This window comes from Mustelus asterias, chromosome 25 (genome assembly GCF_964213995.1).
Source record: "Mustelus asterias chromosome 25, sMusAst1.hap1.1, whole genome shotgun sequence".
In the NCBI taxonomy this organism is placed as follows: Eukaryota; Metazoa; Chordata; class Chondrichthyes; order Carcharhiniformes; family Triakidae; genus Mustelus; species Mustelus asterias.
In genome coordinates this window covers 44,113,235-44,185,323 of record NC_135825.1, presented here as the reverse complement: position 1 = coordinate 44,185,323, position 72,089 = coordinate 44,113,235, and the positions used below count along the sequence as shown (strand labels likewise).

The 72,089-nt window shown below is 46.2% G+C and overlaps 1 protein-coding gene and 1 non-coding gene across 9 annotated transcripts; both read left to right on the top strand.

Annotated features, from left to right (window-relative positions):
- The first annotated feature begins 44,208 nt into the window (after positions 1-44,208).
- On the top strand, positions 44,209-55,756 carry srsf3b (serine and arginine rich splicing factor 3b). Of its 8 annotated transcripts, none has more exons than XR_013500929.1 (7): positions 44,214-44,295; positions 46,366-46,573; positions 48,258-48,392; positions 50,470-50,935; positions 53,170-53,211; positions 53,759-53,845; positions 54,522-55,756. XR_013500929.1 is itself a non-coding variant. In XM_078242382.1 (6 exons), the coding sequence occupies exons 2-6, from the start codon at positions 46,368-46,370 to the stop codon at positions 54,547-54,549; spliced, it is 498 nt and encodes a 165-aa protein (XP_078098508.1). In that variant the 5' UTR covers positions 44,209-44,295; positions 46,366-46,367; the 3' UTR covers positions 54,550-55,756. The 8 variants fall into 8 exon arrangements, 5 of the variants coding, with proteins under 5 accessions (XP_078098508.1, XP_078098510.1, XP_078098511.1 ...); XR_013500930.1 differs by having other exon boundaries at positions 44,244-44,330; XR_013500928.1 differs by lacking the exon at positions 44,214-44,295 and adding an exon at positions 45,922-46,165.
- LOC144479303 (small nucleolar RNA SNORA41) lies at positions 45,654-45,787 on the top strand. Its single transcript, XR_013495497.1, has one exon. It is a non-coding gene; the product is annotated as a small nucleolar RNA SNORA41 (small nucleolar RNA).
- Positions 55,757-72,089: the final 16,333 nt, after the last annotated feature.

The following is a 72,089-nucleotide window of genomic DNA, read 5'->3' as shown; positions in this document are numbered from 1 at the left end:
CATTGTTTACGATTGTGTTTCTGCCACATGGGATTTCCATGTCCTGACAAAGCAAAATGTGTAAAATAAAATCCCCCAATCGCTTTTCATTCTGTTGATTTTTATAATTTCACACTCAGTCTTTCCATATTTCCTTCAACTCAAATCCGCAGCCTTTCTCCTGTGAATCCTGGTCACCAATTGAAGTGTAATGGAGGCTGGAGGGAGCTGCAGTTCCCTTCTCTCTCCTCCCAGTTCCCGCTCCTTCCATTTTCTCCCGTTCTTGTCGCTCCCACCAGCTTTCACTGTGCTGCCCACTTTCTCCTGTCTATTCCCTGCTGTTTACTCAATTGCCCCCATCTAACTCTTGCCCCCTCCCCCTCCTCTTTCTCTCCTGTCCACGGCCTGCTTTGAAATCTCTGCTCTCTTGGCTATGCCTGTAGTTTTTTTTTTAGTGTCACAATAGCTTACGTTAACACTGCAGTGAAGTTACTGTGAAAATCCCAGGAAATGAGAAAAACTACAAAAGCGCTGAAGCAAAAGACTGTATTTTAATTGTGATATTTTACAGGCAGAGGAAGCAGCCACCAGACCAGATGTGAACCAGTTACCAGACTGAGGACTAACACTGAGTGAACAAGCAGCACGCACAGCTGTTCATGTGCGATTGCTTCAGTCTGGGGAAGTGAAAGGTATTTCGCTCAGACACCCTGCCTCTTGGAATATTCCAGAAACCGCTGATTGGTTAAGACTTCTCTCTCATGCTGGCAAGGGTGAAGGCCTGTGTTTGACCTCTGTGGGGTCGTTGCTTCCTCGTGCATGGTCTGCTTGGTGGGCAGTAGGCTGTCTGGCCAGTTCCTCCTGCTGGCAGTGTGGACGCCACTCATGGCATTGTTCAGCCACATCAGGCGCTTGAGCTGCTCCATCGCCTTCCCCTTGTCGTGTAGGAGCTGGTGCTCTGTCACCGTCCGTTTACTAAAAGACAAACAAGACCACCCAGGGCCTGGGTTACCAACTCTGGCTGTGCATGTTCCTGGAGGTTTGTCACATGACCTCCCTCCTCTAAGTGCCACTTCCCCCACTCCCCCCCCCCGCCCCCCCACCCGCACCCCACTGAACTCTCCAAACATTGGTCATCCAACATGTCCATTCTCAGGGTGCCTCTTCCACTAATCGCTACCTGATTGGATAATTCTTGGACAATCAGTCCAATGACCTTTTCTTCTTCAAGAATTTTATAAGTAAGCAGTTAAAATATTCAAAGTAATGGAAAAAGAAACACATCATCTTAATGCCCCAATGATTTTTGATCTGAATTGCTCACTGCAATGTCCTGTTTAAGAAGGGAGGGAGGCAGCAGACGGGAAATTATAGGCCGGTTAGCCGGACTTCAGTCATTGGCAAGATTTTGGAGTCCATTATTAAAGATGAGATCGTGGAGTACTTGGGAGTGCATGATAAAACAGGACTGAGTCAGCACAGCTTTGTCAAGGGGAGGTCATGTCTGACAAATCTGTTAGAGTTCTTTGAGGAGGTAACAAGGAAGTTAGATAAAGGAGAACCAGTGGACGTGGTTTATTTAGATTTCCAAAAGGCCTTTGACAAGATGCCGCACAGGAGACAGTTAAATAAGTTAAGAGCCCGTGGTGTTAAGGGTAAGATCCTGGCGTGGATAGAGGATTGGCTGACTGGCAGAAGGCAGAGAGTGGGGATAAAGGGGTCTTTTTCAGGATGGCAGCAGGTGACTAGTGGTGTGTCTCAGGGGTCAGTGCTGGGACCACAAGTTTTCACAATATACATGAACGATTTGAAAGAAGGAACTGAAGGCACTGTTGTTAAGTTTGCAGATGATACAAAGATATATCGAGGGACAGGTAGTATTGAGGAAGCAGGGGGGCTGTAGAAGGACTTGGACAGGTTAGGAGAGTGGGCAAAGAAATGGCAGATGGAATACAATGTGGAAAAGTGTGAGGTTATGCACTTTGGAAGGAGGAATGGAGGCATAGACTATTTTCTAAATGGGGAAATGCTTAGGAAATCAGAAACACAAAGGGACTTGGGAGTCCTTGTTCAAGATTCTCTTAGGGTTAACGTGCAGGTTCAGTCGGCAGTTAGGAAAGCAAATGCAATGTTAGCATTCATGTTGAGAGGGCAAGAATACAAGAGCAGGGATGTACTTCTGAGGCTGTATAAGGCTCTGGTCAGACCCCATTTGGAGTATTGAGAGCAGTTTTGGGCCCTGTATCTAAGGAAGGATGTGCTGGCCTTGGAAAGGCTCCAGAGGAGGTTCACAAGAATGATCCCTGGAATGAAGAGCTTGTCGTATGAGGAATGGTTGAGGACTCTGGGTCTGTACTCGTTGGAGTTTAGAAGGATGAGGGGGAATCTTATTGAAACTTTTAGATGCGGCGAGGCTTGGATAGAGTGGACGTGGAGAGGATGTTTCCAGTAGTAGGAAAAAACTAGAACCAGAGGGCACAACCTCAGGCTAAAGGGGATCCTTTAAAACAGAAATGAGGAGGAATTTCTTCAGCCAGAGAGTGGTGAATCTGTGGAACTCTTTGCCGCAGAAGGCTGTGGAGGCCAGGTCATTGAGTGTCATTAAGACAGAGATAGATAGGTTCTTGATTAATAAGGGGATCAGGGGTTATGGGGAAAAGGCAGGAGAATGGGGATGAAAAAAATATCAGCCATGATTGAATGGCGGAGCAGACTCGATGGGCCGAGTGGCCTAATTCTACTCCTATGCCTTATGGTCTTATGAATCTACAATTCCTGGAGAAATTGGATTTAATTGTGCAACAAGTAGGTAGCTGGACATCAGGAGGAATTCCCCTGCTTTTCTGTGAACCTTTGGCGCTTGCCCCATAAGGCAAAGGGCAAACAGAGCCTCAGTTAAATTCCCAAATGTCGCAGGACAAACAAAGGGGTTAGCAACCTTATCCCAGGAGCTAGTCTTCATTCAGAACTAGCAATCCTAACATTCACTCCTAACACCCAGACAGGTTTCTGCTAAGGCAGCTGTTATTCCTATTGCACACACTGACTTTGCCTAGTTTCAGATATAAAACCAAGATTAAACCCAATAAAACCATGCCACCTTCATTGATTTCACTCACCCTGGTTCTCAATCATGCCTCAGAATGTAGCACTCATGCCTCTGCCTCAGAAGATGATGAGTTCAAGTCCTAATTCAGACATTTGAGTGCACAATCCAGGTGTGCATTGCTGAGCAAGTGCTGCACTGTCAGTGGTGCCATCTTTGAATGTTAAACTCGGGCCCCAGTTTTACCCTTTTGGGTGGATGTAAAAGATCCCGCTGCTCTATTTTGAAGAAGAGTTATCCCTGGTGTCCTGGCCAATAATTATCCCCCAACATCTGGATAGAAATTGTCCCATTGGGCAGACGCAGCATGAGTTCATGAAAGACAGGTCTTGTTTAACTACAGTGGACAATGGGGAACTGGTGGATGTGGTGTATCTGGGTTTCCAGAAGGCACTCGACAAGGTGCTGCACAAAAGGCTGCTGCATAAGATAAAGGTGCACAGTGTTACGAGTAACGTATTAGCATGGATAGAGGATTGGTTAACTAACAGAAAGCAAAGAGTGCGGGTAAATGGGTGTTTTTCTGGTTGGCGATCAGTGACTAGTGGTGTGCCTCAGGGATCAGTGTTGGGACCGCAATTGTTTACAATTTACATAGATGATTTGGAGTTGGGGACCAAGTGTAGTGTGTCAAAATTCACAGATGACACTAAGATGAGTGGAAGAGCAAAGTGTGCAGTAGACACAAAGTCTGCAAAAGGATATAGATAATTTAAATGAGTGGGCAAGGGTCTGGCAGATAGAGTACAATTTTGGTAAATGTACAGTCATCCATTTTGGTAGGAGTAACAGCAAAATGGACTATTATTTAAATGTTAAAAATTTGCAGCATGGTGCTGTGCAGAGGGATCTGGGTATCCTTGTGCATGAATCGCAAAAACTTGATTTGCAGGTGCAGCAGGTAATTAAGAAGGCAAATGAAATTTTGTACTTCATTGCTAGAGTTTAAAAACAGGGAGGTTATGTTGCAGCTGTATAAGGTACTGGTGAGACCACACCTGGAGTACTATGTACAGTTTTGGTCTCATTACTTGAGAAAGGATATACTGGCACTGGAGGGGGTGCAGAGGAGATTCACCAGGTTGATTCCGGAGTTGAGAGGGTTGGCTTATGAGGAGAGACTGAGTAGATTGGGACTATACTCATTGGAATTTAGAAGAATGAGGGGGGATGTTATAGAAACATAAAATTATGAAGGGAATAGATAAGATAGAAGCAGGGAGGTTACTTCCATTGGCAGCTGAAACTAGAACTAGGAGGCATGGCCTCAAAATAAGGGGGAGCAGATTTAGTACTGAGTTGAGGAGGAACTTCTTCAGCCAAAGGGTTGTGAATCTGTGGAATTCCCTGCCCATCTGAATGTTTTTAAGACAAAGATAGATAGATTTTTGAACAGTAAAGGAATTAAGGGTTATGGTGAGTGGGCGGGTAATTGGTTCTGAGTCCATGAAAAGATCAGCCATGATCTTATTGAATGGCTCGAGGGGCCAAATGATCTACTCGTGCTCCTAGTTGTTATGTTCTTCTGTTCAACCCATGTCACTTGGATAGATGATCTGATCTTTATGTCACTGCCATTTGTGGGATCTTGCTCTGCACAACTTGGCTGCTGCGTTTCCTACATTCCAACAGTGACCACACTCTGTACTCAGTGGCCATAACGTCATGAGATTGTCAGACTGTCTCAGGGCCCTGTTTACTTTGACTGCTTCAATGTCCTAACTATTCGCCCTTTGGGTGAAAAAGATGTCTCCCTCCAAATTCTTACCTTTCTTACCCCTGTCTTCTTAACCCTACAACTCTTCTCTGCAATGAACAATTGGATGAGGATTTCTGATTCCCAGTTTCTCCCCTTTTCCAAAGAGAATGGATGTGGGTAGGAGGATGTCTTTTTTCCTTTGTTTATTGCACAGATACACATGGGCACAGCACCTGGAGAGAATTCAGACGGGCAGAGCAATGGACATCAGGGATACTCCATTCTGTGCAGTGTCCTCTCAGTCCCATGTGATCCAATGTGGCAGGAGAGAAATCTGTCCCCAACAAGTTAAATATCCTCACCATTTCCCAGAAACATCAACTCCGGAAATCATTAACACCTCAAAGATTCCCAAGGCCAGGAATATCCTTGTTCTGATTGGATTGCACCCTGAATATCGGTAATAGAATTTTTATATTTGCTTTCTAGTTTCGACCATTGAAATGAAGTCCCAGTCTTTTATCAACTGTCCAGAGACATTCTTTTATGAACTCAGGATGTAACTTCAAGCCGATGGCCAGAATTCTCCAGGTGTGGCGGGTCCCATCACAGCAGATGTGGCAAACCAACCAAACCATTCATTGACTTTGACAGCACTGGAAGATCCCACTGGTAGGCGGGGCTGGAAGATCCCACCCAATGAAACAGCAATCTGAGGCATTGTTCTAATGTAGGTAACATGGCAGCCAATTTGAGCACAGCAAGATCCCACAGCTAGCAGATTCAGATTTGAGCTGAAGGATAAATAGTGGCCAGAACTCCCTTGGTCTTCTTTGAGAAAGTGCATTGGTTTAATGTCTCACCCAAAAGGTGTCACCTCTGACAGTGTAGCATTCCCCCGGGGAGACCCATGGAAGCTCAGGCGGCACGGGTAAAGTTTAAACATGCATCCCTTTATTTTCAAGTTTTTTTGGTGCAGAATATTAACAGGTCAAGGTTTACCCATCAATGAAATAATGGCCCCAACAGCAGCCCATCCTAAAATACTCAGCCCACAGACCTAAACAGGAAGAAACTGGAATATTTATGAAACATTCATTTTGAAATCCTGTTTCTCTACAGATTGAACCAACACACTGGGCAGTTAATGAAAATTAACTACTTACTTTTCTACTGGATTCTGTGATCTGACCGAGCAGCAGAGCAGAAAAATGACAGTAAAGGTCAGAGCCTGGCTGGGGAACAGCATCGTACACACCAGTCCTGTGTTTAAACCAGACACAGATGGACATGAACAACCAGAGTGGACCAAAAGTCTCCTAGCCCCTTCCTCACACAACTAACTTGGCTTACCAATACTTTCACACCCCGGCACATTCTGGAACAAGTGTTAATGTTTATTTATTAGTGTCACAGATTAACACCGCAATGAAGTTACTGTGAAAATCCCCTAGTCGCCACACTCCGGCGCCTGTTCAGGTACACTGAGGGAGAATTTAGCTTGGCCGATGCACTTCATCAGCACGTCTTTCAGACTGTGGGAGCAAACCGGAGCACCTGGAAGAAACCTGTGCAGACTCTGCACAGACAGTGACCCAAGCTGTGAGGCAGCAGTGCTAAGCACTGTGTCACTGTGCTCTCTGAATTGAGAGGAAACTCCCGTACAAATGTGGACCTCAGCCAAGGGAAATCACAAGAAAGACATATTTGTACCAAACAACCATGAGGATGGTCAAAAACAATGGGTAGCGCTTTCTCTTGGCATGAGCATGACTGAGAAAGGAATCTGAGGTCATACAGAGCAGGACATACTTCTCAAAGAGGGAGGAACTGGAGAAGGGCTCTCAGCAGAAGATCGTATCTGCAGGCGGCCATATCTGCAGGAGGCCATATCTGCAGTGGGTTTTTAGGGAGAGGATCTGTTGGAGAACAGGTTGTAGGAGCACTGTCATGCCCTGGAAGCCCATTTTCCTTTTTACCCAGGGTCAGACTCAACTTCCACAGGAGTAAGCTGAGATTGCAATGCCCTTTTTCTGAGCTTCCTTTGTAGCACTCAGAGATTGGGTGGACACTGACTGTGCTGCAGTAGAAACTGAGACATTGGCCATATCAGATGCTACAACATGGTTGGCCCCACAGTTATGCTGATGGGGATGGTGGAAGGATGGGATCCAAGCTTTGTGCAAATTCCAGTGCTAAGTGTGTGATGCACTCTGCCATTCTCCTCAGTATGGAATGCAGCTTTTCTGATTCGTTTAGTTGCACACCAAACATGTGAATGGGTAAATTATTCAGCCTTCTGGTTCCCATCAAAGTCATCAGCTGAGTCTTCTGTAGCAGACTCGATGGGCCTTTTCTGCACTGTATGTCTCTATGAATTCATGCACAACCTCGCCCTCCATCAGACTAACACCTGAGTTACCTTTGTCCTCTCCCTTGCTGCAGTATATTGGTGCCCAGTATCTCACGATGCACAAATCCTGTCTCCACGCTACCATAGAGTTAATTTGATTTGATTTTGATTTGATTTGATTTATTATTGTTACATGTATTAGCATACAATGAAAAGTATTGTTTCTTGCGTGCTATATAGACAAATCCCAACAGAATCCCGAAAGTGCAGAAAGAGGCCATTCAGCCCATCAAGTCTGCACTGACTGTCCCAGGCCCTCCTCTCCGCCCTATCCCCATACATTTACTAATCCACCTAATACACATCTCCAGATACCAAGGCGCAATTTACCCTTTATAGTACGGGGAAATGCCAGTATCAGGGCTGCTGTTGTGACTATGGGATGAAGTGACAGTGTGTCTATGGGCGGGGTTGCAATTCCTGAATGTGTGAAAGGGACAAGGGTAAGATTGTGATACGGGAAATGAGTGCATGCATGAACTATCTGCAGCTCCTCAGTCAGAGAGACCCTGCGACTGGCGGAAGGGGGCGAGAAGAAGGGTGATTAGATATACAGGTTGGGCCCATCCCATAATCCTCCAGTGGGGTTCAAACAGTCAGACAGACCTGTCCCTCTGCTTCGCTCTACCGCCTCCAGTGGTACAAGAGAGAGGGAAGCACTTCAGTGAATGTCATTAATGTCATAATGTTTGGCTGATCTGGTTGTTAGGGTTGAAATGCTGCCAATGTGCACAGACTGTGAGCTGTGCATTGAAGGCTTGTAACAGTGTGTGAGGCTGAAGTGAAGCTATCAATCCTAAATGTTAGAGATTATTCGTAGAGAAGTGAAAGGGTTGTGATGAAGTGAGTAGTGTGAAGGCCAGTGGTGCGGTAGCAGGAACTAGCACTTGAAGCTGTGTTCAATGACCTTTACAACTCACAGGAGTTCATTAAGCTTTGACCTGAATTGCGTTCTGATCTTTGGGATACACTGTTGGCACTGACCATGATGGCTATCCGTTTCCACGATGTTTCTGAAGGGTTTCCTTCTTCCCTGCCGGCGTGAACCATCTCCCTTCCTTTCCACACACTCCACCGAAACCTCTAGTGCAGCATGCAAAAACATTGGTGTCTGCTCTCGTTCCCATGGTCAACCGTGGATTTCTCTTTCCCAGATTCAGTTACAAATGACTCCCAGAACCTGCTCCAGCCACAATGTAACTCCACTCCCCTTTAAGAGAAACACTAGCTTGAAATAGTGCAAATTACTATTTGACTCCGTACAGCCAATCAACAACAGAAAAAATACAGGCTAACTGCTGAAAATATTATAATTAGCAGGCAGTACAAAGTTGATGTGCTGTCTGTATTACACTAAAGAGATATAGGAGCCCTAATGTCACCACCAGACAGTTAAGGAAAAGCAGTGACAACCCCAAGAGTATTAAAGAACATGTTCCAGAGAGGTGCAGTTGCCAGATGACAGATTATTGCACTGTCAAAGGACACAACCAAATATCAGGAATGAAGATGCTGGCCAGGAGTTACATCTGGGTAGCCCGGTCTTTACTCTGACATCACAGACTTGGTGAAGCGATGTGACCTGCACTAGGAAAATCAAACCCTCAGCCTCCTACACCCATGGGAGTGGCCTGGCGGGCCATGGGTGCGTGTACACATGGACTTTGCAGGGACCTTTATAGGCTCCATGTTTTTATCATGGTGGTCACACACTCCAACTGGTTGGAGGTGCATCACATGGGCTCCACGACTTCTCAGGCTATGATCGAGAAATTACTACATAACTTCAGTACACATGGAATACCGGAAGTCTTGGATCTGATAACGGCATAGCCTTTACTAGCGGTGATTTCCAGAACTTTGTGCTCTCCAGTGGCAGCTGACACGTCCAGACTGCACCTTATCACCTGTCATCAAATGGACTGGCTGAACGGGCTGTTCAAACCTTCACAAACAGTATGAGGAAGCAACAAGCAGCATCCATGGAGAACAAACTGGCATGGTTTTTGTTGAATTATAGGACCACACCACGCACAACAACAGGTGTTGCCCAGCAGAGCTGTTAATGGGACGCTAGTTTGTACCGGATTGGGCCTGTGATTCCAAACTTTGGCGGCGAGGGTGAAGTCCCAACAGGAAAATTAACAAAGAAATTACAATTCGCAAGGGCAGAAAGAACTTTCTCAACACGAGAGAGACATCGGGAATGGTCTCAGTTGGGTTCCTAGGATCATTATGGAGAAAACAGAACCAATATCTTACAAGGTCAAAGTCCAGCTCTTGGACCATCTAATCCAGAGAGTCCATGCCTAAGCAGGTCTCACTACCAGCCATGGAGATGGCTACGTCCAGTGTCAGCCCTCAGCTCACACTGACTCTGCATTAACCCCTCTGGATGGTGAAGGTACGTACTTGGAGATGGAGACTGAAGAAGTGGGCCTCTGGGCTGAAGTGGAACCTGAGGAGGAACTCACATTGGTAACCCTGCAACTCTCCCTCTGGAAATGAATGTCTCCTGTCCGGTTTATGCCGCCAGATCCAGCCCCGTCCTCAACGGACCAGCTACCAATCACTAAACAATGTAAAGGACTTTCTTGCAGTGGGGATGCTGGGGGAGACTTGGACCTAAGCGGGGAGGGATGTTATGAGGGCCACGTAGACCATGGGGATTGTTGCTAGATCTCCCTATAGGCTTTGTGGAGTACGAGCTCCTTTACTGAGCAGGCAGAGGCTTGCCCAATAGGAAGCATTCAGTGGGAGCTTTAAACCCATTACTTCACCCGGACCGGGGTTGTAGGTCCCGAGGTGTTGAACTACCTAGCTGTGAGCAGTGGGAGCTTGGATGCTTGGTGACGGGAATCTGGTGTTTGGCTGAATTACAGGAGTGACCAAACACTTGGAATGGCCTGGGTTACGTTGTGTTAGGATCATTGCACTTTTACTCTGCCTTTAAAACTATCATCAGATAGATGACGGTGACGCCTTATGATCTCAACCTCCACGCCATTTCGGATAGGTGAGACCAAGATCTCAGCTGTTGTAAGGTTTGTCTGGTGTCTAATAGAGAGGTCAAGAGGATTGAATGCTTGAATATTAAGTTTATAAACAACTCATAACTAAGACATATCCAAGTAACAGTGTGTGTGGTTACTGTCCCCATGCTGACTCCTTCCAGACTCGACCACACACAGTCGACCATCCTGTGACTCTCTCCATCGCCATGTGGGCAGTACTATTGCCTAGTCCCACATTAACCTTTGCACTGCCCAAACACCCTTGTTACATCAGTCACTTGGTGTCGTGTTCTGTTCCAGGTGTTTTGTGATAGGTATCACACAAAGCTAAGAAGCAAACATTTCCTTTGACAAATGTCCTGGCAGGACATTTATTATTTAAATTGTTGGATTCCGTTAAATATGTCAAACTGCTCCAATAGCTTTGGGAAATTGGAAGAATGTTGCTCGTCCCAGCTCAGGTGTCTGTGTTTGTGGGCTCAAACTGTCCGCTGGCTAAACACAAAACACAGTGCACACTGCCACAACTTATATTCATACACTGTATTTAACGCAGTAAAAGGTGCCGAGCTGTGGAAAGGATTAAGAAAGGAATTAAAAACCACCAAATACAAACAAGCTGACGAGTAAACGAGAGAAAGAAAGAGATGAGGAATCAGAGAAAGATACAGAGATGACCAATGCAGGAGAAGAACAAAGATTCAGATGAGAACGAGGGGGGCATGTGGGGAATTAAGGATAGCAATGAAGAATCACCGCAGTTAGACAGATTGAAGCTGCAGACAGAATACTGAGAAACTGGAGGACAAAAGACAAAAACTGGAGGAGAGAGGGAGGTGAGGAATCAGGAAAGAACATAGAACATAGAACAGTACAGCACAGAACAGGCCCTTCGGCCCACGATGTTGTGCCGAGCTTTATCTGAAACCAAGATCAAGCTATCCCACTCCCTATCATCCTGGTGTGCTCCATGTGCCTATCCAATAACCGCTTAAATGTTCCTAAAGTGTCTGACTCCACTATCACTGCAGGCAGTCCATTCCACACCCCAACCACTCTCTGCGTAAAGAACCTACCTCTGATATCCTTCCTATATCTCCCACCATGAACCCTATAGTTATGCCCCCTTGTAATAGCTCCATCCACCCGAGGAAATAGTCTTTGAACGTTCACTCTATCTATCCCCTTCATCATTTTATAAACCTCTATTATGTCTCCCCTCAGCCTCCTCCGTTCCAGAGAGAACAGCCCCAACTCCCTCAACCTTTCCTCATAAGACCTACCCTCCAAACCAGGCAGCATCCTGGTAAATCTCCTCTGCACTCTTTCCAGCGCTTCCACATCCTTCTTATAGTGAGGTTACCAGAACTGCACACAATATTCCAAATGTGGTCTCACCAAGGTCCTGTACAGTTGCAGCATAACCCCACGGCTCTTAAACTCCAACCCCCTGTTAATAAAAGCAAACACGCTATAGGCCTTCTTCACAGCTCTATCCACTTGAGTGGCAACCTTTAGAGATCTGTGGATGTGGACCCCAAGATCTCTCTGTTCCTCCACAGTCTTCAGAACCCTACCTTTGACCCTGTAATCCACATTTAAATTAGTCCTACCAAAATGAATCACCTCACATTTATCAGGGTTAAACTCCATTTGCCATTTTTCAGCCCAGCTTTGCATCCTATCTATGTCTCTTTGCAGCCTACAACAGCCCTCCACCTCATCCACTACTCCACCAATCTTGGTGTCATCAGCAAAGGGAGAGAAAGAAATGGGGAAGAGAGAGGAATAGCAGGAAGAGAGAAAGGAATAGTGGAAGGACAGAGATCAGAGCAGAAAGGAATCGGGGGAGAGGGGGGAAATCAGGGGGAGGAGGGGAATCAGGGGGAAGAGGGGGAGAGGGGGAATCGGGGGGAGAGGGGGAAATCGGGGGGAGAGAGGGGAATCGGGGGGAGAGAGGGGAATCGGGGGGAGAGAGGGGAATCGGGGGGAGAGAGGAGAATCGGGGGGAGAGAGGGGCATCGGGGGGAGAGAGGGGCATCGGGGGGAGAGAGGGGAATCGGGGGGAGAGAGGGGAATCGGGGGGAGAGAAGGGAATCGGGGGGAGAGGGGGGAATCGGGAGGAGAGGGGGAAATCGGGAGGAGAGGGGGGAATCGGGAGGAGAGGGGGGAATCGGGAGGAGAGGGGGGAATCGGGAGGAGAGGGGGGAATCGGGAGGAGAGGGGGGAATCGGGGAGAGAGAGGGGAATCGGGGAGAGAGAGGGGAATCGGGGGGGAGAGAGGGGAATCGGGGGAAAAGGGGGAAATCGGGGAAGGAGAATCGGGGGAGGGGGAATCGGGGGGAGGGGGGAATCAGAGGGAAAGGGGGGAATCGGAGGGAATCAGGGAGAATCAGGGGAAAGGGGAGAATCGGGGGAGAGGGGAGAATCGGGGGAGAGGGGAGAATCGGGGGAGAGGGGAGAATCGGGGGAGAGGGAGAATCGGGGGAGAATCGGGGGGAGGGGGAATAGGGGAGAGGGGGAATTGGAGAGAGGGGGAATCGGTGAGAGGGGGAATCGGGGAGGGGGGGAATCGGGGAGGGTGGGAATGGGGGAGAGGGGGAATCGGGGAGGGTGGGAATGGGGGAGAGGGGGAATCGAGGGAGAGGGGAATCGGGGGAGAGGGGGAATCAGGGAAGAGGGGGAATCGGGGGAAAGGGGGGAATCGGGGATGAGAGGGGGGAATCGAGGGAGAGGGGGAGTTGGGGGAGAGGGGGAATCGGGGAGAGGGGGAATCGGGGAGAGGGGGAATCGGGGGAGAGGGGGAATCGGGGGAGAGGGGGAATCGGGGGAGAGGGGGAATTGAGGGAGAGGGGGAATTGAGGGGGAATTGGGGGAGAGGAGAAATCGGGGAGAGGGGGAATCGGGGGAGAAGGGGAATCGGGGGAGAAGGGGAAATCGGGGGACAAGGGGAATCGGGGGAGAGGGGGAATCGGGGGAGAGGGGGGAATCGGGGGAGAGGGGGGAATCGGGGGAGAGGGGGGAATCGGGGGAGAGGGGGGAATCGGGGAGAGAGAGGGGAATCGGGGGGAGAGAGGGGAATCGGGGGAAAGGGGGGAAATCGGGGAAGGAGAATCGGGGGGAATCGGGGGAGGGGGAATTGAGGGGAGAGGGGGAATTGAGGGGAGAGGGGGAATCGGGGGGAGGGGGGAATCGGAGGGAAAGGGGGGAATCGGAGGGAAAGGGGGGAATCGGAGGGAAAGGGGGGAATTGGAGGGAAAGGGGGGAATCGGAGGGAAAGGGGGGAATCAGGGGAAAGGGGAGAATCGGGGGAGAGGGGAGAATCGGGGGAATTGGGGGAGAGGGGGAATCGGGGGAGAGGGGGAATCGGGGGAGAGGGGGGAATCGGGGGAGAGGGGGGAATCGGGGGAGAGGGGGGAATCGGGGGAGAAGGGGGAATCGGGGAGAGGGGGAATCGGGGGAGAGGGGGAATCGAGGGGGAATCGAGGGGGAATTGGGGGGAAGGGGGAATCGTGGAGAGGGGGAATCAGGGGGAGAGGAGGAATCGGACGGAGAGGGGGAATCGGGCGGAATCGGGGGAAATAGGGGAATCGTCGGAGAGGGGGGAATCGGGGGAGGGGGGAATCGGTGGGAGAGGGGGGAATTGGGGGGAGAGGGGGGAATCGGGTGAGAGGGAGGAATCAGGGGGAGAGGGGGGAATCGGGGGAGAGGGAGGAATCGGGGGGAGAAGGGTGAATCGGGGGGAGAAGGGGGAATCGGGGGGAGAAGGGGGAACCGGGGGGAGGGAGGAATCGGGGGAGGGGAATTGGGGGGATTGAGGTGTTATCAGGAAACAAGCACGAATTCGAGCAGAGATTAAAAATCAGCGCAATTGGGTGAGATTAGTCGGGGAAGGAGAGAGAGAGCGAGTTGAAGCACTAGAGATTTGAGAGTGAAATCAGAGAGTGGTTGAGGAATGAAGTCAGAAAGAAAGGTGAGAAATCAGCAAGAATTTGAGAACAGTGCTGAAGGAATAACTGCAAAAGAGATTGGTGAAGAGATGGTGAGTGTCTGACATACTAGAGGTTAATGCTGAGCATTGATCACTGTACATGTCCATCCCTCTCAGAGCAGTAAACAGTGAGTGTGATTGTGTCCAGCGCTGTGGACTGTCTGAATTATCACTTCAACAGGTCCATCAGTTGCTGGAAAGAGAAGAATGAGTTGGTGTTTGAAGAGAACCCCTTTGGTCAGAATGCAGTGTATGGGCCAGAATATATATTCATAATCATCGCCTGGATCCGTCCTCTGCCTGTTCAGTTCCTTCTAAGATGCTGAGAACGTGCAGATATTTTACTTTCAAGTGTTACAGCGCACAGAAATACAGACACATACAATATATACACGCATACAATATACACAAATCTGCACACACACGTTCAATACACACACATACACACATACAATATTCAGACACCTACAATATACACAAATACATACCCGCACATTCAATGCACACACATGCAAATACAATATGCACAAAGAAAATGTACGCAAACAATATATACATACAATACGTACACAAACACACACACGCAATATACCCACCCACATGCATACAATATATACACACCCACGTACAACATACACACACACAAAAATACAGATATACACATGCAATACATGCACTCAAGCATGCACAGACAGAATTACAGATATACTTAGACAATGCAAGCACTCACACAGACCCACACGCACAGAAATACAGATATAAACACACACAATACATTCATGCACACACACAAATACAGATATTAACACACATAATACACACACACAGAAACAGATATACACACATACACAAGACGCACACCCACACAACTGTATACACTTGAATCATAGATACACAGTCAGACACACACACATATAGAAGATATGCACACAGATAAATGCACCCACAGATACACATGTTCAGATACAAACACATACACACACGTACATGCATGCACATGAACTTGCAGGCACTGGTTCATTGTGATGCTAAGTGTTCTGTTGTACTCACAGAACTAAAATGAGGGAGTGTCGTAGGAAGAGATGAGACAGGTGGAAAAGATGAAACAGTAATGGGAGAAACGTGAAGAGCAAAATAAAGGAGAGAAGTGAGTGGCGAGAGGGGTTTGGTAGTTGGAACAGAATAAATGAGCCAAGAGGGATGAGTGGTGATGCTGTAAATCTGATGTATACTTACTGAGGAGTGAGCAGTGTGTATCTCAGTGAAGCTCCCTCCTGATCTGGCAGGATGACTGTATCACCTCAGTGAGAAGGCTGCTTTGGGAGACTTGTTGAAGTTTCTAACAAGACTTGCAGAGCTGTGGAAGCATATCAGCCGTGTCGGAGCACACTTAGTGACCTCCCCAAGCCTGAACCTTTAAATAGGTCCTTCAGCATCAATGTAATACGTCAGAGAGGCAGGGAGGGAACTCCAGAACAAAGAAGGTGTCTGGCTGCTGCCACACTGGGAGCAGTTCCCACTCGATAATTGGCATTACTATTTTTTAATCACACCAGAGTCATTCTTTGGCCCAGGAGTCAGTGGTTCCAGATATCTTCGATACCTCATTCTCATTCCACAGTTAATCAATAGGAGGGGTTTTGTAACTCAGGCAGCAGGGATCCCAAAGCTGAAGATTTGTAAAGGGCCAACGTCAGGAACATTAAACCAGCTGGAGATTTGGGACCTCCCTCGTCACTGGCTTCGCCTGGTGAATTTTATAGATAAGAGGGGTCGGACTCTGAGCGCCTTGCATGCAGTAAAACAAAGTGAGCCTTCAATAACTGGCATTCATTTCACAAAATGCTTGTGACTCACGCTGGAGCAGATGGTGTGTGAACAGTAACAGGTTTCCTATCCCTGGTTTCACAGCAGTAAGAAGTTTAACAACACCAGGTTAAAGTCCAACAGGTTTATTTGGTAGCAAAAGCCACACAAGCTTTCGAGGCTCTGAGCCCCTTCTTCAGGTGAGTGGGAATTCTGTTCACAAACAGAACTTATAAGACACAGACTCAATTTACATGAATAATGGTTGGAATGCGAATACTTACAACTAATCCAGTCTTTAAGAAACAAAACAATGGGAGTGGGGAGAGCATCAAGACAGGCTAAAAAGATGTGTATTGTCTCCAGACAAGACAGCCAGTGAAACTCTGCAGGTCCACGCAACTGTGGGAGTTACAAATAGTGTGACATAAATTCTGATTCTAGGATCGCATGATAAAGACTCAGGAGGAAAAAAGCAGAAATATTTATGTGAAATAGTGTGACATAAACCCAATATCCCGGTTGAGGCCGTCCTTGTGTGTGCGGAACCTGGCTATCAGTTTCTGCTTAAACTTCTTACTGTGTTTACCCCAGTCCAACGCCGGCATCTCCACTTCACAGCAGTCCCAGAGGAACAGCGCTGAATCTTTGGGTGGGATCTTGTGAAGCTCCCAGGAGCGGGAAAAGAAGTGGGTGGGGACACCTAACTCAGCAGGAGGTAAAATGCCAGCTTCCCGACAGCGGGTGAAAGTTGGGGATTAAGTTGGTGGTGGATTGAGGGCAGAACCGGCTTCCCAAAGACAAGCATTTAATACATTAGTAGGTCAGACATGCTCATTAAGCACAACTTCACCAGATTCAACTGGACCTTTGGAGTTATGCAACTAATGAGAAACACATGGCTTCAGACTGACACCTGGTTAAAAGTGGTGTGCAGCAGGCAAGAGTGTCTTCCTGATGGATTTGTAGTGGCTGCTTTTTCTCTGTTAGCCCACGGTGAGAGGAGTCACCGATGTATTGAGATTGGGTGGTGGATGTGAGAGGGGAACGGAGCATGGCTGATGGAGGGAGGGAGGTGGCATTCTGACAGTGGCTCATGGGGGACAGAGGGAGGAACTGAGCGACACAGGGAAGGTCAAGCAGTAAGTCAAATATATGACTGTGAAGAGATCAAGGAGAATCAACAATGAGCTCCTGACAGTCAAGGGTAACAGGGGGAAGGTCAAGAATCATAGCGGGAGGGGTCAAGGATGATGGATGGCAGATTAAGGGTAAAGGGGGACAGTTCCAATGGGCTGATGGGGGGGGGGGGGGGGGGGTGGTTACAAAATGATGGTGACCTGGGAGTGGGTGAATGTTAGTCGCGGTCAAGGGTGATGGGCAGTGGGTTGAGGGTCACTGAAGGCAGGGCAATGGCGATGGAGTGAGGGTTAATTAAGGGAGATGGAAGGAAGGTCAAAGATGACTGAAGAAGGAAGTAGGGGTGCTGGCTTCCAGTTCCATGCAGACGGATCCCAAAGGAGGGGTGGGGGAGTGGGGGGCTGTGGTGTAGTTGGTTACAGCAGTTCCAGAGATTGCAAATTCCACACAGACAGTTAGGCTGAGAATACTGCATGGCAAGGAATGGGTGCCAGTCTGGGCGCAATTCAAACATGCGGTCAGAACCTTTGATCATATGAGGTATGGGATCAGTGACAGCCTGTTCATTCCAGCTGCATGACTGGCTGCAGTCCTCGCCTTTGCAAATCTAATTGGTTAGCTGGTGTGTGATTACGCAAGGCCAGCTGTTCTGCCTCCAAGCAGAAATGCCATACACTTCCTGTGACGCTATCAGAACCCTTTAATGTGAAAGAATTCCTTCCTAACCTTGTCCACGGCCAATGTTTTTCCTTCAACCCATATCACTTAAAATAATGTCTTGTCTTTTACTACATTGCTGTCTGTGGGAGCTTGCTGTGTGTAGAGGCTGACTTCCTGACAAGTCCCCGGCCTCATCCCACAGCCTGTCTACCATCTACAAGGCACAAGTCAGGAGTGAGATGGAATATTCTCCGCTTGCCTGGATAAGTGCAGCTCCAAAAACACTCAAGAAGCTTGACACAATCCAGGACAAAGCAGCCTGCTTGATTGGCACCCCATCTATTACTTTAAGTATTCGCTCTCTCCACCTCTGATGATGAACAGTGGCAGCAGTGTGTACCAATTATAAAACACACTGTAGCAACTCACCAAGGCTCCTTCAACATCACCTTCCAAACCCTTACCACCATTATCCAGAAGGACAAGGACAGCAAATACCTGGGAACACCACCATCTGGAAGTTCCCATCCACGTCACCCACCATCCTGACTTGGGAATATATCGTCATTTCTTCACTGTCGCTGGGTCCTGGAACTCCCATCCTACCTGCAATGTGGGTGAATCTACACCTCAGCGACTGCAGCGGTTCAAAAAGGCAGCTCACTACCACTTTCCGAAGGGCAACTGGGGATGGGCACTGAATGCTGGCCTAGCCAGCGACACCCACATCCTCTAAAAGAATTCAAGAAAGAACTTCCTGCGACAAGTCCATGCTAGTAATCCTTGATTAATTCACACCTTTCTAAATGACAATTTATCCTTTTTTCATAGGATGTGAATATTGCTGGCAAGTCCAGCATTTATTGCCCAGCCCTAACTGTCCTTGAACTGAGTAGCTTGCAAGGCCAATTTTTTCCCAAAGAGTTGCTGAATGGGATATCTTTTTGCCTTCCATTATTAGCTGCCTATAAAACTTTCTGAGCATTCTTATTTGGCAATTAATGATTCCTTCCATGCAACTGAAAATATAACTAGAAAGCTGTCTTATCATCTAGATAAAATGTCAAAATAAATGTGTTACACACTGGGATATTGTGAGTACTGAAGATAAGTGGCTGGAGGTCTGGAATCGCTTATTAAAACATCATCTTATACATGTATACTTCTCTTAATGTGTCAATAAGTCAGTAAATGAAAATGCAAACTACTGCTAGAACAAATCTGTTGCTAAGCACTGAGAGTTGCCATAACTTTCAATAGCACTGTGCCTCGACCATTAATGCTTTACAAGTCAAGAGAGGTTTTTATCCATGTCTTAGTGCTTCTTTTTGATGCTAACTTGTGGGTCTAAACTTTCAGCTATAACTGTAATGTAGACCCAGGTGGATCATAGTGAGTCTCACAGATTCACACAGGCACTTCTGGTATAAGTCATTGACCTGAAACTGAAATATTAACTTTTCTTTTCTCACATTGTTTCTTGACCTGCCGAATGTTTCCAGCATTTTGTTTTTAATTCAAATATTCACCCAGTTTCCTGATATTAGATCTTTTTTATACTTATTTTGATAGGGAGCACAGTGGTGGAGCAGGAGTAGGGTGCGCGTACGGGGGTAGGCCTTGACTTCCTTGGAATAATGAAACAGCTGAGAACAATTCAGGAGAATAGCAAAATAGGGTGGCTGACTCAACATCACTTTGTGATGTTACCTTAGGTCACCGAGTGGCCTTACCTGGTCTGGGCTACATTTAACTCCAGACTCACAGCAATGTGGCTGACTCTGAACTGCTCCCTGAAATGGCCTAAGCAAACCACTCAGTTGCACCAAAATGCCATAGAAATGTTCAAAAAGGCAGTTCACCATCACCTTAAAATCCCTACAGTGCAGAAGAGGCCGCTTGACCCATCGAGTTTGCACTCACTCTCTGACGGAGTATCTTTACCAGGCCCTCTCCCTATCCCTGAATCCCCACACATTTACCACGGCTAATCCAACTCACCTACACACGTTGGGACACTAAGGGGAAATTTACCATGGCCAATCCACCTAACCTGCACATCTTTGGACACTAAGGGGCAAGTTAGCATGGCCAATCCAACTAATCTGCACACCTTTGGAGTGTGGGAGGAAACCGGAGCACCCGGAGGAAACCATGCAGACACGGGGAGAATGTGCAAATTCCACTCAGACAGTTACCCAAGGCCGGAACTGAACCGGGTCCCTGGCATTGTGAGACAGCAGTGCTAACTATTGTGCCTCCCACCTTCTCAGGGGCAATTAGAGGTGGGGAACAAATGCTGGCCTTGCAACACTCACATCCCATTAAAGAATGATCTGATTTTACAATGTCAGATAAGATTAAGATCAACCCCAAATGGTGGGAGCTAAAATTTATTGCCTGCATGGACCAGAGAGAAGCAGAGTGCAATCGAGAGAGGGAATTGGAAACACAAGTGAACTGATTACAAACAGGTCAGTCCAGTATTACAATAACTCCATTTCTGACTCCCGCAGACAGTTACCAGTCCTTTCACAGAATTTTAAAAAATTAATTCATAGGATGTTGGACATTGCTGGTGTGACAGTACTGTGCCTTTAAGAAATTTATTTTTTAAAATCATGTTCTCTGCAGTTTGTAAGCAAGCCTCTTGTTTTTATTGTGGCACCAGCTGCCTAATTAGATGTTCTTCTATTGGTGCTTAAAGGGTTTAAATGGGGCTTTGTTTATTTTAAATCTGGGCCTCATGTACTTGCTGGGAGTTTATGACTTTTTGAAGTGTTGTGGGAAGGTTGATTGACAGGTCAGGTGGAACAGTTCTTTTTCCCTCTCCCAAGAATTCTTTACTTTCAGTTTTGATTGCTGGCTGTTTTTTAGTTAGAAGGTGTCTGGAATCCAGACTGACGAGTGTTTCTGTGCATCTTCCTGATATTAGAAATTCTGCTGGCTAATTTGGAAACAGTCTTCCTTGCCTTCTTAGAGTTAAAATTCTGATGTTGGTGTTTGCGAGCTAGAGGCCCAGCAATGGCATTATCTCCACTCGAGGTGCTGGGATTTCCAGAATGGAGAAGCCACAGTTTCAAATTTCTGTCCAAAGGTATGTTTATTTATTATTCTATCTAAAGATATTGCTGAGCTGCAAAACCACGCGAGTATTCTTATTTTTCTGTGCTAAGCCTGTGACAGGTATATGTTTATAAGGAGGTTTGTTGTATTGGAACAGTGCATTTAGTTGTTAAGGTTGATACAATATCATGGTTGTTCTTTTTCTTGTTTGTACTTGGTAAAAGCTATTGCTAATTTTCTTTCTATGTGTTAGCTATTCTTAAATATACTTTGTTTGATAAAAGACTATTTCCTCGGGTGGATGGAGCTATTACGAGGGGGCATAACTATAGGGTTCATGGTGGGAGATATAGGAAGGATATCAGAGGTAGGTTCTTCACGCAGAGAGTGGTTGGGGTGTGGAATGGACTGCTTGCAGTGATAGTGGAGTCAGACACTTTAGGAACATTTAAGCGGTTATTGGATAGGCACATGGAGCACACCAGGATGGTGGGGAGTGGGATAGCTTGATCTTGGTTTCAGATGAAGGTCGGCACAACATCGTGGGCCGAAGGGCCTGTTCTGTGCTGTACTGTTCTATGTTCTAAAAGGTCCCTAGTGGGTCATCTGCAGTGAAACATCTCATGATTACCCTAGCCAAATTCAAAGTGCAAAACTTATGGTCTAGGTTGACTTCATAAAATACCTTGGAGTTTCTGACCTGGATTATATCAATAGTCAGACCAGCATTTATTGCCATTTCCTAAATGCCCAACTCACCACCACCTTCTCAAGAGCAATTAGGGATGGGCAAGAAATGCTGGCCTGCCAGTGATGCCCGCATCCAGTGAATGAACTAAAAAAAGAATCCTGTGGGTGGTTCTGAATTACTGCATTAACATTTTGCTCATTCTGTGCACTGGCAGTCAGAGAGGAGGTTTACCTCTTAGGGGAGTTCTTACTCTGACTCCCAATCTGTCCTTGAATAATGCTGGGTGGGACTTGCTGAGCTCTGCAGTGATTCCCCCACCTCTATCGAAACTCACCCCTCAGTCCCAACTCTCGCATCCTGAGCAAGGAGTTTGACAGTGGGAACGATTCCAACAACTTTTTGTCCCCCCCAAAAAATATACTTTATTCATAAAATTTGCAAAAGTGCATCACAAAACATTTCAACTTGAAAATCATAGAAGAAAGGGGCCCAAACACCACAAGACCAATAGCACCATGTGCCCCAGCAGAACTTACACTGCTAATACATGTAGCTACCAGCATCAATCTTTACAAGGGTTGGAGTCAAAGTAAGCCATTTTTTAAAACAATCCTTATTATATTACTGGTGCATTTACAAAGGGAAATAAATGTACAAGAACAAAATGTTACACCACACAGGAAGCTGATTATTTTAGTCTTATTACATTCAAATTATGCAACAGGCCACTGCCCTTTTGATACCCCACGTCAAGCGTAATGGTAGATCTTGCTAATCTAGCTCAAAGGTAACGTGGCTGAAAACATGAAAGATTACCTCAGAGTATTGGGATGGGAATGCCAAGGTTGAAGAAAGTACCCCAGAAATGGATGCCAGAGCCTCCTAAATTACACACATAACCTGGACTGAGTTTTAGTGAGAGCAATCGAAGTTTGAAAATGGGGAGCAGAAGGAGTCAGAAGGCCACACAGACCAAAACAGAGATGACACCAAGCCACAGAAGGAGATAGTAGATCAAATGACCAAAGGTTTGGATAAAGAAGTAGGTTTTGAGTAGCTTAAAGGAGAAAGTGAGGTAAAGGATTGACCTGGAGTCTTCAGGAATTGAAGATCTATCTCCAGCACTCTGCTGTGTGCGACCCTGGAAAAAAATCACTTATTTAGTTCATTTTTCTTTGAACTTTTGTCTCTTAACATTAAACATAGAAATATTGAAAATGGGGATAAAAGGCTGACAGTCAAGCATCATCCAATTGGGTAAAGTGCCTTTTAGCTTTTCAATTGACGTAGGAAGGCAGTGCGTCACAAGGGTGGATGTGTCGGCCGACTAATGGCTGGAGCGTGGGAGCAAGTCGTGTAATGAAACCTATAGGAATATATTTCATCACAGTTGGCAACTGTGGTGGAGAAGTGGAGAGATTTCTGCAGGGGAGAGACGAAGGGGGGATGAGAATTTAAAAATCAATGTATTGCTTGGCTGGGAGGTAACATGGATGAGTGAGCAGAGGGATCATAGGGAATGGGACTTCATGTGAGTTAAGACAGAGTTGTAGATCACCTCCAGATGAAGGAGGGTAGAATGTGAGAAGCCAGCCTGGAGGCTGAGTGTATAGACCTTTTCCTGAGAGAATGAGGACAATGTGTTCATGCAGCGTGGCAATCATAGAATAAAATCATAGAATCCCTACAGTGCAGAAGGAGGTCATTTGGCAAAACCTGCATGGAGGTTGGTGGGGGAATGGGATTCTGACAGATAATCAAGTACCAAAAACAACCTTAATGTGAATGGAATTTCAACTTCATAAAACATCCCAAGGTGCTTCATAGGAACAAAGGAGCAGGAGTAACCCATTCAGCTTTTCTAGCATGCTCCACCATTCAATTAGATCATAGCTGATCAGATTGTGGTCTCAACTCCATTTTCCTGTCTGCCTCCCATAATTCTTGACTCCCTTGTCTATCTAAAATTTGTCTAACTCTGCCTTGAATAAATTTCACGACCCAGCCTCCACTGCGTTCTGCGGAAGAGAATTCCAGACACCAGTGACTCCTTGGGAGTTTCACCCCATTTCTGTCTTATTTTTTTGAACTGTGCCCCCCTAGTTTTAGATTCCTCCACAAGGGGAAACCTCCTTTCAGCATCCACCCTGTCATGTCCCCTCAGGATCTTTTGTGTTTCAACAAGATCACCTTCACATGACCAAAGTCAGACAAATATTGACACCAACTCAAAGGAGGAGATTTTAAACTGGTGAGTAAAAGCTTTGTAAAAGAATCCTCTTCAAGAAGTTTATAAAGGATATTCCAGAACTTTAAGGTCTAGATGGTTGAAGGTACGGTTTCCAATGGCGAAAGGGAGAAAGGTTGGTTTGGACAAAGGGCCACATTGGAGAAACACTTGGTTCTTGGAGGGTTGTCAGGCACACATTGCCTCCTATGACTATCAGAGTTGAACAATACACCTGATAAGTAACTAGTCTGGCTGAAATAAAATCATTCTCAAATTGCACAGTAGGAATCTATGGCTAGCAGGCAATGGGTTAATTCCAATAAACCAAACACCGTAAACATTTGACAAATATTAGCTATCTCTCAACAATGACATTTATGTGCCATCTGACCCTTAGGTCTGTCCATGTTTATGGTCCGAGTGAAGGGAAGGCCATCCCTTGGGTTGTATTAAGTGACGTCAGTAGTTTTACAAGTGTGGAAGATCCAGAATTGCACAGGCCACAGATATCAATAAGATCTAACAGACTTTTACATGACCCAGCAGACATCTGGAATTTATCATTAAACTGGAGCTGAGGAATGGGGGTGGGGGAAACTGAGGTTAACTGGATCCTTGGTAATCTTGGAGCTTATCCAAAATTCAGCCACCATGTGCTAAATCACATCAAGTCCCATTCAATGATGTGAAGCAATTTACTTGGATTTTTCAAAAGCCTTTAATTCAGTGTCACATATGTAGAGAACAAGTTAGCTGTACTGGGGATTAACGGCAAACTTTACTAGTGGTTAAAATCATTTTTGTTCGACCATGTGAAAGTGGTCACTGTTAATAGGCAATTATCAAATCCAATACCTATAGACCCTTTTATTTGTAACTTATACTAGCCACATTGATGGCCAGATTCAGCATAGTACAACTTTGAAATATGTGGATGACATTAAAATCTATTTGGAAGTTAAGAAAAATAATCCGGGGCTCTCGAATGCACTTCTCCAGAGTGAACTCTCCACAATGGTGCAGGGGTCCAAGGAGGGGCAACTTTCCTTTAACATGGCAAAGTGTTCAGTTCTCCATTTTGGCCACAATAATCCTAATTCACAGTAACGTATCGATGGCCAGCCTTTAGCACTTTCAACTATTGAAAAGGGTTTGGATGTGACTGTTACAAGTAATCTGAAGTTTACAAATCATGTGGCTCAGGCAGTACAATGGGCAGAAAATGTTTTACGAGCGCTGAATGCATCCTTTTTGAGTCAGGATATCAGTGTTTACCTTAAACTTTATAGGCAGCTGGATAGCCACATCTGGAGTATACTCCACAGTTTGGAATCCACACTTCCAGAGAGATAAACAGCTTATAGAGAGAATGCAAAGACCTGTTACCAGGAAAATGGAAGGAATGAGGGGAATACCCTATGAGGAGTGTTTAAGAATTCTTGGATTAAATCTTTAGAGAAGAGAAGACTGATTCTTGATTTAGTTGAAGTTTTTAAATTGATACAGGGCCTTACTCCCGTGGGGAGGCGATGGCCTAGTGGTATTATCGCTAGACTATTAATCCAGTAACTCAGACCCGGCTTTGAATCCTGCCATGGCAGATGGCGGAATTTGAATTCAATAAAAATCTGGCATTAAGAATCTACTGATGACCATGAAACTATTGGCAGCAAAACCCATCTGGTTCATTAATGTCCTTGAGGGAAGGAAATTTGCCATCCTTACCTGGCCTGGCCTACATGTGACTCCTGATCCACAGCAATGTGATTGACTCTCAACTGTTCTCCAAGGGCAAACAGGGATGGATAATAAATGCTGGCCAGCCAGCGATGCCCATGTCCCATGAATGAATTAAAAAAACTACCTCGAAGCCTGAAAAGTTCTTTACTTGCAATTGCGGATCATCACTTTAAACTACAGAAACTTGCTTCATGTCTTGATATTCACAATTTTTTTTTCACATCCAGTTGTTGATACTTGGAATCCTTTGGTTAATGCTGTTGTGAATGCTTAAACTATAGTGACTTTTAGAAGACTTGTCAGAAACATAATGTGATTTTTATATGTGTATTGTCTGATGTTGTTTTTAATACTGGGCCTATGTGCTTTGCACTGTAAGGCAATAAGGATAAATAAAAATAAATAAATCATCAGCTCTGTGCTCGCTGACCCAAGAGAACTCCCAGTCCAGCAATATCTCCATTTCACATTCCCATCCTGGTTTCCAAATACCTTTCTGGCTCCCTCCCCTCCTGATCTCTGTAACCTCTTCCAACCCTATGATCCTCCCGATCTCTGTAACCTCCTCCAGCTCCATGACCCTCCCTATCTCTGTAACCTCCTCCAGCCCCATGACCCTCCCTATCTCTGTAACCTCCTCCCGCCCTATGGCCCTCCCTGTCTCTGTAACCTCCTCCAGCCCTATGACCCTCCCTTTCTCTGTAATTCCTCCAGCCCCATGACTCTCCTGATCTCTGTAACCTCCTCCAGCCCTATGGCCCTGCCTATCTCTGTAATCTCCTCCAGCCCTATACCCCTCCCTATCTCTGTATCAAAGATAGTCTGACAACTCCCTCAGATGAACATAAAAGATCCTGTACAATTGTTTTAAAGAAGTGTTTGGCATTCTCCCAATGTCCTGAGCAATATTCCTTCCTCAGTCAAACGCACTGGAAAATAAATTCACCACATTGCCCACTGTGTCTCTGCAACCCCGTGCTGCCCAGCTTCATCCCCTCCCTGCACCCGTTAGCCTTCCAGACCTGGACTGGCCCCTCCATTGGTCAAAGAATCATCAGCCACCTCTACTCCATCTCAAGATCTTCTCACCTTATTTCGCTCCAACGCTTGTCTCTCTTGTTTCTCTCCAATGCTTTCTTCACCTTTAAAGACACCTTTAAAGACATTCTGAAAACTCCAAGCATCCAGCCCCCTGCCTATCTTTCCCCATGCCTCAATATCCCTTTGATTGTGACCCCATGTAGGTTTGCTTCCTCTCTGCTCTGTAAAGTGCCTCGGTTCATTCTGTACATTACTGAAACTTTCTAACTGCCCCTGCTCAGCACCAGGATCACTATAACTTGTCACACTGCTACTTATCAAACTGCAAATCTACAAAATGCTGGCTGAGTTTTTCTCTTCAGTGGCAGGTACTCTCACCTTTAATACAGGAGCTCATGGTTTCAAATCCTATTTCCAAGAATAAGAGTGTGGATTTTAATGAGGGGGTGCTACACTGTTGGAGGTGCCGTCTATGAGATTTGAATTTACACTATTAAACACTATTAATCTCCGCATTAGGAGATATTTGTACACAGGTGTGTCTATGTGTACAAATGCGTGTTATGCATATGTGCACATGACGTGAATTATCCTGTATTTCTTTCGACACCAATCAAGTAAACGAACTCAAATTAACTTAGGGACAAAGTAAAAGGGGCGGCTCCCCAAAAGGAAGGGAGGAACAGCCCGAACCAAAATCAAAGTCGAAAGGAAACTTAAAACGTCAAACCAAAAGGTGATTATCGGGGTCGATAATACACCCCAGCCCCTGCGGTGCCCAGCGGTCGCGGAAGGCGTCAACCGCGCCCGTGGACACCGCATGCTCCCTCTCCAGAGACACCTGGCCGCGAATGTAGCCGCGGTAGAGGGGCAGACAGTCGGGATGGATGGCCCCGTCAATCGCCCGCTGCCTGGACCTATTGATGGCGTGTCTCGCCAGGATGAATGATCCTGTATGTATCTATACATTTGTATATTTCTGTGTCTCATATGTATGTATGTACATATACATATATGTATGTGTGTCTGTGATGACCTTGATACCATATCCCCATAATGGGCTAATAAATACACTAAAAAAAACTAAACTCAATGTCAGGACTCAGATGTTAATAATGGCACCTTTGTCCAGTGGCTGGCATGGTGGTACAGTGGTTAGCACTGCTGTTTCACAGCACCAGGGACCTGGTTCAATTCTGGCCTTGGTGACTGTGGAGTTTGCACATTCTCGCCATTTCTGCATGGGTTTATCCAGTTTCCTCCCACAGTCCAAAGATGTACAGATTAGGTGGATTGGCCATGCTAAATTGTCCCTTAGTGTCCAAAGATGTGCAGGTTAGGTGATTTACCCTGTCAAGCATCTTTCAAAGAGGACGAGAGGAAAGGGATGTGGGAAATAAATAAATCAATATGAATATTTTTAAAATAAGTTGTTTCCACAGGGACTTAATAAATTTATTAATATGACGGTTCCCATTAGAAAATGATCAGAAAATGTCTGCTGTTGAGGTATAAAAACCCAACTGGTTCACAATGTCCTTTCACGAAGATAACCTACCACCACCCTCTGGTATAACCCATCTGTAACTCCTGTTCCACTATTCATGCCCTCAGGGCTACTTAGGATGATCAACAACAACAACTTATATTTATATAACACTCTTCAATGATGAAACATCCCAAGGTGCCTCACTGGAGCACTCTCAAACAAAGTATGATCCCAAGCCACATTAGGAGATATTAGGTCAGATGATCAAAAGCTTGGTCATTGAGACAGGGTTTAAGATTTGTCTTAAAAAAAGAAAGTGAGGGAGAGAGGCAGAAAGGTGTAGGGAGGGAATTCCGGAGCTGATGACCTAGGCAACTGAAGGTCTGACCATCATCGATCATAGAATCCTACAGTGCAGAAAGAGGCCATTCAGCCCATCGAGTCTGCACCAACCACAATCCCACCCAGGCCCTATTCACACATCCCTACATATTTATCCACTAACCCCTCTAACCCATGCATCCCGGGACACTAACGGGCAATTTAGAATGGCCAATTAACCTAGCCCGCACATCTTTGGACTGTGGGAGGAAACCGGAGCACCCGGAGGAAACCCATGCAGACACGGGGAGAATGTGCAAACTCCACACAGACAGTGACCCGAGCCAGGATTCGAACCCAGGTCCCTGGAGCTGTGAAGCGGCAGTGCTAACCACTGTGCTACCGTGCCGCCCCTACCATCAATTGATCCGACATCAATGTCGGATCAATTAAAAGTGAATGCTCAAGAGGTCAGGATTAGAGGAGCGCATATATTTCAGAAAGGTTGTGGGGATGGAGGGGATTACAGAGATAGAGAGGGGGCGAGGCCTTGGAGGGAGTTGAAAACAAGGGTGAGAATTTTAAAATCAAAATGTTGCTTCACCAGGAGCCAGTGTAGGTCAATGAACACAGGGGTGCTAGGGGAAAGAGACTTGCTGCGAGATTTAGCAGAGGAAGCAGAGTTTTTATGTTCAAGTTTACAGAGGGCAGATTGTGAGAGTCTAGAGCTGATGAAAGCATGAATGAGGGTCAATAGATACTGTATCATATCTTAGAAACAAATAAAAAAATAGCTTCTCCTTTAGTGTGCTGCACTGTTTCAGTGTCTCAACGTCACGCTTCTCCAGTCAGTGCATGAAGATTCGGAGCTGAGATACTTGTGTAATGTTTTTCTGTTACCAGGGGTTTGGGTGGGGAGTCGGGTGGCGGAGGGGAGGGGGGGGTGCTAGTTGTTGCCTGGGAGATCTGTTAATTGTAAGATGTGTGACATTTGAATCTTTTTCGGTTACAATTTAAAAGGCTAATGACGACAGAGAATGAGTGAGTTTGCTCAGAAGCATTCCGATTAAATTGGATTCTCGCTCCCTTGTGTTCCAGGCAGGATGTTATCATTCGGGATAATTAGCAGAAAGTCAGGGATTCAATTTATCATTGTCCATAGCTCACTCCTTAACGACCAGTCCAACTAATTACTGTTCATCTACTGTTTTGAAAGTGGTGCTTAACATTTAAATGACCATTGCTGCTTCTGCATTGCTGGTTCATAGCTTTTCAATTTTACACTTAAAGAAAGTGTTTCCAAGTTATACACTTAGCCCATTTAATAGTTATTCCAGCTCACAAGAGGAAAAGCAATTGTTTAGTAATGGGATTGACGTAATGCTCCAATAATCCTCACCTTTGCTTTTGGGACCCCCCCGTGTCAGGGCTGAACGTGCAGCGGGTACAATATGGGCGTGGCCCCTCAAAGACCCAGAAACTGAAGAGGAGACGCCAATTCCACAGAGGCGTTTGACGTGACCCAGGATGCACTGAACACACCTCCTACTTGGAGGCGAGTGAGAGACAGTGCCACAGATGTCTCTGCTTGTCAAGGGATGTGGTGGTTCACATCTTCCACAATCTTCAAGAGAGTCTGATGCCACACGTACTGGGATGCTATCCATTGCCAGTGCCTCTAAAAGTGACCACTGCATTCAACTATTTTGCTAGAGCTTCACTGGAGATCTCTGTGGAATATCACAATTGCCCACTCATAAATGCACCTGAAAGGTCAGTGATGCCGTATTCAATTATGCACACAATTACGTTCAGATCTGCTTGGATGAAGCCAGCCAGTGGGATTTACAGGGATCTCCAGCTTCCCACAGGTGGAGGGTGCCATTGACTGCACATATGCGGCCTTAGGAGCTCCCTGACAGTAGCCACTATGATTCGTCAATAGAAAAGGCTTCCACTCTCTCAACATGCAGCTGATCTGTGACCAGCAAAAGCAGGTCTGTGCAAGATACCCTGGGAGCTCACATGACACTTAGAGTCAGTCACAGGTGTCACAGATCCTCGAGGGTCCTCAGTGTATTGAGGGTTGGCTCATCTGTGACAGAGGCTACCTGCAAAGGATGTGGCAAATGACGCCTGTTTGGCAGCCACAAAGTTCTTCAGAGGAGAGTACAATGCAGTTCATTCTGCAACATGTTTGTTGATCAATCAGACCACTAGCATCTTGAAGATGAATTTCAGATGTCTGGAATCAGGTGGCACTCTGCAGTAGTCCCCCAGAGGCTCTCCCATACCATCGCAGTTTGCTGTGCTCTCCACAACCCGGCACTCCAAAGGGAGGATGAGTTGCCAGATGGAGGAGCTGCATTTCTCCTCTGATTAGGAGGATGGTGAAAGGGATGACAGCGAAGTGAGTGAAGATGTTGACACCCCACAGGAAGAGGCTACTGCATGGGCCAAACTCGGCAGACTTGCCCATGAGACCATTGTAGTGACAAGATTCCAGGGCGATGAAGACCACTAGCTCATACAAATGCATTTCTCCTGTCTCTTTAATGCAGTTGCGACATTAAAACCTTCTTTGCTATCCTCAACATCTCAATGAAGGACTTCAATCTCAAGAGCTTGACGATGGCCTCATGCTTGGAAGATTAGGTACCTATGGAGCGTGTAGCTGTTCTGTTATAGGATAAGACCTCTATCGGCACAGTGAGGACATTAGACATGGTGCAGTCTTTCAATCATTGTGCCAACATTTCACTGCTTATGGCAAGCTTCAAGAGGCAGGAACAGTGCTGCAAATATCAGTGTTCTCAAGGCAGTGCCTGGAGAATTGCAAGGCACCTCAAGGAGGGAATCGTCAGTCACTAGTTCTTGCTTGACCATCTGAGGACTGCTTAAATCCAGACTGAAGCATCTCTCATTGATGGATAATGTTCAAGCCTCATCCTGACATGGAGCTCCAGGGATGGCATCATTCTTTGGGGCACTGTGATCATTCTACAGCATGAATGAGCCTGTGAATGAGGTTATCTTTGTGTACACAGAGTGAGCTTCCGGAGCACTATTGTCTGATCATTGACAAACACTCATGACATAAGACTTCATCATGAGCTTCGCAAGTTCACGTTCAGCAGTGCCATGGCACCTGGTAGTGAAATGGCCTAGTCAGTCTCCTCACAGCATTTAAGGATTACCTAGTAACTTTGTTAATACTAAAGACCACACAGCAGGTGTACTGGAGCCTTGCTCTCATCCCATTAGTGGCCTCCACGTTTTCATTCTAGTGGATTGAGATTTAAAGGAGGAAGCCTAGGGCATTGATGGCACTGTCATGACCAGACTGCCATTAGGAGAGATAGCACAGGAATTATGCCACACTAACCAGACTATCAGGTGCAAACCAGCTTCTTCACAAGCAATAGGTCTGCACAATGAGGCTAGGCACAAAACATCTAGCAATGCATTGTCATGGCTGTCTTGCAGAATTTCAAGAATCATTAGGTGTTAACTAAGTCCATTGCTCTGTACCATGCAGATGGAGAGTGGGAACTATGATAGGGGTAATATTTAATTGTAAACACGGTTGTAAGTTAATGCTGCAGGCCGGCAGGAAGGGCTGAGGTCCCCAACAATGACTTAAATTGTAGCCCAAATCCAAACCTGACAGTAATCACATGAAGGCCATTGCAAAGTTCAGTTGCTTGGAATGATGCCAAGACAGGTCGTGTTTAAAACTTACAACATCCACAGAGAACAGACTTCAATGCAGCAACATCAGGACAATGAAAAACTTTCCAAAATCTATGAAGCCACACTGTATGGTTCTCTTATGCAAGTCTTACATGTGCATTCTCCAACCAGCATGTTGATTTATGAACTGGCTTTGTTTACATTGCTTCTATGGAATTTCAAGAGTGGCACAGTGGTTAGCATTGCTGCCTCACAGCGCCGGGGACCCAGGTTCGATTCCTGGCTTGGGTCACTGTCGGTGCATGTTCTTCCTGCGTCTACGTGAGTTCCTCCGGGTGCTCCGGTTTCCTCCCACAGTCTGAAAGATGTGCTGGTTAGGTGCATTGGCCATGCTAAATTCTCCCTCAGTGTACTTGAACAGGTGGTGGGAGGGTGGTGACTCGGAGATTTTCACAGTAACTTCATTGCAGTGTTAATGTAAGCCTACTTGTGACAATAATAAATAAATTAAAAAAACATAAGTGAGACTGACTGAGATTGAGCAAGACACCATAGACATGAGGGACACGATGGGAGATAAGTGAGGGGTGGGGGAGGGGCACTGGTTACGTTTAGATGACCTTGGAACATTGCCCATTTGCTAGATGAGACTTCGAGACAGAAAAGCAAAATATATTTACACATATGCAAAGTATGTACAGTGAGTGCGCACCCTGTCATTTCTGTCCCCTCAGTACTTCTCAATTTTTCTTACCCTACCGCTGTGTCTCAGTGCATCCCTGACATCTGCGGCAGAAGTGAGGACAGCCTGCCAACTGCTGTGTCCTGTTGTCTGTGAGAAGCTGGATGGGCATTCTCTGGAGGCCAAGGCATGCTAAGGGTCTCCTGTTGCAGGGCCGGTGCACTCTCCTTGATCTGAGCTTCCTTAGGATCTTTATCCGAGGTGTTCTGGAGGCTATTGCACTGGTTGGCATTGTCCCTGCATGTTTTCTTGCTGGTGGTGATAATTAGTGATCAGTTAGACAGTCACCTTCATCAAACAGCACTCAAAGTGTCTGCGAGTGGCCGATGGCAATGGATGGACCCTCATTGACTCACTGCAGAATGTTGATCTCACCTTCGATGCAGGAAGGCTCCCCATCTTCACCCACCAACTCTGCTACCTGCTCCTTAAAGAGGGTGAGCGGCCTTAACTCCTGCATCAGCCCTCCGATTTGGACCTCGCCCTCTTGTTGTGGATGATCTTGTCCTGCATAAAGACAGATGAATAGACTGTGAGCAGCCCAGGTGAAAGATATATATGTGGTGAACCATAGATGGTTACCACTATGGGTACTGAACCATAGATGGTTACCACTATGGGTACTTGTACATATGTTACTCTTGTTACTGTTGGGGTTAGGGTTGGGGTGTTCCACCTGTTAGCATTGTTCTGTGGTACACTCCGTTTGGCTCCGCCTTCTTACAGGAGTATAAAGGTCACTGCCACTTCCTAGTGGCCCTTAGTCTGGGATAGTATTGTTAAGCAGTGTGCTCTATTCTTGTTGTGACTAAAAGCCTTTATTCCCGGGTACGATCTAGCCTCCCGAGTGGATTAATCGCGCATCAATTTTATTTGCAACAAATTTTGTTCAAAAATAAAATGGAGCAGATGCTGAAACCCGATCGGCTAACCTTGGATCCGCGTGCCGCGGGAGCGTCGAACACATTCGACCATTGGTTGAAGTGTTTCCAGGATTACATCGACGCCTCGACAGCAGTCCAGACCAACGCCGGCAGATTGCGGGTCCTCCACGCAAGGGTGAGCGACACTGTGTATGCAACAATCCGTGATTCCCAAGACTACAAAGAGGCCATCGAATTACTCAAGAAGCTGTACCATAAACCGCCAAACGAAATTCATGCTCATCACCTACTAGCCACTCGACGGCGGCAGCCCGGTGAAACGACGGGACAGAACCTGAGCGAACTTCAGCAGCAGCCAGAGCCTGCAATTACAAGCCGGTGTCGGCTACTCAATACACCAACGATCTGATCCGAGATGTGTTCGTGGCGGGAATCGGCTCATCCTATATTCGCCTGCGCTGCTAGAGCAAGGTAACTTGGACCTGGCTAAGACGGTAGAATTGGCCGATGTGATGGAAACGGCCTCTAGAAGTCTTGAAACCTATCCCACCGACCACGTGGGAACAACGTGGCAAGTACAGCCACCGCCTCAACTGTACCCGGCGGCTCCTCGGAACTGCGCGATCATGCTCCCAACTTCCGACCTGACGGCTGCGGCAGCTCCAGGAGGCCCACGGTGCTATTTCTGTGGATTGGCGAAGCACCCTCGTCAGAGATGTCCGGCCAAGACGGTATTTTGCTCCGCCTGTGGGAAGAAAGGGCACTATGCAAAAGTGTGCCGAGCAAAGCCCCCTTCCAAGCCAAGCAGTGCTGCGTGTGACTCCCCAGGATCCGTCTCCTCGTCTCCGGCCTTGTCGATGTCTTCAACCACGTGCGATTCACGGGCGCCGTCATTCCTGATGACGACGACGCAAGACACGTGCGACCTGCGGGTGCCACCGCTTTCAACGCCATCGACCACGTGCGATCCGTGGGCGCAGCCATTTTGGTCGACACCGGCCGCAGAAGACCAGCAGGGGTCCTCGTCGTCGACTATCTCAACTGCCTGCAGTTACACTCGGGATCCAACAGTGGCGTCAATCATCCTGGACCAGGCCAAGCCTCACAGACTCGACAAGTCCATGATGGACATAGAGCTTGCCTGAGTCCAGGAGATTGTCGCCACCTCGAGGTCCACAGGTGCGTGAGGAACTGGAGGAGTCACTGGACACCACCTTGGAGAGAGGGACACCACGGTCACCAGAACCGGCACTGAAGCCAGTGCTGCGGAGGTCGCAGAGACGGTGCGGACCTCCGATACGACTGAACTTGTGAACATGTGGACAGTTCGTATTGTCTTTTTACCCCACCGGCCTTCGTTTTAAAGGAGGGGTGAATGTGGTGAACCATAGATGGTTACCACTATGGATACTGAACCATAGATGGTTATCACTATGGGTACTTGTACATATGTTACTCTTGTTACTGTTGGGGTTAGGGTTGGGGTGTTCCACCTGTTAGCATTGTTCTGTGGTATACTCCGTTTGGCTCCGCCTTCTTATAGGAGTATAAAGGTCACTGCCACTTCCTAGTGGCCCTTAGTCTGGGATAATATTGTTAAGCAGTATGCTCTATTCTTGTTGCGAATAAAAGCCTTTATTCCCGGGTACGATCTAGCCTCCCGAGTGGATTAATCGCACATCAATATATCAGAAATATGCATGCCTGTTATATGCTGAGTGGCCCTATGCAAGGGCTGAAGACGGGACTTGTGCAGGATGTCAAAGGAGGTGATAACGTTAAAGGGTGTGTAAGAGAATCGGTGGTGATGTCTCTTCTGCTGATGGGGATAGAGTCTCTTGAGCAACAGGTGAAGCTAGCTGTTTCATGCTGCTACTATCCAGTAACAACACGAGTGATGTTCACCATTAACAGAGTGCTGCCGTCAAGTCAAAAAGACATTCTGCCTACCACACAGATAGATAATGTGGTATATGAATTTTAGTGCTTGTGTAGGCTGTTTGTCCCTGTTCAAATCAAACAGCATGTCCCTTCTGCTGTTTGCAATGAACAAAGTATACACTGCACTCAAACAGCCCCTGTTTGCAAAACACAAAACAGTCTCCGACAGTAGTTGTGATTCTGCAATTGGACAGAAAGAAGATGTACACACGTTGCACCTGCTCATCATTCTTGTAAGAAGTTTAACAACACCAGGTTAAAGTCCAACAGGTTTATTTGGTAGCAAAAGCCACAAGCTTTCAGAGCCTTAAGCTCCTTCTTCAAGTGAGTGGGAATTCTGTTCACAAACAGGGCATATAAAGACACAAACTCAATTTACAGAATAATGGTTGGAATGCGAATACTTACAGCTAATCAAGTCTTAAAGGTACAAACAATGTGAGTGGAGAGAGCATTAAGACAGGTTAAAGAGATGTGTATTGTCTCCAGACAGGACAGCCAGTGAGACTCTGCAAGTCCAGGCAAGCTGTGGGGGTTACAGATAGTGTGACATAAACCCAATATCCCGGTGGAGGCCGTCCTCATGTGTGCGGAACTTGGCTATCGGTTTCTGCTCAGCGACTCTGCGCTGTCGTGTGTCGTGAAGGCCGCCTTGGAGAACGCTTACCCGAAGATCAGAGGTCGAATGCCTGTGACCGCTGAAGTGCTCCCCAACAGGAAGAGAACAGTCTTGCCTGGTGATTGTCGAGCGGTGTTCATGCATCCGTTGGCGTAGCGTCTGCATAGTTTCCCCAATGTACCATGCCTTGGGACATCCTTTCCTGCAGCGGATCAGGTAGACAATGTTGGCCCAGTTGCAAGAGTAGGTACCGTGTACCTGGTGGATGGTGTTCTCATGTGAGATGATGGCACCTGTGTCGATAATCCAGCACGTCTTGCAGAGGTTGCTGTGGCAGGGTTGTGTGGTGTCGTGGTCACTGTTCGCCTGAAGGCTGGGTAGTTTGCTGCGGACAATGGTCTGTTTGAAGTTGTGCGGTTGTTTGAAGGCAAGAAGTGGGGGTGTGGGGATGGCCTTGGCGAGATGTTCATCTTCATCAATGACATGTTGAAGGCTCCGGAGGAAATGCCGTAGCTTCTCCGCTCCGGGGAAGTACTGGACAACGAAGGGTACTCTGTCCACCATGTCCCGTGTTTGTCTTCTGAGGTCGGTGCGGTTTTTCGCTGTGGCACGTCGGAACTGTCGATCGATGAGTCGAGCGCCATATCCTGTTCTTATGAGGGCATCTTTCAGCGTCTGGAGGTGTCTATTGCGATCCTCCTCATTCGAGCAGATCCTGTGTATACGGAGGGCTTGTCCGTAGGGGATGGCTTCTTTAACATGTTTCGGGTGGAGAAGTGGAGCATCGTGAGGTTATCCGTGGGCTTGCGGTATAGTGAGGTGCTGAGGTGACACAGATGCCATCATCTCATGTGAGAACACCATCCACCAGGTACACGGTACACACTCTTGCAACTCGGCCAATGTTGTCTACCTGATACGCTGCAGAAAAGGATGTCTCGAAGCATGGTACATTGGGGAAACCATGCAGACACTGCGACAACGGATGAATGAACACCGCTCGACAATCACCAGGCAAGAGTGTTCTCTTCTTGTTGGGAGCACTTCAGCGATCACGGGCATTTGGCCTCTGATATTCAGGTAAGCGTTCTCCAAGGCGGCCTTCGCGACACACGACGGCGCAGAGTCGCTGAGCAGAAACTGATAGCCAAGTTCCGCACACATGAGGACGGCCTCAACCAGGATATTGGGTTCATGTCACACTATCTGTAATCCCCACAGCTTGCCTGGACTTGCAGAGTCTCACTGGCTGTCCTGTCTGGAGACAATACACATCTCTTTAACCTGTCTTAATGCTCTCTCCACTCACATTGTTTGTACCTTTAAGACTTGATTAGTTGTAAGTATTCGCATTCCAACCATTATTCTGTAAATTGAGTTTGTGTCTTTATATGCCCTGTTTGTGAACAGAATTCCCACTCACTTGAAGAAGGAGCTTAAGGCTCCGAAAGCTTGTGGCTTTTGCTACCAAATAAACCTGTTGGACTTTAACCTGGTGTTGTTAAACTTCTTACTGTGTTTACCCCAGTCCAACGCCGGCATCTCCACATCATCATTCTTGTGCTAGAGAGAGCTATCCATTTAATCTGACCCCCTGCTCTCTCCCCTTAATCCTGTAAATCCTTTCCCTTCATGTATTTATCCAATTCCCTTTTGAAAGTTATTATTGAATTTGTTTCCCTTCAGGAAAAGCATTCCAAATCGCAACATGTTGCACAAAAATGCTTTCCTCATTTTGACTGTTTTTTTTGTCGATTACCATAAATTTGTGTCTTCTGGTTACCAACCCTGCTGCCACTAGAAACAATTTCTCCCTATTTACTCTGTCAAAAATCTTCATGATTTTAAAATCCTCGTAGAATGGTTATTGTGTCTCTGTTCGCCCTCACCCAGTCCCACTCTCCTGCCTTTTCCCCATAGCCCTCCAATTTCTTTCTCCTCGGATAATTATCCAATTATCTTTTGGAAGCCACAATGGAATCTGCCTCCTCCACACTCTCAGGCTTTGCATTCCAGATCCCAACCACTCACCTGAGTAAAAATGCTTCTCTTCATGTCACCATTGGTTCTTTCATAGAATCACAGAATTCCTACAGTGTAGAAAGAGGCCATTCGGCACATCGAGCCTGTACCGACAACAACCCCACCCTGGCCCTATCCCGTAACCCCACAAATTTACCCTGCTAACCTCATTGACACTAAGGGGCAATTTACTATGGCCAGTTAGCCTAACCTACACATCTTTGGAGTGTATAAGGAAACTGGACCACCCAGAGGAAACCCACGCAGACACAGGAAGAACATGCAAACTCCATACAGTTATCCAATTGAAGCGCTGTGAGGCAGCAGTGCTAACCACTGTGCCACTGTACCACCCTACGCCACTCACTTTTATCACTTGTGTTCTCTTGTTCCAATCCTCCACCAACTGGAATAGTATTTCCTCTGTCCAGGTGCCTCATGATGTTGAACACCTCTATCAAGGGCAAATCCCCAACCACAAGTGGGGGCAGGATGAGCATGATTTGGGAATGATGAATGGGGAGTAGGTTGAGAACAAACATGAGTCGGGAATAAAAGCAAAATACTGTGGATGCTGGAATCTGAAACAAAAACAGAAAATGCTGGAAAATCTCAGCAGGTCTGACAGCGTCTGTGGAGAGAGAATAGAACCAACGTTTCGACACGGGATGACCATTCGTCAGAGCTCAGTTGGGAGTTGGGAATGTTGAGTTGGAATCGGGAATACTGAGGCATGTTGGAAATGCAGAAACATTGAGCAGGGATTGGGAATGTTGAATGGGGTTGGGAACACTAAGAGGGAGTGGAAATGATGACTGGAGTTGGAAAGGCTGAGTGGAAATTGAAATGTTGCGTTGGGAATGCTGAGGGGTGTTGGGAATGCTGACAGGTATTGGGAATGCTGAGAAGTATTGGGATCGCTGAGAAGTATTGGGGTTGCTGAGGGGGTTGGGAATACTGAAGGGGTTAGGAAAGCTGAGGGAGCTAGGAATACTGAGGGGTTTGGGAATCACAAAATTGTTACGGTGCAAAAGTAGGCTATTCGGTCCATCATGTCTCCATCGGTTCTCCAAATGAGCATCATGATTTAGAGCCATTCCCCTGCCTTTTCCACGTATCCCTGCACATTGTTTCTATTCAAATCTGATGCCCTCTTGAATGCCTCGATTGAATCTGCCTTCATCACACTTCCAGGCAGCGCATTCCAGACCCAAAACACTCGTTGTGTAAAAACGTTTTTGCTTCTTTGGAAAATCACCTTAAATCTGTGCCCTCTCATTCTTGATCCTTTTACGATGGGGGACAGTTTTTTCCTATCTACCCTGTCCAGTCCCCTCCTGATTTTGAACATCTCTATGAAATCTCCTCTTAAACTTCTTCTCTCCAAGGAGAACAGTCTCAACCTCTCCAATCTACCCTCATAACTGAAGTTTATCATCCCTGGGACCATTCTTGTAAACCTCTTTTGCACTCTCTCCAATGCGTTCAGATCCTTCCTATAGTGTGGTGCCCAGAGCTGTACACAATATTCCAGCTGAGGTCTAACGAGTGTCTTGTATAAGTTCAGCATAACCTCCTTGTTCTTGTATTCTATGCCCCTATTAATAAAGCCCACAATATTATATGCTTTATTAACTGCTCTCTTCACCTATCTTGCCACCTTTAATAATCTATGCACATATCTACTCAGGCCCTTCTGCTCCTGTGCACCCCCTTAAGGATTTTATCCCTTATTTTATGTTCTCTCTCCATGTTCTTCCTACCAAAATGTACTAACTCACATTTCTCCACATTAGACCATAAGGTACAGGAGCAGAATTAGGCTATTCGGTTCATCGAGTCTGCTCCGCCATTCAATCATGGCTGATATGATTCTTATCCCCATTCTCCTGCCTTCTCTCCGTAACCCCTGATCTCCTTATTGATCAAGAGCATATCTATCTCTGTCTTAAAGACACTCAATGACCTGGCCTCCACAGGCCTCTGTGGCAATGAGTTCCACAGATTCCCCACCCTCTGGCTGAAGAAATTCCTCCTCATCTCAGTTTTAAAGGAGCAACCCTTCACTCTGAAGTTGTGCCCTCGAGTTCTAGTCTCTCCCACTAGTGGACTAGTTCCATGTCCTCTCTATCTAGGCCTCTCAGTATTCTGTAAGTTTCAATTAGATTCCCCTTTCATCCTTCTAAACTTCATCAAGTATAGACCCAGACTCCTCAACTGCTCCTCATATGACATAAGAACATAAGAAATAGGAGCAGGAGTAGGCCATCTGGCCCTTCGAGCCTGCCCCGCCATTCAACAAGATCATGGCTGATCTGAAGCGAATCAGTTCCACTTACCCGCCTGCTCCCCATATCCCCTAATTCCCTTATCGATCAGAAAACTATCTACCCGTGATTTAAACATATTCAACGAGGAAGCCTCCACCACTTCAATGGGCAGAGAATTCCAGAGATTCACTACCCTCTGAGAGAAGAAGTTCCCCCTCAACTCTGTTCTGAACCGGCCCCCCCCTTATTTTGAGGCTGTGCCCTCTAGTTCTGGTTTCCTTTCTAAGTGGAAAGAATCTCTCCACCTCTACCCTATCCAGCCCCTTCATTATCTTATATGTCTCTATAAGATCACCCCTCATCCTTCTAAACTCCAACGAGTACAGACCCAATCTGTTTAATCTCTCCTCATCAGCTACACCCCTCATCTCCGGTATCAACCTGGTGAACCTTCTCTGCACTCCCTCCAAGGCCAATATATCCTTTCGCAAATAAGGGGACCAGAACTGCACACAGTACTCCAGTTGCGGCCTCACCAGTGCCTTGTACAGTTGCAGCAAGACCTCCCTGCTTTTATATTCTATCCCCCTCGCGATAAAGGCCAACATTCCATTCGCCTTCTTGATCACCTGCTGCACCTGCAGACTGAGTTTTTGCGATTCGTGCACAAGGACCCCCAGGTCCCTCTGCACAGTAGCACGATGTAATTTTTCTCCATTTAAATAATATTCCAATTTACTATTATTTCTTCCAAAGTGGATAACCTCACATTTGCTAACGTTATATTCCATCTGCCAGATCCTCGCCCACTCGCTCAGCCTATCCAAATCTCTCTGCAGACTTTCCGCGTCCTCCACGCAATTCGCTTTCCCACTCACCTTCGTGTCATCAGCAAACTTGAATACCCTAGATTCAGTCCCCTCCTCCAGATCATCTATGTAAATGGTAAACAATTGAGGCCCCAGCACCGATCCCTGCGGCACGCCACTGGTCACCAACTGCCAACCAGAAAAGCACCCATTTATCCCAACTCTCTGCTGTTAGATAGCCAATCCCCAATCCACGCCAACACCTTACCCCTAACTCCGTGTACCCCAATCTTCTGCAGCAACCTTTTGTGAGGCACCTTATCGAATGCCTTCTGGAAATCTAAAAACACCACATCCACCGGTTCCCCTCTGTCAACCGCACTAGTGACATCTTCATAAAAGTCCAGTAGATTCGTCAAACACGACTTTCCCTTCATGAATCCATGCTGCGTCTGCTTGATCGAACCATTCTTATTCAGGTGCTCTGTTATTTCCTCTTTAATAATGGACTCTAGCATCTTCCCAACTACGGACGTTAAGCTAACCGGCCTGTAGTTACCCTCCTTTTGTCTACTTCCTTTTTTAAACAGCGGCGTAACAGTAGCTGTTTTCCAGTCAGCCGGCACTACCCCAGAGTCCAGCGAATTTTGATAAATTACTACTAACGCAATAAGAACATAAGAACCCTTAATTCCTGGAATCATTCTCGTGAACCTCCTCTGGACCCCTTCCAAGGCCAGCACAGTCCTGAACCAGGACTCCCAAGTCCCTTTGTGCTTCAGATTTCCAAAGTCTTTCCCAATTTAGAAAATAGTCTATGCCTCTGTTCTTCCTACTAAAGTGCATAACTTCGCACTTTCCCACATTGTATTCCATCTACCACTTCTTTGCCCACTCTCCTAGCTTGTCCAAGTCATGCTACAGCCTCCCCACTACCTCGACATTACCTGTCCCTCTATATATCTTGTATCATCTGCAAATTTAGCAACCATGCCCTCAGTTCCATCTTCAGATCATTAATGTATATAGTGAAAAGTTGTGTGTCCCTGTGGAACACACTAGTCATCGGTTGTCATCCTGAAAAAGACCCCCACAGCCCCACTCTCTGCCTTCTGTCATTATCCAATCTTCCATCCATGTCAGTACATTGCCTCTAACACCATTGGCTCTTAGCTTATTTAGCAGCCTCATTGAACCTTATCTGCCACCTATCTACAACTTGTCTATGCCCTTTTGAAGTGCTACATTGTCCTCTTCAGTTACAATGCTTCCAACTTTTGTACCATTCATAAACGTTGAAACAGTGTCCTGTACACTAAATAGAAACATAAAAACTAAAAGGAGTAGGCCATTCAGCCTTTCGAGCCTGCTCTGCCATTCATCTTGATCATGGTTGATCATCAAATTCAATATCCTGATTCCCCCCTAAATCTAGATCAATATACATCAGGAAAAGCAAGGGTCCCAATACCGGCCCCTGGGGAATATCACTACAAACTTCCTGCAGCCCGAAAAATATCCATTGACCATTACTCTCAGCTTCCAATTATTCAATTAACTTTTTATCCATATTGCGACAGTCCATTTTATCCCATGAGTTATGCAGAGGAGTTGGGAATGTTGAAGAGAGTTTGGGAATGCTTGATGGGAGGTGGGGAATGCTGAAGGGGAGTGGGGGGAATGCTGAGGGGGGGGGTGGGGGGGATGCTGAGGGGGGGTGGGGGGGACGCTGAGGGGGCTGGGGGGATGCTGAGGGGGGGTGGGGGGGATGTGAGGGGGGGTGGGGGGGACGCTGAGAGGGGGTGGGGGGCGCTGAGGGGGGTGGGGGAATGCAGGGGGGTGGGGGAATGCCGAGGTGGAGGTGGGGGAATGCTGAGGGGGGGGGGGTGGTGGTGGGATGCTGAGGGGGGTGGGGGGGATGCTGAGTGGGGTGGGGGGGATGCTGAGGGGGGGGGGTGGGGGGGATGCTGAGGGGGGGTGGGGGGGACGCTGAGGGGGGGTGGGGGGGACGCTGAGGGGGGGTGGGGGGACGCTGAGGGGGGGTGGGGGGATGTGAGGGGGGGGTGGGGGGGACGCTGAGAGGGGGTGGGGGGCGCTGAGGGGGGTGGGGGAATGCAGGGGGGTGGGGGAATGCCGAGGTGGAGGTGGGGGAATGCTGAGGGGGGGGGGGTGGTGGTGGGATGCTGAGGGGGGGGTGACGGTGGGATGCTGAGGGGGGTGGGGGGGATGCTGAGGGGGGTGGGGGGGATGCTGAGTGGGGTGGGGGGGATGCTGAGGGGGGGTGGTGGGGGGATGCTGAGGGGGGGTGGTGGTGGGATGCTGAGGGGGGGTGACGGTGGGATGCTGAGGGGGGTGGGGGGGATGCTGAGGGGGGTGGGGGGGATGCTGAGGGAGGGTGGTGGGGGGATGCTGAGGGGGGTGGTGGGGGGTGATGGTGAGATGCTGAGGGGGGGTGGGGGGATGCTGATGGGGGTGGTGGGATGCTGATGGGGGTGGTGGGATGCTGATGGGGATGGTGGGGGGATGCTGAGGGGGGGGGGAATGCTGAGGGGGGTGGGGGGGATGCTGAGGGGGGTGGGGGGGATGCTGAGGGGGGGTGGTGGGGGGATGCTGAGGGGGGTGGGGGGATGCTGATGGGGGTGGTGGGGGGATGCTGAGGGGGGTGGGGGGACGCCGAGGGGGGGGAGAGGGTGGATGGAATGCTCAGAGGGGTGGGAGATTCTGGGGGGGGTGGGGGGGCGGATGGAATGCCGAGGGGTGGGGGGATCGGCGCTCCACCAATCATCTCTCGTCTGGAGAGGAGGGGGGCGGGCCGGAGCCTCACGTGACCATAGCTATTTCGGGCGGTTGTGGCGCGAGGTGGCGGCCATTTTGTTTGAGCGCGAGGAGCCGAAGCGGAGACAGAGAGACACTGAGAGAGAGAGAGCAGGTACCGGGGGAAAGGGAGCGGGGACCCGGGAGCAGGTACCGGGACTGGGGACGCGGGAGCAGGTACCGGGACTGGGGACAGGGACCCGGGGGAGCGAGAGGGAGGGCAGAGTCCGAGACACACAGGTAAAGGAGAGAGCCGCCCCCTCTCCCCTCCATGAGGGAGCCTGCAGGATAGGCCGCGGTCCCCGGGCCTGTCTCTCCGGCCCAGGCGGCGAGCGTTGGGGGGAGAGCTGCGGTCGCGCTTTCTCTCACCGCCCCCCTTCCCCGGACTCGGGGCGGTGATGAGGGAGAGCCGGGCGGTGCGAGGCAGCAGGGCCTCGGCCTCTCTCCGGCTGGGGCGGGGCTCCCCCGGCGCCATTTTATCCCGGCTGAGAGAGAACAAAGGCGGCGGCGGGAGGGAGGAAAGGTGAAGCCGCGGGCCCGGAGCCCCCCCCCCCACCTCGGCCCGGATCGAGAGGCAGGGCTCCCGGCCCGAGCCGCTCCTCGGGCAGCACCCACGCGGGTTGGAGGTGGGGGAGCCGCTGCCTCTCCCCGGCCTCCCGCTCTCTCCGTCTTTGTCTCTGAGAATCTCATTAACCGACAGGGACTGAGGATTGTGATTGCAATATATCATCAACAGGCCATTCGACCCCTCTGTCCTGTTCCTGAATTCAATAGATTCATCTCATTTCTTTGTTTAATCCAATGTAGAGACAAGATGCAGCACATGAGTAGAATCAGCAGGAGGCCATTTGTCTCCTCCAGCCTGTTTCGCCATTTCTGCTCACTGATTGTGGGCTGGACTCCACTTTCCCTGCTTTTCCCCTGGAGTCCCTGCTCAATCTAACATCAAACTAACTCGGCCTGGAATATATTCAAACACCCAGCCTCCATTGCTCTATGATAACAGGTTTCCAAAGATTAATTTCCCTCTGAGAGGACATTCCCCTTAACTCCATCTTAAATTGAAGCCCCCTTATTTAAAAAGTCTGTCCTATTCTGGATCCCCTCAGAAGAGGAAGCATTCTCCCCAAATTCCTTCTCAACTCCTGTCTTAAATGGCAGACCCCTTAGATTCTCTCTCAATCTCATTGGAGCTCTTTTGGCTTTTGTGTCACATTGGCTAAATTGTTTTGGGGCCACACAGGATGAACCATTCCTGACATCTCCAGGTACAGGCTGGTCTGACAAAGTTGCTGTCTTTGTATCCAGGATTTGGCTGGCTTTGTCTTGTTGTGATGCTGCATTTCAAACAGACTTAACCTTTTCTGCAGGTTCAGTTAGAAAGTCTTTGTGCACATAAATTTTTGAATCTCAAAATCCCATCTGCACAATATTCACAAGCCCAAATTATGCTTTGGAGAGTTTTACAATAGTTTCCACAGATACTGGTCTGGAATTACTTGTTTTGTAGTGGTTTCAGCATTCCTCCTGTGGGATAGTAACTGTTGTACTGCTTTTGTTAAACTCTTTCAGTGATTTTAAAGGGTTCAGTAGTGCAATGGACACAGTTAAACAGGACACTTTCATATCTATTTGCTAAATAACTACAAGTTACAAGATTTTCTGCATTGCTCAATGTCTTCGAATGTGTTAGGATTAGGACAAGGTTGAAGTTTTAGTCCGAGGTAAGGCTTACATTAACACAGCAATGAAGTTACTGTGAAATGTTAGGGTCAATGCACCTAACCAGCACGTCTTTCAGACTGCGGAAGGAAACCGGAGTACCCAGAGGAAACCTGGGCAGACACGGAGAACGTGCACACTCCACACAGACAGTGACCCAAGCCGGGAATCGAACCTGGGACCCTGGTGCTGTGAGGTAGCAGTGCTAACCATTGTGCCACCCCTCGGATGCCCTTTGATGTCCTCTACCTCAGCACTCTACAGTATTGTTAAGCAATTTCAAGTTAATTCCTGAATTATTTAGTATTGCTCATTACGTTTCCTATTTTTGATGTATTCAATTACTGTTCTATAGTTTTATCTGGAATACCTCAAGGATCGGCACTATTTGGTATAGAAAATATTCTCTTAATGGAAATGAGCCCAAAAGTTGTACATTAACTTGTTGTTTCCTATGTTCCAGCCATGAATCATGGTTCGTGTCCCCTAGACTGCAAGGTGTATGTTGGAAACCTTGGAAACAATGGGAACAAGACAGAGTTGGAAAGATCGTTTGGATATTATGGACCACTCCGCAGTGTGTGGGTTGCCCGGAACCCACCTGGGTTTGCCTTTGTTGAGTTTGAAGATCCACGTGATGCTTCGGATGCAGTCAGAGAGCTCGATGGAAGGTAATTAATTACTTGTCCCCCCAATGTTAGCTTCACCCTTGTCAAGCTGTTGGCTGTTTTTCTACTTGTGGTAGATTGGGGCAACTGTAAGGACAGTGCACTATGTTTGCTGTTGAATGGGGATTTCTGTAATATTTAGGAAATGCCACCTAATGGCCAGAATGAGATGGCAACAACCAACAGCGATGATGGTTTCCAAGTGTCCATTTTGTGTGACTGCAACTTTGAGCTACTTGTCAGATAAGGTACTGCAACAGGATAGCAAATACTGATTACGTACTTAAAAACAGACGCTTGTGGTGAGATTGATGCTGTAAGCAATATCTCAATGTTTTAAATGATACAACTTTTGATATTTATACAATGTTTTCCTTTTTCCAGCCTGACTCGACCAAGAAGATTTTTGCAGCTTAACTGACTTCAGTGAAAAATTAGCATTTATTTTAATTATTTGAATTTGAGAACCATAAAGGACAAATCAACCCAGAGCAATCTAAATATTTATGACGAAGGGTCACCCTGACTCGAAACGTTGCCTCTACTCCACAAATGCTGTCAGACCTGCAGAGATTTTCCAGCATTTTCTGTTTTTGTTTGATTTCAGCATCTGCAGTATTTTGCCGTTGCCATTTAAATATTGCCCTTATTCTATAAAAGTGGATGATTTGTGGAAAACCTTTTCATTTTCACACTGTTACTCTGACCGCACATTGCTACGTGACTTGTACATTATGTCATGTTTCAAACCCTCTCTCGAGTTGAGGAATTGGAGTTTTGTGTGTAAAATTACTACAAGTAAACCTGTTATAACATGCTGGATGTAGCCTTTACTCATCAGTGTATTTATGGATAACTGCCACCTGTGATAAACAAAGCAAATACAGCAACTGTATTGCTAAGTCATTTCAGACTATACCGTGAGTTTAAGTTTTCTGAGTCAGTTCATTAGAAACCTGGTTTCTATTAATCTTGTGTTTCAGTCCTTGAATGGGTGGGACCTTTTTCTGCATAACTACATTTATTCATAGTTAGAGCTGGTTAACCTCAAATGTGCTGTATCAAATGTCTTGGGATACAATCAATATTTCTTTGAGCAAAACGGTTCTCATGATGCACTAGATAACAGCAATTCAATACATCTGATTGTATTGAACAGACCTTCATTGTTCCCTGCTAGTCAGAGATGTACCTGCTGCTTTGCTTTGAATTCTGATGCTGCTTATGAAACTTAGTGATTGCCATAGAAGTAACCATGGCTGCTTGGTACTTAAAAGTAATTTTGGTAGACCAGCTAGTCTGTCACGTAGACTGTTAATTTTATTTCACCATGACCATTTGGAAACTACAATATCTACCTCCTGAGATGATGTCCTTGAGGTATTTCACTGGGTAAAGGAGGATCTTTCTTACCTTGCCATGTTCCCTATGATTTCAGTATGTTTATTCATTGTTTTGTTTCTTGTCAAGTTTATAGTTACACAAAGCTAGTTTTAAGATTTCTGGCTAAACTCTTCACATTAAATTAGAGAGCAGTGGACAGCTGTAAACATTGAGGTTGCCAATGGGTTTGATAACTGATGAAGCAATCTAAAGGATGTACAGAGAGCTGTATTTTGTACTGATGCCTGTGGCTTTGTGTTTGCAGGATAGGTTGCTTGAGTACTTAATTGTATTGATATTTCAGGAATCTTTGTGGCTGTCGTGTTCGTGTAGAACTGTCCAATGGAGAGAGACGCATTCGTAACCGTGGCCCACCTCCAGCGTGGGCCAGGCGTTCTCGTGAGGATTATCGCCGCAGAAGCCCCCCGGTCCGGCGCAGGTAACACCAGAATACTTTGCCTTTTGATGTAGCTTTGCATGCAAAAATTCATTTAAAAAAAATTATCGTAATTCTTTTCCATCTGTGTAATTCACGTATTTGAGCTGTTTGCTTGATGTAACGGCTACTAGTGATGGGCGACATAGTTTTATACAACAGCCTGAAGTTTTCTGGTAATGTTCAGTTGCATTTCAATGTGTATGTACATAGTGAAGGACTCCATGTGATCCTTGAGCTCTGTGGGCTGTCAGCAGGGATGTCATGATGATACCTATTTAAAAGGTATGTTTTCATCTGGATCAGGACTGCTTCCTTGGGATGCCGGTTTAGCTGGTATCCAAGCTGCTGCAGTATATATGGAGTGGTCCAAGCAGCGAGTAATCTCGGTATGGACTTCTCGTGGCAATAAATACTATGCTGTTGCTGTTAACACTAGTGACTGCAAAATGTGGCTTTTGATAGTTTTGACTTACAGCAACACCCAATAGTAATGCCAGCTTTCTCATGGTGGCCATATATCCAATCTTGTTGATTTTTGACATCGAACCTATGTTCCTGCAAGCTTCCTATTCAGTTGTCCCCTAATGGTGAGCTTGGGTTATGACCTTGTATAAGGAGGACACCATGACATCCCTAGTTGCCAGGTCCGGTAGACTATATGATTCATCCTGAAAGCTGGAAACACCACATGTAAATGAAGTGGCCACCTGCCTCAGTGTTGTGGTAAGGCTGTTGCCATTTCTGCTCTCTGGTGCTGCTGGCCCAAGAGCTTTAACTTTTGCTTATTCATTTTACAGTCTCATAAATTATTAGCTTTGGTACTAAAATATTGCTTGCAAAGAGATCAGAATTGGGTCAGTTGCATTGTTAAATTGAGGCCATGCTTAGAAAATGCAAATAGTTTCACCCAAACAGCCTTTTCTAACTCTTAATCTTAACATTTGAAGAGCTGCTGCATGCACTTTGCAGCAGGAGCTAGTTATGAGCATTTAATAAACCTTCCGTTGACTATCACACTTATCAGCTGGTTCATGTGCTTTATCTACACGTTGTCATTGGATCATACCAGTTCTGTATCTCCGAAATCAATATTTTTGTACGACTGCAAAACATCTAGACTTCGTACACCAGCATTCCCTTTAATTACCTAAAGAAAGATGGAAGATCTGAGGTGAAAGTTAATTCCAAATTGTCTGTTTTCAGAAAGAGTTTCCTATTGGAGGGAATGCTGAGGAGAGAGGTCTTTGGGTTACCAGAGGTTAAGATAAAGATTTCAGAAACATTTTTCATGAATTTCCATGATTTCAAACTTTCCTACTGTGCAAGATGTTAATGCCTTCAATTCTCTCAATTGAGTAACAATATCTAGGCTTTATCTAAACCACTGGTTTGCTAAGCTTACTAGGGCAGCCTGAGAGCTTATGCAGAGGGCGATGAGTTGAGATTATTTCTGGGGTGCACTGTTGCCTTCTGAAGGTACATTGAGGCATACTGCACTCTCAGCTTGGGGTTCCTTCTACACTAGTTTTGTTGACTTTGAATTTAACACAGGAGGCAGACCTTTCCTCTTCCCTGGTGTGGAAGAGTTTGCTGGCAATGAAGTAAGCTCACTTGTCTGTCATTGGCAGCCCATGGCTGAAAGTTACCTGGTTAAGCTTGATGTTGTAACTCGGGCAAACTCATGCACATTTGTGATACAACTGGATTCTTGACATCCAATGGTAGCAGTGTTGACACATCTCGTCCCCTGATGGGGTAAGAATTCTGCCTTCCACAACGAGGATCACTGTGCAGGTTAGTGGCACTTGTTTCTTTGATATTTGCATTCAGAAGGAACCCTAATTAGCAGATTTATAAATTGCATAGCATGCTGCTGCATTCTGGCCAGTTGCAATCAGATTGATGCAAAGTGTTATAAGATTAGATATTGCTGTTTTGCATTGTCACTCATCACTAATGGCTAAATGATTTAATAATCAAGATTGGTTTTACTGATGGCTTGTGTGTTGCACTATTTATTTTTTAAAGATGCATTTTTATCCATTTATATATTAATAAAAATGAACCCCCCTTGCAGAGTCACCATCATGCTCTTCTCACCACCCTTCGAATCTACATTAGCCAGTCAACTAGCCCTTTCAGCGTCATGTGACCAGCGCGCCCCAATCAGCTTGGCTGGTGTCGGTATCACATGACCAAGGCATGTCCAGTCGTCAGGTTGCACCACCGCCCTTTGGTTCCCAAGCATGCTGTTTCTCAGCCTCTTCTCCAACCATGACCAATCGGCAGCGGCTGCCTCAACTGCCCGCACATTTCTGGTCAATCAGCTGTTTACTTTACTCGTTGTCTCCACAACAGCAGCCGAACACTCAGCATTTGTCTCAGCAGCCTTCGACTAAATAAAAAGCAGGAAAAAAACCACTACACCCCCCTCTGCCAACCAAATACCACGCATCTGGCAAACCTTTTCAGCAAATTCTACCTGGCCGTCAGTCCGGCAGCCTCACCTCTCCATTTCTAGCTTGTTGAAAACCAAAAGACTAGTAAGTTTTTCCTGCTTTATACAATAGTCTACTGCTGGTATAATGGAGTAAGCTTTTGACAAGGTAAAGAGACTAGTGTTCTGTTAGGGGCTGGCTGTGTAAAGACTAAATTTAACTTCTGTTTTAAAAAAAATCTTGTGTGTAGAAGTAGCAAGGTTTTTGCACTTGGGTTCTGAAATCTTTATAGCTTTAAGGTCCTTTGTTAGACTGTACAGTTGTAAGTCAGTGTGGCACTCGTCACCTGTTTTCAGACCCAAGTGCAAAGCATGTCTTAAATTGGGCCAGAGTAACTCTGAAGGGACATATGCCGTTTGCCTGAACTCTGGTGCTGTGACATTGAGGGATGAGTTACATGGGAATCAGTTTAAAATATAATTCTTGATATCTCCTGGCCCACACTGCTTTATTAAATTTCAGAACTTTGCCCCTTAGTTTGGCAGGCCATAGCCATCGTGTATTTAGTAAACCTTGAACTCGATGGTGCACAATGCAACCTTGGTTCACTGGAAGCCCCAACCTGAGCTTCTGCAAAAAGTAAAAGCAAAATCCCTTGAGAGCTGGCCTGGCCCTGGTGATGGAAGCTTAGTTGGGATTGGTGTGTTCTAGACATCTTAGACCAACTGAAATGGTTAGTCCTCGGTGCAGAAAAATTGCAGCATGGTGGAAAAAATCTCACTTGGGCACCTGGCCGTCCAATAACCAAATGTGGTGCCTGAGCCGCATTGAACACAGTGGCCATGTGGTGCCAGCTGTCCAGCAGTAGCCATCTTGGTGATATTGACATCTTAATTGCCTTTTCTCCCTTTAAAACCCAGCCCTGGATTTTTTCCACTATGAGGACAGTGCGCAGTAGTGGCTTAAGTCAGGTAGTGGGTTGTTGCTGGTTCTGCACAATGCCATTAATCATCGTCATATGGGAACCATAAATAGTAAAAATGCATAAGATCTTTTGAGCTTTTTTCCATATTGCAATTGATAATGGTATGGGTTGATCTTTTGCTGGGTGGAAGTGTCCAGTATTGGCTTCTCAATCCCCAGCAGCCCTACTGTGTACAATTATCCAAGTTGAGTTCAGAATTGACATTGTGTTAATAAGCCACTACTGTGTACATTGTCCTCAGTTAAGTGAAGCAGGTTAATGTGCAAGTTATTGAGGATTCAGAAGTCAGGCCTGCAGACACTGCAGTGAGTCATGGAATTTGGAATTAAAGCCAGTTAACCCAAATAATTCAACGTTAACAGAACACTTTTCCATGTGGGTTTAAGTACGTACAATGTGTTGAATTGTTACAGCTGTGTATCTTAAAATTAAAAGCTGTGGAAGCTAGAGCTGTTTTGTGCACCTTGCGTTGCACTCGGGGATGGAAATCTTACAGGTCAATCACCAGTACAGGGACATCTGTCTCTATATATTTGGGAGGCTGTCGGCCAAACTAAAATGGTGAATGACTCTGAGCTTTGCTGTAGCTCACCGAGGGCCTCTGCTGGCAGTAAGTGCCAGGAGCATTGCTGCAGATGCTTGGCAGCTCACAAGGTCCTGAATGCTTATTGATCTTTGATCAGTACACTCATTAAACATTTCCATCCCTGCTGCTAATCTGGAGGTTTCTTTAACTCTGTGTGCAGGTAACGTGTTTCATTGTAGCAAGAATCTTCTCAGCATCCCCTATTATTGATTACACCAATGCAGGTTTTTCAGGAGAGGACTCTTCATCTTTTATGGGTCTACTGACATCTGAGACACCAGCTGATCTGCTGCCTTGTTAATTCAGCAAAGGTGTACATTTGTTGTTGTACTTCCCCTCCCTAGGTGGTTTGCTTTGTCCCTTTTGTGTAGAGTTGACCCGGGTCATTTCATTGGCTTCCAGTTTTTTCACGTTTAAGTTTTTAAATGTTTTTTAAATTATTAAAATCTGCTTCTGGCTAGTCCTCCTGCTACATTAATAGACTCTAGATGATAGGTCCTATAATGAGGACCCTGCATTGGTGTTCTGGTCATCTTCAAGCTTCATTGAGCTGTCATGCTGTGTAGATTAATTTTAATCTTGAGTCAGATTTTTATGCAGGCGGTTTGTTAAACTTAAGGTACAGGCGTTAAAGTGTTTAATGACCTTTACTAGTGAGCCGGGGTTATTGGGAGCCGCTGTGATCGAGTAGGTTGGTACTTTGTACCGGTCATTGTGCAGGGATGGCAGTCAGTTCACTTCTTAACTGATTTCCCTTCTCGCTTGTAGATCACCACCTCGCCGCAGGAGCTTCAGCAGGAGTCGGAGCAGGTGAGGATCATGTTGCTTGTAGCGTCTACAACTAAATATTCCATGCTGACTGATGGGAAGGGGGTTTACATTACAATTATTCACACTGCTTTCCTGTCACATTGTCCTGAATGTTCCTCGTGGTCACTGCAACCTCATTGGGTTGGGGCTGACAGCCCATTGGCTCCGACTCTAACTCAGTTTTCCAGAGTCTCGAAGTCACATTGTTTCAAAATATTGAATAGTTCATTTTTTTGTGGGGAGGCTTAAATTATCAGGAATAGATGGTAACTTGTGAGTAGTATAACATGCTACAAGTACCTTTTTAAATCATTTGGGCGAAACATTCCATTGTGTCTTAATTGCTTGTTACCTGAATGTTGAGTCACTCCCAGGGCACAAACAGTTTTGGGGGTATGTTGATAACAAGGGGAGTACTGCTCCTTCATGCGTGACCAGTATGTCTGTTGAATACATGTTGGATGCTTTGCTGGGTAGATCAAGGATGTTTGCCAAAATAGGTCTCGCTAGATCTTGTGATCTAATAACACGCTTGACTTTACTGTAGGTCCCTCTCGAGGGATCGTAGGAGAGAGAGGTCCCTGTCCAGGGAGAGGAACCACAAACAATCTCGCTCCTTCTCCAGGTCTCGCAGGTAAGTTGGAATGGTGAGAAACTTGAGTAGATTAGTTTTGTTCACCCTCTGGGTGAGGATCCGGGATTCACTGCCTGAGGAGGTCATCATAACATTAAAATTTCCCAGATATGCACTTAAAAGCACTGTAACATACAGAGATAAAGACTGAGCTGGAAAGTGGGGATTTGGCTAGATAGCTCCTTGTCGTCTGCCATGACATGATGAGCTGACTATCTGCCTTCCCAGCTTAAATTTCTGATTTAATACAACAAAAATTCTAATGCTGCGTTAAAGGAGGGTGGTTTTTTGACTTTGTGTTATCTGCAGGTTTACAGCACAGTGATTGTTTGCCTTTAGATAGCTCTAAATATATTTAATGCTACAGGACAAGGGAAATCTGCTAATTTTTGGATCCTAATTGCTATAAGTGCATTTGCTGCATTAATTATTATAACGGTTTGTATTTGCATAGCTGTATCTTTCTGATTAGTATCCAGGGATAACGGACACCTTGGGGATATTACAAATTCAGTGGGGTTTTTAGTGTAATTTTAATAAGTGCTTCTAAAAAGCCACAGCATGTGATATAGAAGATTGCAAAATGTAAACAGGGTGCTGTGGTTCAATGTTGAAAGGAAACAATGGAATCTTTTCCTGGTGCTGTGTTCTAAACCTTATTTCTCTTCTGTTTTAGCCGCTCCAGGTCAAACGATAGGAAGTAAATCCACAGCATAGTGGCCTTTGTGAAGATCCATGTACAGACTTGTCGGAGTTAAGAATGTGATTTGCATTTGTTTAATAGACTCAAGACGTGTAGTCAATTGCATTTTTTACCCTATTTTAGCTGTTCATTGTCTTTCTTTTCATGAATTCTATAATGTAACCAGTGGTGAGATTTTCAAATGCAGAAATTGTCAAACCTGTGAATTATGGGCAGAGTTGAGCTTTTTATAAAGGTGGGATTGTTTTGTGGGCAGACCATTGATTACTTACCTACTGCATTGTCCATTGAGGGTAAATTTTCATCTGTTTTGATTCCAGCAGATCCGGTGGGAGTGATTTTCCTCCCCTCCCCAAACCCCAAGCAGATCTGCCTAACAGCAGTTTTAGTTCTTTCTTGGTTATTGGCAGATAACCATTCAAAGCCTGGTCAGCTTTTTAACAAAAGTTTGTGGCATTGTGCAGTTTAACCTGTGCCATGCCATCTGGGGTTGTGTGCTGAGCGTTTTTTTGTATTTACTATTTTTTTTTCAAAAGACCTGCAAGCAGACATCTAAACTTTGGCTTGCTCTTTGTAAATCCCGCACTTGTTAGTTTGTGTTTGTTAGTTATGTGCAGTGCTTTGGGGCATTGCTGGAACAGGAGTAGTTCTGTAGTGTGCACATTAGAATATGTTTAGAATATTCTATTGTGCATATCAGGAGTGTGCTCTATGACATTCAATAGTAATTAATATGAAAGCTCAAGGTACTGGAGTCTTGCTAGCTCCTCGCCTGAAATTGGAAGAATTGAATTGAGATTTTAGGAAAGTGCCATTTCTTGCTGTCAGCTAATTAACTTTACCTGCACGAATATTGCAGATACTGGCTACAGCCCAAGAAGTTGCCGATTAATTTGGGATGTTGGGTATGCTCAATAGAATTTTTGACCTGGTTAGCTTTTGAGTTGTGTTCAGTCCATGAGATTGGTGAGCTGCTGTTTCCTACGCTGAAAATGTTTTATGTTGAGTCAGTTTCTCATTGATTGCATTGTAAATATTGTATGTGGCTTGTTGCCCTGCCCTGACTGTATCTTGTCCATTGGTGATATAGGGAGGAGAAGCTGGAGCAATACAATTTTCCCCCTTGTGATCCTGTTCCTGCCTTCACACTGCACCATTCGTGCGCTGTTTTGTGACTTTCTTGGAAATAAACTTTGGTTACACAACAATTCCTGTAGCTTCTTCATTTTCATTTACCACTTGTTTTAGGTGTGGCAATTTATTAACAGCAGAAATTAACCTTGAGGCAAAACTGGATGCTGGAAATCTTAAGGTGCTGAAAATACTCTGCAGATCTGGCAGCATTTGTGGAGGAGGCAACATTTAATGTTTCGAGTAGCATGTGGCTAATGGGCACTTATGCCTTCCTTGCAATATATGCCAACCACTTAACATCAAGCCATAGTTTCCAGGAGTGTCACTTCCTACTTCATAATTTTCCAACCTCAGATAGCCTGCTTCTACCCCCTTTCCAAGATCCTCAAACGGCTGTCCTGTTGGATTCATCATTTCAGCTTGTACCTCACCCAGTGAGGTTATTTCTTTCGATCTTTACTCTGCCAGTCTAGTCTTTTACATTCATGATTCTGATGCCCTACATCACTTGAACAATTTCCAGTTTCTTTGCCCTGTCTCCTCTTCATAATAGATCATCGAAGGTTCAGGTTCAGTTGGGTCTCAGAATAGATCATAGAAACCCTACAGTACAGAAAGAGGCCATTCGGCCCATCGAGTCTGCACTGACCACAATCCCACCTAAGCCCTACCCCCATATCCCTACATATTTTACTCACTAATCCCTCTAATCTATGCATCCTGGGATACTAAGGGGCAATTTTAGCATGGCCAATCAACCTAACCCGCACATCTTTGGCCTGTGGGAGGAAACCCACACAGACACGAGGAGAATGTGCAAACTCCACACAGACAGTGACCCAAGCCGGGAATTGAACCCAGGTCCCTGGAGCTGTGAAGCAGCAGTGCTAACCCCCTCCAATCTTGAGGGAAATTTATAATTTGCTTGTTATCCTGTGTAAAATTGGTGAAGATGGAGTTGGGAGCTTCACTGTTTAAAATCATGGCGGAGTGATGGTCTAGTGGTATTATTGCTGGGCTATTAATCCAGAAATTCGGCTAATGTTCTGGGGACTGAGGTTCGAATCCCAGAGAGTACAGGATCAACCCAAGAAAAAGGGTGGGACCACAAATCCAGTAACCACTGGATATCGAAGGATATGCAGCATTGGATAAAGAGAAAAAAGGAAGGCTTATGGCAGACAGAATTCCTACAGTGCAGATGGAGGCCATTCAGCCCATCAGGGTTACACAGCCCACCCAGGCACTATTCCTGCAACCACACACATTTATCCTGCTAATCTCCCTGACACTAAGGGGCAATTTTAGCATAGGCAATGAACCTAAACTACACATCTTTGGACTGTGGGAGGAAACCAATGGGGAGCATATGCAAACTAACAGTCACTCAAGGCTAGAATTGAACCCAGGATCCTGTCGTGAGGCAGCAGAGCTAACCACATTGAGAGTTAAAAACAGCAAAAGTCCTAGAGTATAGAATGTGCAAGAGAGAACTTGAAGGAAATTAGACGAGCAAAAAGGGGACATGAAAGGATTCTGGCAGATATTATGAAGGAAAGTGCAAGTATAAGGTAAAAGGATGACTAAGGAAAGAGTAGGGCCCATTAAGGACTGCAGTGGTAATTTGTGTGGGATGTAGGTAGGGTTCTATATGAACACTGCCAATGTTCACTAGTGAAACAATGTGGGTATAGAAATCGGGGAGAAGGACTGATACAATTAAATAAATTAACATAGGTGGTTTTAAGTGGTTTGGATGAAGTGTATGCCAGGCTGTTGCATGAGGCAAGGGAGGAAATAGCAGGGGCACTGGCAATTTTTAGTTCCTCTCACCACTGGAGAGGTGCCAGAGGACTGGAGGACAGCCAATGTGGTACCATTATTCAAGAAGGGAAGAAACAACAGGCCATGGTGGGGAAACTTGGAAGCAATTGAGAAAATTAAGTTGCATTTGGAGAGGCAGAGATTAATCATAGAAATCATAGAAACCCTACAGTGCAGGAAGAGGCCATTCGGCCCATCAAGTCTGCACTGACCACAATCCCACCCAGGCCCTACCCCCATATCCCTACATACTTTACCCACTGATCCCTCTAACCTACACATCTCAAGAGCAGTCAGCATGGTTTTGTAAAGGAGGTCATGTCTGACCAAATTCACTAAATCTTTCAGAGGTGACCAGGTGTGTAGATGAGACCAATGCATTTGATGTAGTCTACTTGGCTTCAACAAAGCTTTTGACAAAGTCCCACATGGGAGACTGATAATGAAGGTAAGAGCCCATAGGATTCAAGGCAAATTGGATCCATAATTGGCTGTGGCAGGAACAGGATGGTAGTCGAGGCGTGTTTTTCTGACTGGAAACTGTCCAGTGGGGTCCCACAGGGATCAGTGTTGGGACCCTTGCTGTTTGTGGTTTATATAAATGATTTAGACTTAAAAGTAGGAGGGTTGATCAGCAAGTTTGCAAGTGATGCAAAAATTGCTAGGGGGTAACTAATGAAGAGGATAGCCTTGGATTACAGGAGGATATGGGCAGGTGGACAAATGGAATTGAATCTGGATAAGTGAGAGGTGATGCACTTGGGCAGGGGCAAACAAAGTAAGGGAATACATGATGAATGCCAGGACACTGGAAAGCACCGTGCATCAGAGGGGGTCTTTGATGTACACCGGTTCCTTAAGATAGCAGGACAGGTGGATAAAATGATTATGATGGCATATGTTTTTTCTGCCTTTATTAGTCAAGGCATAGAGTTTAAGAGCAGGGAGGTTGTGTTGGAACTGTATAAAAGATTGGTTAGGCCACAGCTAGAGAATTGTGTGCAGTCCTGGAATCCACATTATAGGAGGGATGTGATGCACTGGAAAGAGTGCAGAGGAGATTTACTGGGATGTTGTCTGGGCTGGAGAGTTTTAGTTATAAAGAGAGATTGGAAAGACTGGGATTGTTTTCTTTGGGACAGGGAGGACATGATGGAGAAGAAACTTTTCCCATAGGTGGAGGGATCAGTGACCGGGAGCATAGATTTAAGGTAAGGAATAGGAGGTTTAGAGGGGATGCGAGGAAAAACTTTCCACCCAAAGGGTGGTGGGAATCTGAAGCTCACTGCCTGAAAGGGTGATAGTTTATTAGTGTCACATGTAGGCTTACATAAACAGTGCAACGAGATTACTGTGAAAATCCCCCAGTCGCCACACTGGGTACACTGAGGGAGAATTTAGCATACCCAATGCATCTAACCTGCACATCTTTCGGACTGTGGGAGGAAACCCATGCAGACATGGGAGAATGGGCAGACTTCACACAGTCAGTCACCCAAGCCGGGAATCAAACCTGGGTCCCAGGTGCTGTGAGGCAGCAGTGCTAACCACTGTGCTGCCCCACACTTTACGAAGTATTTAGATGTGCATTTGTGATGCCTTGGCATACAAGGCTATGGGCCAAGTGCTGGAAATTGGGATTAGTATAGTTGGGTGGTTTGCTTTTGACCGGTGCAGACTCGATGGGCTGAAGGGCCTTTTCCTGTGCCCGTGGACCTCTACTACTAAGTGTAAGTCTGCCTTTGCCAATGTTACAAGATGCAAGTGCACTGAGATAACTGTACAGACAAAACTTTGAAGCGGCAGAACAAATTGAGAAGGCTGCTTTGAAAATAAAGATAAAAGATAAAATATAAAAAGTATTAAACAAGAAGGTTCTGCTATACCTTTATGAAACACTGGGGCCAGGCCCAAGTTTCCGCAGGGTGGGTGTATGGGAACAGTAGTTCGTTCCTATTGCTGCTGATTGAGTGGGAGAGGGTTGTTAGGGAACAGGGTTACAAGTATATATGGTGGGGGAGAGGGACTGGATAGCGGGTCAGCAATAGGTGGAGGCTAGGGAGACATTGACAAAGATATCATGGACAAAGGGAATATGAATGGTGGTGATCATGGATAAGAAAGGTGCTAATAGCGGCACATTGAGAGATCAGAGCGTGTTAATGGCAGAACGAAAGTTTGTGTTTTTATATGCCCTGTTTGTGAACTGAAATCCCACTCACCTGACGAAGGAGCAGCGAGCGCTCCGAAAGCTAGTGGCTTTTGCTACCAAATAAACCTGTTGGACTTTAACCTGGTGTTGTGAGACTTCTTACAGAACAAAAGTAAGCAGTGTGTCAAAGGACAATCTGGAATCAGTGGAATGGGGGGAGGAGAGAGGATGGTAAGGGCAAAAAGATGGAAAGCAAGATAAAAAAAAGGGGATGGAAAATGAATCAGTGGAAGAAATGGAAATAAACTGATAGAAATAAGAAAAATGGGTTTAAAGTGGAGGAGAGAGAGAGAGATCATAATGTTGTTGAACTCAGCGTCCGGAAGGCTGTGATGTGCCTAAGCGGAAGATGAGGTGCTGCTGTTCCTTCAGTTTGCATTGAGCTTCACTGGAACATTGCAGGAGGCCAAGGGTAAATTTCCAGTTCTCAAGAGTTCATCGATTAATCAATTTAAATGATAATTTTCCTGATCTGATATTTGGAAGATGGGTCATTAGAACTTTCTGACAGCAGTAGAACATATATGATGAAGAAAAATCCTGAGAACATTACACATTTGTAATAAGTGTACAAGGAAGCACAATCAATGTCCCTTTGGTCTATCCAATCCTTGTCTCATTGAAGTGTGGATGGTGCATCGGAAAAATCACTGAAAGCTGAAAGAAACTTGAAATGAGCACAACAAAGTCAATGAATGCTGGAGAGCTAATTACCTGTAAATACGTTCCAAAAGCGGCTTGATATGATCCTTGACCAAACCCTGGCTCACGGGAGGAGATTCTAACATTCAGGGTAAGTATAAGGTACGTGCAAATTAACTGTTAGAGCCATGTTTAAAAACAGATGCTGAAAAGCAAGTGACTTGGAGGATGTGACATTGAGTTCTCCCTCCCTCCGCCCTCAGTGTCCCCCCCCATCCCGCCAGCCTTGATTCCGCTAACCCTCAGTCTCCTCTCCGACACCTCGCACCCTCCCTTTGCCCCTATTCTCTTCCCCTCCACCCCTACAACCTCATTTCCCTCAGTCTCCAATAGCCACACTCTCTCACTCCAGCTCAACTCCATTGTAGTGTCAATGGGTGCTGCAGTGAAGGGGTTCAAGTTGATTTTTTTTTAATGACTGTTAATGGTGAAAACTGAATCACAGGAGATTTTATTTGGCCTCTTTTTATTCAACTAAGATAATCACATTTGTCTGGCCTGGAAACCTGTGTGTGACCAGGATGTCCTCTAGAGGTCAGTATTAGACTACTCCATGCCATGGATCTGCTGTTCGAGCCTGTTCAGCAGCTCATCCCGAGTGAGGTGGAACTCTGGCTCTCTGCCCATGGAGTCCAATGTGGACATTGCATACAATCATTATCACTGAAGAGATAGTGTTGGGCAAGCCAATGGGGCTAAAGGTAGACAAGTCTCCTGGCCCTGATGGAATGCATCCCAGGGTACTAAAAGAGACGGCGGGGGAAATAGCAAATAGCTTGTAATTTACCAAAATTTGCTGGATTCTGGGGTGGTTCCCGCAGATTGGAAAGTAGCAAATGTGTCGCCACTGTTTAAAGAAGGAGGTAGACAAAAGGCAGGTAACTATAGGCCGGTTAGCTTAACTCCTGTAGTAAGAAAAATGTTTGAATCTATCATCAAGGAAGAAATGGCAAGACATCTGGATGGAAATTGTCCCATTGGTAAGACGCAGTTCATGAAAGGCAAGTCTTGTTTAATTTACTGGAAATCTTTGAGGACATTACGAGCGCAGTGGCAACAGGGAATGTGCTGTATCTGGATTTCCAGAAGACATTCGACAAGGTGCCGCACAAAGGCTGCTGCTTAAGATAAAGGTGCACGGTGTTACTGGTAATGTATTATCACGGATAGAGGATTGGTTAACTGACAGAAAGCAAAGAGTGGGGGGGTAAATGGGTGTTTTTCTGGTTGGCGATCAGTGGCTAGTGGTGTGCCTTAGGGATCAGTGTTGGGGCCGCAATTGTTTGCAATTTACATAGATGATTTGGAGTTGGGGACCAAGTGTAGTGGGTCAAAATTCGCAGATGAGCAGTAGAGCAAAGTGTGCAGAGGACACTGGAGTCCGCAGAGGAGTATAGATAGTTTAATAGTGGGCAAAGGTCTGGCAGATGGCGAACAACATTGGTGAATGTGAGGTTATCCATTTTGGTAGGAATAACAGCAAAATGGGCTATTATTTAAATGGTAAAATATTGCAGCATGCTGCTGTGCAGAGGGACCTGAGTGTCTTTGTGCATGAATCGCAAAAAAGTTGGTTTGCAGGTGCAGCAGGTAATTAAGAAGGCAAATGGAATTTTGTCCTTCATTGCTAGAGGGATGGAGTTTAAAAACAGCGAGGTTATGTTGCGGCTGTATAAGGTGCTGGTGAGGCCACACCTGGAGTACTGTGTACAGTTTTGGTCTCCTTACTTGAGAAAGGATATACTGGCACTGGAGGGGGTGCAGAGGAGATTCACTAGGTTGATTCGGAGTTGAGAGGGTTGGCTTATGAGGAGAGACTGAGTAGACTGGGACTATACTCATCGGAATTTAAAAGAATAAAGGGGGATCTTATAGAAACGTATAAAATTATGAAGGGAATAAATAAGATAGAAGCAGGGAGGTTGTTTCCACTGGTGGGTGAAACTAGAACTAGGGGGCATGGCCTCAAAATAAGGTGGAGCAGATTTAGGACTGAGCTGAGGAAGAACTTTTTCATCCAAAGGGTTGTTAATCTGTGGAATTCCCTGCCCAGTGAAGCAGTTGAGGCTACCTCGTTGAATGTTTGATTGATAAATTTTTGATCAGCAAAGGAATTAACGGTTATGGTGAGTGGGCGGGTAAGTGAAGTTGAGTCCAGGAAAAGATCAACCATGATCTTATTGAATGGCGGAGCAGGCTCGAGGGGCCAGATGGCCGGCTCCTGCTCCTAGTTCTTATGTTCATTGTGATTTGACTGCAGCTCACATCAGTACAACACAGCCAAGAAACCAGCTTCAGAGTCCACCCAACCAAAATTTATGCTGTGCTTTGATTTTAACTGACCACATTCCTATGAAGATTAGTGAGATCTTCATGTCACTTGGCTAAGCTCTCGGTTGGTTTCTATCTCATCGAGAAATTGCACTTTTGTTATCAGCCTCCTGACTCTCGACTGTGTCTGCCCCTGGAAGCAGAGTCTCAGACATCAGGATTGACTGACTCGGGTTTTGTCACTAATCTAACTTGAGTTTGGTGTCAGAAGGAAATACCAAGGTTGTTTCTCACTAATGAGTTTTGATGTAATATCATTGATCTGAAATGTTAACTCTGTTTCTCTCCACAGGTCCCACCTGCCCTGTTGCACATTTTCAACGCTTTTTTAAACTTTGTTTTTCATTTTGATGGGGGATCAATATTACTGGTTCATCATCAAGGTGGCACGGTAGCACAGTGGTTAGCACTGCTGCTTCACAGCTCCAGGGTCCGGGTTCGATTCCCGGCTCGGGTCACTGTCTGTGTGGCGTTTGCACATTCTCCTCGTGTCTGCGTGGGTTTCCTCCGGGTGCTCCGGTTTCCTCCCACAGTCCAAAGATGTGCGGGTTAGGTTGATTGGCCAGGTTAAAAATTGCCCTTTAGAGTCCTGAGATGCGTAGGTTAGAGGGATTAGCGGGTAAAATATGTGGGGGTAGGGCCTGGGTGGGATTGTGGTCGGTGCAGACTCGATGGGCCGAATGGCCTCCTTCTGCACTGTAGGGATTCTATGATTCTATGATATGCTGCGTCCCAACATTTTCTGCATATCATCCAATCTGGCCAACATTGAGGAGTGTCATAGCAATTTGTATGCGTAGTTTATTTTATTACAGGATTGTTCCACTTTGTCTTTCCCCGAGTTGAACAACTAACTGACACTCAATTACCAAACACAACCACGTCATAGAGCTAAAGAGTTTTACAGCACCAAAAGAGTCCCTTCGGCCTCTTTGTGTCCGTGTCGGCCATCAAGCACCTATCTATTCTAATCCCATTTTCCAGCACTTGGTCTGTAGCCTTGTGTGTTATGGTGTTTCAAGTGCTCATCTAAATGCTTCTTAAATGTTGTGAGGGTTCCCACCTTCAGGCAGAGTTCCAATTATCCAGGCAAGATGAGAGTATTCCATTACACTCCCGACTTGTGCCTTGTGGATGATAGACAGACTTTGGGGGGGTCAGGAGGTGAGTTATTTTCCACAGAATTCCTACTCTTTGACCTGCTCTAGTAGTCACAGTATTTATTTGGCTAGTCCAGTTTCTGGTCAATGATAACCCCCAGGATATAGATGCTGGGGGATTCAGCGATGGTAATGCCATTGAATGTCAAGGGGGTGGTGGTTAGATCCTCTCTTGTTGGAGATGGGTCATTGCCTGGCACTTGTGTGGTGTGAATGTTACTTGCCACTTGTCAGCCCAAGCCTGGGTATTGTCCAGGTCTTGTTGCATTTGAACATGAACTACTTCATTGTGCGTATATATGCATATGTACAAGTACACGTTGTCATACTTAACATACGTGTGTTAAGCTTTGTTTGATTATGTCCCTTTGGCTGAAGTGGGTAGGTCGCAAAGCTGTGTTACGAGTTGGAAAGTTTTAAATTTACATGCATCTCCTTGATTCAGAACAGCAATGGTAAGTTGTCAGAATTACAGATGACACAAAACTAGCACTGCCAGTTCAACGGGCGGAATGCACCTGTCCTCAGGGAAAGACTGTGCGTTTATTAGACAAGAATGCAGCAAATTCAAAACTAGCAGAACTTGTGCATTGTTCGTGGATGTCTGTAGATTTACGAATGGAACTGACTGTGACTTTGCTAATGGAATTTTGTTAATATGGCGCCCAGAAGCTCACACAGTAAGGTATAAGTGTGCTCAGATTGGTTTGTGTTTATCTTCAGTGTAATCTAAGCATTGTTTAACACTGGTTTTGAATTGCTTCCTGACATTTCAAATCTATCCCTCTGGAAATGATGTCCAGTGCTTGGTTTGGAAGCTGTTAACCTGTGGCTCCACTTTGTATTCCGAGATGCCTTTGTAGCTCTACCCCATCTGAACCTGCTGCTGCCGAGATATAAGTGACCACAAGATGGCGCACAGACATTGAGGGGTCAGGAAGTTACTTTCCTGCTGCAGAATTTCCATCCTTTTTGCTGTCGGCTGCAACGTTTATCTGACTAGTTTGGTTCAGTTTGTGGTCAATGGTGACCCCCAGGATGTTGATAGTGGGGCATTCAGCGATGGTAATGCCATTGAATATCATGGGGAAATGGTTAGATCCTCTCATGTTGGACATTATCATTGCTGGTAATTGTGTGCACGAATGTCACTTATCACCTATCAGCCCAAGCTGGGAAATTGCTCAGATCTTGTTGCATTAGGACATGGACTGTTTAAATATCTGAGGAGTTGTGAATGGTGCTGAACATTGTACAATCATCGACAAATATCCCCACTTCTGACCTTATGATGGAGGGAAGGTCATTGATGAAGCAGCTGAAGATGGTTGGGTCTAGGACACTAACCCTGAGGGACTCCTGCAGAGATGTCCTGGAGCTGAGATGATTTGACCTCCAATAACTGTAACCATCTTCCTTTGTGCCAGGTATGAATCCAAACAATGGAGAGTTTGCTCCCCGATACCCATTGATTCCAGTTTTGCTCGGGTTCCTTGATGTTACACTCAATTGAATGCTGCCTTGATGTCAAGGGCTGTCACTCTCACCTCACCTCTGGAATTCAGCTCTTTTGCCCATGTTTGAACCAAGGCAGTAATTTACTAATGGAGCAGTGCATTCATATGTTTGATTTTCTGGATTTGATTTTCTGTGATAATTTTCTAGGTTTGATTTCCAAAGTTTTATTTTCCTGGACATTTAATTTTCCATTTTTGATGTTCTAGACTGGAATTTTTGTTGGAATGATCAGGTTTTACTTTCTATGATTGTTCTGACTGTTGTGAAACCATCACAATGTAGCTTCCTTTTCCTTCTCAATAATTCTGGCCACATTTCTCAGTTATCTCAGTCCGTGAGTACATTGAGTCTGAATATCTGCTCCCTGCAATGAAACTTCCATAAATACTTTTACGGCTCTATTACCAGGCTGTCTTTGTTAATGATTTGCTCCGCATTTGGTCTGTGGGCTTTGTTTATCTGGCTGGCCTTTGGCTCTCCCTGGCTCACAGTCATGAGGTGTGTTCAGTTTTTCTCCTCTCCAGAAGACTTGCTGGTTTGCAGTTTCACTAATGCCTACTCTTGCTGAGTCTTAGGCATCTAAGCATGGCCTTTATTTCACCAACAAGGATGCTGGCTGGTGTGGAAGATCAAGGTGGCAATGATAAGTTGATTGGTGTGGCTGATGCTTTTATCTTGCACCCTGTCAGCTACACACAGCAACCCCCACACCTCCCTCCCCTCACCTCTCTCCTCTCAACCCTCAATTTCTGACCATGAACAGGAATGTGCCTAAGAGTCAACATAACACAAGAATGTATAAATTCAAGAACAAGGAGCAGGAGTAGGATATTCAGCCCCTGGAGCCTGTTTGACCATTCAATACGATCAACTCGGCCTCTCCATCTTCCTGCCCACTCCCCATAACCCTTCATCCCGCGACTAATTAAAAACCTATCTATCTCCTCCTTAAGTACATTTAATGTTCTGGAGTCCACTGCAATCTGGGGCAGAGAGTTTCACAGATTCGCGACCCTTTGATTGAGATAATTCCTCCTCATTTCTGTTTTCCATCTGCCACCCCTTAGCCTAAAACTACGGCCTCCAATTCTAGAATGTCCAACAAGGGGAAACATCTGCTCTGTATCGACTCTGTCAATCCCCTTCAACATTTTACGTATCTCAATTAAATCTCCTTTCATTCTTCTAAACTCCAGCAAGTAAAGGCCTAAACTGCTCAATCTCTCTTTGTAAGACAATTCTCTCATTCCTGGAATCAATCTGGTGAACTTTTTCTGAACCGCCTCTAACGCATTTACATCCTTCCTCAAATAACAAGACCAAAACTGTGCGCAGTGCTCCAGATGCAGTGTCACCAATGCCGTATACAGTTGCAAAAACACTTCCCTACTTTTATGCTCCATTCCATTAGCAATGAATGCCAAAATTCCATTTGCTTTCCTTATTACCTGCTGCACCTGCATACTAACTTTCTGAAATTCGTACATGACACCCAGATCCCTCTGCACCAAAGCATTTTGAAGTTTCTTTTCATTTAGATAATAAGTTGCCTTTTTATTCTTCCATTCAAAATGGATAACCTCACACTTATCCATGTTAAATTCCATCTGCCATATTTGGCCCTGTCAGCTGAACCTGTGTACAGTGCAGTCATGACTTTCCCATCCACTGATAGTGGTGTCATTTCCTTCTCTTGCTATGCTACAGCAGATGGCCTCATGATGAGCTTCTGGATTCAGTCCTGCTACAGAACTCAAATAATATGCGGAGGGCCCAGAGTCCACTCAGGCAGTATAGGTCACGATAATTTCTGGAAGAGATCTGAGCTGTGTAAATTCGACCATCTGCATCACTCTCACCCATTCATTCCTTCCGATGCACACAAAACCTTCTCTGGTTCCTCTTCCCCTCAAAGTTGATCTCTCCTTGCTGCCTCTGGTGTCAGCTGTCATTCAGTGGCAGAACTCATACCCTGAATCAGGAGACCATCAGTTCATGACCCACTCTAGAGTCCTTGGCAACATACCGTTACAGTATGGAGTTTGGGCAGACAGTACACTGTTACAGTATGGAGCCCATGGACAGACAGTACAGCACACTGTTACAGTACAGAGTCTATGTGCAGACAGTACAGTACACTGTTATAGTACCGAGTCTATGTACAGACTGTAAAATACACTGTCACAGTACAGAGTCTGTGTGCAGACAGTACAGTACACTGTTACAATACGGAGTCTGTGGGCACACAGTACAGTACGCTGTTACAGTACAGAGTCTGTGGGCACACAGTACAGTACACTGTTACAGTACAGAGTCTATGTACAGACTGTAAAATACACTGTTACAATATGGAGTCTGTATACAGACAGTACAGTACACTGTTACAGTACAGAGTCTGTATGCAGACAGTACAGTACACTGTTACAGTACAGAGTCTGTGGGCAGACAGTACAGTACACTGTTACAGTACAGAGTCTGTGGGCAGACAGTACAGTACACTGTTACAGTACAGAGTCTGTGGGCAGACAGTACAGTACACTGTTACAGTACAGAGTCTGTATGCAGACAGTACAGTACACTGTTACAGTACAGAGTCTGTGGGCAGACAGTACAGTACACTGTTACAGTACAGAGTCTGTATGCAGACAGTACAGTACACTGTTACAGTACAGAGTCTGTGGGCAGACAGTACAGTACACTGTTACAGTACAGAGTCTGTGGGCACACAGTACAGTACACTGTTACAGTACAGAGTCTATGTACAGACTGTAAAATACACTGTTACAATATGGAGTCTGTATGCAGACCGTACAGTACACTGTTACAGTACAGAGTCTGTGGGCAGACAATACAGGACACTGTTACAGTATGGAATCTATGGGCAGACAGTACATTACATTCTTACAGTACAGAGTCTGTGGGCAGACATATACCATTACAGTGCGGAGCAGGGGTATGAGCTTTTGGAGGGGGCATCATTCAAATGAATGGTGAAACTGTCAGTGTACATGTGGGTATTAAATATCTCACTGCGCTATTCAACGAAGGGCAGCGATATTATGCCCCATATCCTGACCAATATTAATCCCTAAAGCAACATGATTCAAACGAGTTATTATCACATTGCTGCTTGGAGGAGTTTGCAGTGCTCAAATTGTTTGTTTCTATAGTGACAACATTTTAAGAATACTTCAGTTTTGAGAAGTGTTTTGGAAATGATGTAAGGTACTGAAGTTCAAATCCACCTTTCATTCCTTCTTTCTCTCTTCCTTACTCACTCCACATTCTCTCTCTCTCTCCCTCTTTCTTTTTTTCTCATCTCCCAGTGACAAATACATTTCAAACATTGGCACTTGCACATTATCTCTGCAGAACTGCATTCACAGTTCTACCCAGGAAGGAGGGAGACAGCTAGAAACAGAGTGCAACAAGGAGAAAAGCAGGGAGAGCGAGAGAAAGGACAGGCCCAGACAAGACAGCCTCCAGACTGAGAGACACAAAGGACAGGCACAGACAAGACAGCCTCCAGACTGAGAGACACAAAGGGCAGGCACAGACAAGACAGCCTCCAGACTGAGAGACACAAAGGACAGGCACAGACAAGACAGCCTCCAGACTGAGAGACACAAAGGACAGGCACAGACAAGACAGCCTCCAGACTGAGAGACACAAAGGACAGGCACAGACAAGACAGCCTCCAGACTGAGAGACACAACGGACAGGCACAGACAAGACAGCCTTATTTTCACAACTTGACTCAGTGCAGGCAGACACATGACTAACTATCTGGTACGTGTGTCTAGGACTCGTGTCAGCGATTTTACATTCAGTCATATTTCGATATCAGACAGAAGGGCCAATTAATTATCACTTATCTCATTCCCTCCAATTGTAAAAGTTTACTTTTCAGCAACAGACTATCAGAGATAAAAGTCTGAACACGAGAGCAATGGTGCAAAACCGTCCTGTCTCCAACAAAACCTGTAGTTTCTGCCAATAAACCCTGTACTGTCTGCCCATAGACCCTGTACTGTCTCCCTACAGACACTGTACTGTCTGTCCATAGACCCTGTACTGTCTCCCTGAAGACAGTGTACTGTCTGCCCATAGACCCTGTACTGTCTCCCTGTAGACCCTGTACTGTCTCTGTCCATAGACCCTGTACTGTCTCCCCATAGACACTGTACTGTCTGCCCATAGACCCTGTACTGTCTCCCCATAGACCCTGTACTGTCTCCCCATAGACCCTGTACTGTCTCCCCATAGACCTTGTACTGTCTCCCCATAGACCCTGTACTGTCTCCCTGTAGACCCTGTACTGTCTGCCCATAGACCCTGTACTGTCTGCCCATAGACCCTGTACTGTCTCCCCATAGACCCGGTACTGTCCGTCCATAGACCCTGTACTGTCTCCCCATAGACCCTGGACTGTCTCCCCATAGACCCTGTACTGTCCGTCCATAGACCCTGTACTGTCTCCCCATAGACCCTGTACTGTCTCCCCATAGACCCTGTACTGTCTCCCCGGAGACCCTGTACTGTCTCCCCATAGACACTGTCCTGTCTGTCCATAGACCCTGTACTGTCTCCCTGTAGACCCTGTACTGTCTCCCCATAGACCCTGTACTGTCTCCCCATAGACCCTGTACTGTCTCCCTGTAGACCCTGTACTGTTTCCCCATAGACCCTGTACTGTTTCCCCATAGAACCGATACTGTCTGCCCATAGACCCTGTACTGTCTGCCCATAGACCCTGTACTGTCTGCCCATAGACCCTGTACTGTCTGTCCATAGACACTGTACTGTCTGCCCATAGACCTTGTACTGTCTGCCCATAGACCCTGTACTGTCTGTCCATAGACACTGTACTGTCTGTCCATAGACACTGTACTGTCTGTCCATAGACCCTGTACTTTCTCCCCATAGACCCTGTACTGTCTCCCTATAGACCCTGTACTGTCTCCCCATAGACCCTGTACTGGCTCCCCATAGACCCTGTACTGTCTCCCTATAGACCCTGTACTGTGTCCCCATAGACCCTGTACTGTCTCCCTATAGACCCTGTACTGTGTCCCCATAGACCCTGTACTGTCTGCCCATAGACCCTGTACTGTGTGTCCATAGACCCTGTACTGTCTCCCCATAGACCCTATACTGTCTGCCCATAGATCATGTACTGTCTCCCCATAGACCCTGTACTGTCTCCCTGTAGACCCTGTACTGTCTCCCCATAGACCCTGTACTGTTTCCCCATAGAACCGATACTGTCTCCCTGTGGATCCTGTACTGTCTGTCCATAGACCCTGTAGTGTCTGTCCATAGACCCTGTACTGTCTCCCTGTAGACCCTGTACTGTCTCCCCATAGACCCTGTACTGTCTCCCCATAGACCCTATACTGTCTCCCTGTAGACCCTGTACTGTCTCTCAATAGACCCTGTACTGTCTGTCCATAGATGCTGTACTGTCTGTCCATAGAGCCTGTACTGTCTCCCTATAGACCCTGTACTGTCTGTCCATAGACCCTGCACTGTCTGTCCATAGATCCTGTACTGTCTCCCCATAGATCCTGTACTGTCTCCCTGTAGACCCAGTACTGTCTCCCCATAGACCCTATACTGTCTGCCCATAGACCCTGTACTGTCTGTCCATAGACCCTGTACTGTCTGCCCATAGACCCTATACTGTCGCCGCATAGACCCTATACTGTCTGTCCATAGACCCTGTACTGTCTGTCCATAGATCCTGTACTGTCTCCCTGTAGACCCTGTACTGTCTCCCGAGAGACCCTGTACTGTCTGTCCATAGACCCTATACTGTCTGCCCATAGACCCTGTACTGCCTGTCCATAGACCCTGTACTGTCTGCCCATAGACGCTATACTGTCGCCGCATAGACCCTATACTGTCTGTCCATAGACCCTGTACTGTATGTCCATGAACCCTGTACTGTCTCCCTGTAGACCCTGTACTGTCTGTCCATAGACCCTGTACTGTCTGCCCATAGACCCTGTACTGTCTGTCCATAAACCCTGTACTGTCTCCCTGTAGACCCTGTACTGTCTCCCCATAGACCCTGTATTGTCTGTCCATAGACCCTGTACTGTCTGTCCATAGACCCTGTACTGTCTGTCCATAGACCCTGTACTGTCTGTCCATAGAACCTGTACTGTCTGTCCATAGAACCTGTACTGTCTGTCCATAGACCCTGTACTGTCTGTCCATTGACCCTGTAATGTCTGTCCATAGACCCTGTATTGTCTGTCCATAGACCCTGTACTGTCTGTCCATAGACCCTGTACTGTCTGTCCATAGACCCTGTACTGTCTGTCCATAGACCCTGTACTGTCTGTCCATAGACCCTGTAATGTCTGTCCATAGACCCTGTACTGTCTGTCCATAGACCCTGTACTGTCTCCCCATAGACCCTATACAGTCTGCCCATAGATCCTGTACTGTCTCCCTGTTGACCCCGTACTGTCTGTCCATAGATCTTGTACTGACTGTCCATAGACCCTATACAGTCTGCCCAGTGATCCTGTACTGTTTCCCTGTAGACCCTGTAATGTCTGTCCATAGACCCTGTACTGTCTCCCCATAGACACTGTACTGTCTGCCCATAGACCCTGTACTGTCTCCCCATAGACCCTGTACTGTCTCCCC

Coding starts and splice junctions, on each gene's coding strand:
- srsf3b (XM_078242381.1), top strand. CDS start 46,141: ATGTCCTCTACCTCAGCACTCTACA. Junction 46,574..48,257: donor GTCAGAGAGCTCGATGGAAG/GTAATTAATTAC, acceptor TTGATATTTCAG/GAATCTTTGTGGCTGTCGTG. Junction 48,393..53,169: donor AGCCCCCCGGTCCGGCGCAG/GTAACACCAGAA, acceptor TCTCGCTTGTAG/ATCACCACCTCGCCGCAGGA.